This window comes from Mesoplodon mirus, assembly GCF_964341445.2.
Source record: "Mesoplodon mirus genome assembly, chromosome: 8".
NCBI lineage: Eukaryota > Metazoa > Chordata > Mammalia > Artiodactyla > Ziphiidae > Mesoplodon > Mesoplodon mirus.
In genome coordinates, this window is record NC_138984.1 from 103,295,763 (window position 1) to 103,367,851 (window position 72,089).

The following is a 72,089-nucleotide window of genomic DNA, read 5'->3' on the forward strand; positions in this document are numbered from 1 at the left end:
CCATGGGGATTCTGAACACACAAATCTATTTGGGGTGAGTGGACGCAACAAAATTTTCCCAGAGAAGCAAAAGAAGGCAAATTCTGAAAATTTAGTTCATGGTTTCTCAAGAGATGGGGGAGTACATTATTTAGACAGATAAATACATTTCTATCAATTAAACACCAGACACCTCAACATGCTAAGCACGCAAGGAAAAAATGATTAAATAAAATAAGTAGAAACTGAAAAATCATGACTAGAGAACAATGGATAGGTAACACAAAATTTCAACAATCATCTTTCTGAGAAAGTCTGCTTAAAGAAAAAAAGTCTAAATTCTGCTTAATTATTTTTTCCAACATTATACCAACTGTTATGTAACACAAGTCCAATTAGATACCTCCAAATTCAGGTTTAAATATAAAATCTTTTTGCTTATTATAAGATCAACCGATTGATTTATCTTTAGATTTATTTTGTAGGTTTAATATTTATCAATTTACACAAATGATGTGAGGTTACATAAACTAACGTGTGTAATATATAGAGAACAGTGTAAGCAAATAGTATGCAATATTATGTTATTATTATTTATTACAATAATATCTGTTAATGTTATCATTCCAAACATGGCTATTTTACTATTTAGTAAAAATTATTCTTTGATTCATTTGTCATTAAAGAAATGCATTTTGACATGAATTAGGGGAAAATCACACTGTAAATAAGAACAAATTAGGAATCCAAAGATAATGAAAATAAAATATGTCAAACTGTGGGATGAAACTAAAACTGTTATTAAAGAAAATTTCATAACCCAAATAAATATATTATAAACAAAGTTTTAACAATATATCTAAATACCTCTTCAAAGAAGTTAAAAAACTAAGAGCAAACTAAACTAAACAAAAGCAGAGGGAAGGAAATAATACACATAAAAGCAGAAACTAATTAAATAAAGATAAATATAGAATAAAATGATCAACAATATCAAAAACTGATTTGAAAAACTTTATAAAATTGATAAATTTTCAGGAGGTTTGTTGAGAAACAGAGAGAAAGGGAGGGAGGAAGGGAGAGAGAGAGAGAAAGAAAACAAATTGCCGATATTAAGAATAAAAAAAAAAAAAAAAACTGGGCTTCCCTGGTGGCGCAGTGGTTGAGAGTCCGCCTGCCGATGCAGGGGACACGGGTTCGTGCCCCGGTCCGGGAAGATCCCACATGCCACGGAGCGGCTGGGCCCGTGAGCCATGGCCGCTGTGCCTGTGCATCCGGAGCCTGTGCTCCACAACGGGAGAGGCCACAGCAGTGAGAGGCCCGTGTACCACAAAACAAACAAACAAACAAACAAAAAAGAATTAAAAAAACTATCGATCTTACTCAAAATCCTGTATGTATGTATAAATGGATGATAAATGGTCTTTGTGAATAATTCTGTCAGTAAATTGGGCAATGCAGATAAAATAGATAAATTCTTAGAAAAGTAAAACAGGTTGAAACTGACTCCAGAAGAAACAGAAAATTTGAATAGTTCCAAATCTCTTAAAGATATTGAATTTGTAATTAAAGTCTATAGTTAAAAAATAAATAAATACAGATGTTTTCATTGGTAAAATTTTCAAGCATTTAGAATCAAATTAACACCTATAATACATTTTTTCCAGAGAATGGAAAAAAGGAGAATAATAATTATTATTATCTTATTTTATAAAGTTACCTTGGCACAGATACCAAAATCTAATTGAAAAGTAGAAAAAAGGAAAATAATGGGTTAATTAATTTTCTATATAGAGATGCAAAACTTTAAAATCTTTTCAAACCAAAAACAGCGATACATAAAAAGGATAGGCTATCATGACAAGTGAGGTTTATTCCAATGATACAAGAAAGGTTTAACTTTATAAAGTCAATCAGTATAGTTAATTACATTAAGAGAATAAAGAAAAAAGCATACAATTAACTTATTAGATACAGGAAAACAATTTGAAAATTTTCTCACAAATTAATAACCATTTTAACAACCAAGAATATTCTTGAAACCAGTGAATTCTCTTAATCTGAAAAGGGGTATTTTACTGTCTAGGTTAGATTAGAACCACTATGAATAATATGGCTATCAGTGAGGTAATATTGCAATTTATGGATAAGTAAATAAAGAAGAAGCTGGGGGAATTAGAATCTGAAGTTTTGTTGTCAACGATCAGAGTCTGTACCAATTACAACCTGAAGCAAAGGAGCAAGGGAAGAACCTGCTCAGTACAGCCTCAACTGGGGTGGGAAGACTTACGGACTAGGATTTCCAAATGGAGTTGCTTCAGGTGGTGTCTTCCCTTTGGCTAGACGACCTCACAGTGTTTCAGCTTCAGAATAGTCATATTTCTTGTTTTCTACACTGGAACTCAAGGGTCCAAGACTGAATGTTTTTCAGTGACCAGAAGAGGCTGCACTGCTTCTTCTGACCTAATCTGAGAAATCACGTTGTCACTTCCGCCACATGCTATTAGTTATAAGGAAATCGTGATCCTTATGATATGGAAAGATACGGATCTCACGTCTGGGTGGGAGCAGTGTCAAGGTTATATTGTAGGAAGGGAGATATTGCAATCACCTTTGAAAAATACAGTCTGTTAACAATTATCTGTTTTCTCCAATACCTCATTCTGGAAGATTTTTTTAGTTGAATAATATAACTTTTGGATTAATTCTTGAAGATTTTTATTTACTTTCTTCATATTTTCCTTTTTATAGTCATTTTTATTATACTTCCTTAGATATTTTGTTTAACCTATAGTCCATTTCTGTATTTAAATATGTGATCTTGCTATCATGTTTTTGATTTCCTACAAGTCATTAATACACTTGGATTTTTTTTCTTTTTCTTAAGATCCTTTAATTTTTTGTGAGTGTTATATATTTTCTTGTTTTATGGATGCAATATCATAACATCTGTGAGCCTGATACATTTATTTTTCAAACATCATCTCAATTCCATCACTTCCCATTTTCGTTTATCTTTGTTTCTCTTTTTCTCTCACCGATGCCTGTTGATATTTTATTGGTTGTTGACATTAAAAACTGATACTTGTTGCAAATGTAGTGTTCTTGAATTAGGATTTATTGACAAGCAGGTCTCAGTTTTGTGCACTTGGTCTGGTTGCTGTCCTTTTATCTAGAAGGACTGTCAACATAGGAGGTCTTTTCTCCTGAATGTTAGCTTTTCCAGGGAAGAACTGCCTGAAACTCTTATACAAGGAGGATGAAGGGAGAAGACACCAGGAAGAGACAATCTGGAAGCCAGACTGTGAACACTGTGTTCATACTAATCTACACGCAAACTCTAATTAACTCTCCCGGTTCATTTCACATCCCAATTCTGTTGTTTGCTGTAACTGGTGTCCTTGAAGCCACAGCACATCCAGGTGGCTATTTCCAGAAAATATCTATTTGATGTTCTGCCTTGGACTTAGGTGCTTGTCTTTGGGGGTTCTTTCAATGGGACAGTAAAAGAGGATGAAAAGTTCTCATAGATAAACTTTCAAACTACTTTCACCCAAGAATGTATTGTGAATTGTGCTTCAATTTTAACTTCTACCTTATTGAAGCCAATATATTTTTGAATCCTTGGGGTTTTACCAGGCATATCAGTTTACTTCTCATCACTTCTCATCATTACCAATTACTTGGAATCCCTTTAAAACCGGCCCTCAAATGCATTCATCTCCTGTTAGAAACCTGAATGTTATGTCTGCTTTCCTTCACATTTTTATCATATATGTATGGATCTTGCATTTAAATTTATGTGAATGCATTTATGTAGATGAAAATGACTATAGTTATTCATCTATATCTTATATAGTTTCTGTTCAAAGATGTTTGCAAGACTGATAATTATTGATTTATTTCCTCTCGGTTCCAAAATTACCCCTTTTGCTTGCTCTGTACAAATGAATCTGGACCCTTTCTTCTATTTGGTCTTAGTCAGCTGGCACAGTGTTAAGCTTTGTCACCATACATTCCTAGAAAGACACTGTGGGAAGAAAGGATCTTGCTTCCTGGTTCCAGTGTACCTCTCTGAACAGGACCCAGCAGCACATGCAGATTCCCCAGAGCCTGGTCCTGCAGCAGCCATGGCTTCTCCAGTTCCCACCTCCTGCAGTTCATGGAGGTCAACAGCAACAAGCCAATGGCTTTCCCTGGCACCTCTCCTGCAAGTGGTTTCCTAGTAGATTACCTCTGGTGAGTAACTTCCTTGAAAACACTTTTACCTGGCAATCTGGAGGGCAAATCTCCATCAAGTCCCAAAAGGCAGATTTCTGGAAAGTTCTGTAACATGGGAGCACAGTGACTTTTCTGCCATTCAGGGGCCATGGCTATACTCTCCCCAACAAGGGCTGCATCTCAGTCCTGACAGGTGTTTCCAACCTGGCTGTTCTACTCAGTCCAAGGGGTCATGGGTGTTCTTCATTAGAGTTCTTTCTACTTCCAGCTAGACAATGCCTTATTACTCTGATATCTTGTTATAATTAATTATTTATATTAAATTTTCTCTCTTCAAATTACTTTCTGATTCTCTCTCCTTATTTGACCCAGACTGATATTCTTGCTGTATGTATATAGCTATAGGGCATTCTTTTTTTTTTTTTTTTTTTTTTTACTACCTCTGGTAGTCTTTTAAAAATTTGCATTTAATTTGTGTTTCCCTGATCACTAATAAATTTGCACAACTGTTAATATGTTTATTGGGCAATTCACGTTTCTATCTATAAAACCACTTACATGAAAAATTATTTAATTCTCATGGTAACCTTGAAAGGTAGATACAATAGTCCCCATTTATATATGAGGAAACTAAAACTCTGCTGCATGTAGTGGTTCCTCGAATTAACTAAGTTGCCTAAGGACACAAATGTGGTGGATCTAGAATTTAAACTGCTGTTTTCAATTCCAAAATCACTGTATTTCTACTACTATATGTTAAGTAATCATGGACACTGTGTAGAAAGTGAAAGTTTCGTACTATAATTTGAAGAGGCAGTGCTTCACTTATTTATAAACTAACTATGGTTTATTAACAATATAGTAATATTTTCTTCTGGCCAGTGGGAGCAAGGACAAAAAGAAAATATTTTTTTAATTGTAAATAGCCTAGGAAGGACAAAAGGAAAATATTAATCATCTAAAAACTAGCTTTCGAGTTTTTGAATTAAACTCATTCTGAAAGTCATCACTAACCAATGCCTAAATATAGTTTCCTATAATATTAGGTTATTACAGTTTTAGTCATCTTCAAAGGTAATGAAGAATAATATATTTGAAAATCAGTCTGATGAAGAAAGAAAATATTTTAAATTCAAATTCAGATAAGACTTCATTAAATAGGCAAAGTAGAAGTACCAAATCTGGACTTGTTCATTTCTTACTTTGCAAACAAAGTTTTGTTTTGTTTTGTTTTTTAATTAAATGACAGAGAGATCGGTTTAGGGAGAAAATTCAAAAACCAGCACCTCGAAAGAGTTAAATACAATATAACTACATGTCAAATCCATGAGCTAGACTCTCAGGACTGCCAGTTTGAAATCTGCCAAGGTTATTCAAAGGGACAAGAGGAATATACTCCCCTGCTCCATATTCTGCCTTATACCTAAAGAGAATGCACAAGAGCCAGCCCCAAGACCAATTCAGACCTTTGTGAAGATTTCCTTTGCCGTCCACTCTTTCATCTAGTCTATTTTCTCTCCTTTGTAATCTCTGCTCTTGAGTTTCTGTTGTGTTCAATATTAACCTTTCAAAACTGGTGATGGGTATTAGCTGGTGTGGTTAATTCTCAGAAATTGAAAAATCATTAGAGGCATAGAGGAATACATTTTTTTTTAAAAGTGCAGACACTAGAAAAAAAGAACTATTTAAACAGGTTTGCTTCTTGGTAGCTTTCAAATTACCCAACACAGGTTGCTGCTTATTTACATTTTACAGAATTTATAAAACTAAAGATGATTCATTAGTAGATCTCAATACATTGTGAGATGCAGCTCTCTAAAACTGCTTCTGATAATGTTTAAAACACAACACGAAGAAACTTAATTAGGGTGAGATGACCAATGCTTTGTTTTACAGAGTACATCTTACATTTACCAACACTCTTACCACCCCACACATAAAGCTCAGTCTTTTATTTTCCAGATAGTTGAGTTTTATATCCAGTACCCACTGTCCAGGTTTCTGAACAAATTTCTTGACTGTTACTTTGAAATATTTTTATTTACAAAAATAGAATCATAAGTAAATCTTGCTACTCCATTTAAGTACAGGTCTGTAATATACAATCTTATTTACCTAAGCCTCATTTGACTTGTTGATTTTAGAACATATGTTTCTCAAATAACCTTTCTATATGAGATCACAATTTCTTTTTTTTTCCTTATCTGTGGGATTTATGGAATCCCTTGTGATTTGTGATTCCCTGCCTAGAATTTTCAAGACTCTCCTACGTTTTTAGATAAGTGGGTGCTACTGCATGCAAAGAGAAGAAAAGATAGTTGGAACACCCCAAATAAATTGGAATGTGTTCATTAGAGTCACATGAAAGTACACCTTTGCTGCCGTTTGGAAATAGCTGATGTCTCTAGTTTACTGACTGTGCCATTACATTTGCTATTCCTTACCTCAGGGTCAAACTACCATACTGTTTTAATGCCAGCATTGGGGCTTATCTTATGTTACTTATCATTAGTTGCACAACTAATTTTCCAGATTCCAGCACTGCCAAATCCCCACTCTGTGGACTTGAGTGAGACAGATGACCAGCAACAGAAACCTAGACTCCTCCACTTAGATATTATTGACTCAGAAAGATGTTTCTGCCCCCATCTAAACTCTGAATTTACTATCCACAATTTCACCTTCACAATGCCAGCACTATCAAGGCTACAAGTCATCTTTCCTCACCAGGGTTTTGGGACCCTTGGCCCCCCCACTGCTGAGGGAGTAGAAGTACCTGGCACTGCACATATACACTCACACATATTAACATTTCCTTCCTTAGATAGGACTTCGGTGAGCAGTATGTAACAAGCTGTCACTTTGGATCTAATGAGGTAAGAACCTACTTTGAGGAAAAGCTTCTAGTAGGAAAAGTGATTTAGTTTTTTCCCATGGGGGTATTTTTTTTCCCCTAAGGAACATATACAAATATTTAGTTTTACTAGTGTAAAGGTTTTGCAACAACTAAGAATCTCAATTTACCATTATCTACAAATTACTTGAGAAGTTATAGTGTGCTAGACTGTAAGCTAATGATTTCAGTGTTAGAATCCCATTTTCACCACAGTATCCGTGGAGTCTAGGCGAGACCTTGGTGCCTTGTGTTATTAGATAATGTAATTAATGTTATATAAACCATTCCTTGCCGAATGCATGTAAATGTAAATGGAATTTATAAAAGATGGTTTTATTCCTTAACAAGATGAAACAGAAAATTAATATAACTAGCAACAAAAATATGAAGTATGAAATTAGTGACACAGATATTTTAAAAGGAACAAACTTTCAGGGAGAGCAAAGATTGATATGAATCAGACATCTAGGAAAGTCTTCACGGATCTTTGAGGAGAAAATGGATCAGTGACTAATTTTTGGAAATTGCCTTGAATATTATATCATGACAAACACTCCTTTTGCCTGTCAGATGACTCATTACCATTATATCAAACCAAGACTCAAAAGAAGGAAACTAAAAATAACCCTGGGCTTCCCTGGTGGCGCAGTGGTTGGGAGTCTGCCTGCCGGTGCGGGAGACACGGGTCTGTGCCCCGGTCCGGGAGGATCCCACATGCCATGGAGCAGCTGGGTCCGTGGGCCATGGCCACTGGGCCTGTGCGTCCGGAGCCTGTGCTCCACAGTGGGAGAGGCCGCAGCGGTGAGAGGCCAGTGTACTGCAAAAAAATAATAATAAAAAAATAAAAATAAAAAAAAACCCTTATTTCTTTAAATAAGGCTAACTGTGAATATTATTCATAATTTTAATATGAATAATAACTAACATTGCAACTTGAAATCTGCATCAGCTCATGAATAATTTATTTACACTAATTTGACCCTAATGAATTCCTTGACATGAAAATTAGTAATATGGCATTAAGTACAAGTATACATTTAATCTCATTGAATTTACACTCAAAATATTTAGAAAAAATAAATATTCATCATCCCATAGGGTAAATTAAGCCACTGGGTCCAATCCATAAGCTCAACACAAAACACAGGAAGTTAGAATATTCTCATGAAGAAAGAAAAAAATGTGTGACCAATGGTCATGACTTCTATTTCATATATTCACTCATTTAATTTTATGATCATTTTTTCATTCTCTTAACAATATTTATTTTATAGGCATATGCTAAGAAAGCCCTGTATGTGAGCTCTGTTCTGAGAGGCAGGTATATGAAGTGGAGGCAGGTGCAATCCCTGCCTTTCCTCTACCCATCGTTGTATTCACCATTTCCATATCCCTGGGATCAGAGAATGACACTACTGGCATTTTCCAAAAATGTTGTTTACCTAGTATCCCTCACTCTGGCCAACAGAACTCTTCCTTCCCTAGTCAGGACTTTAAAAAGTGATGTGATGTGCAAAGCTCCCCAGCAGGAGACACCTGTGCTGTAGAGTGAAGCAGAGAGAGCGTGTGAAGATGATGCACACCTTTTGAAATCTCTGGAAAGGATTACAGTCAGTCTCAAAGAGATGTTTAACTGGATGGCTGCCCTTTAGGCCACAGCCCTGAGGATTAGCTAATAGGTCTCCTTCACCAGAAGACTGAACTCCTGGGTCTGTGCTTCCTGCTATGTTCTGGGGGTAGCAGCTGTTTAAGAACCCTTTGTCCATTCGTTACAGCTCTGTGGGACCCACTGGCTGATGGAGCTAGCGGATAGAGGTGTCCCCTGGCAGCAGCCACAAAAACTGGGGTGCCAGATGGGGCAGTGATGGGGAATTTTATGTGTCAACTTGCCTGGGTCACAGGGTGCCCAGACCTTTGGTCAAACGTTATTCTGGGTGTGTCTGTGAGGGTGTGTACTCAAGAGATTAACATTTAAATCAGTACACTTACTAAAGCAGATGGCCCCCCCCTGATGTGGGTGGGCCTCATCCAATCAACTGAAGATCTGAACAGAACAAAAAGGCTGAGGAAGAGGGAATACCTTCTGCCTGAGTGGTTGAGCAGGACCTTGGTCCTTTCTGGCTTTTGGACTCAGTCTGAAGCATTGACACTTCTTAGGTCTCAAATCTGCTGGTTTTCCGACTGGAACTTACACCATTGGTTCACCTAGTTCTCAGGCCTTAGACTCAGACTGGAACTACACCAATAGCTTTCCTTGGTCTCTAGTCTACCAGTTGAAGATCTTGGGGCTTTTCAGCCTACACACACACATACACACACATACACACACACGTGAGCGCACACACATTATCTTATTGGTTCTATTTCTCTGAAGAACCCTAATACAGATGAAAAAACTGTGTATTAAGAATGACCAAATCTGGGACTTCCCTGGTGGCACAGTGATTAAGAATCCATCTGCCAATGCAGGGGACACGGGTTTGAGCCCTGGGTCAGGAAGATCCCACATGCCGCGGAGAAACTAAGCCCGTGCACCACAACTACTGAGCCTGCACTCTAGAGCCCATGAGACACAACTACTGAGCCCGTGTGCCACAACCACTGAAGCCTGCACACCTAGAGCCCATGCCCCACAACAAGAGAAGCCACTGCAATAAGAAGCCCACGCACCGCCACGAAGAGTAGCCCCTGCTCGCTGCAGCTAGAGGAAGCCTGTGCACAGCAATGAAGACTCAACACAGCCAAAAATAAATAAATTTTAAAAAAAGAAGAATGACTGAAGCACACTGTAAATATAATTATATACATTTTAGATACTAGATAATATTAGCATATACTGAATTTAAACTTACCTTGGATTAATGAAGTAGTAAAAACCCTTAACCAGGGAAAATTGCTAATGTTATTCCATGAAGATTTATGTTCTAGTTTCTATTGTTCCTCTTTTGTTTGTCCAATAATGTCTTTTATTAAAGAAGACAAAAGGTGGACTCTTTAATCCCAGAATCTACATATAGTCAACCATGCTAGAGAGAGTTGGTCCAAAGAATTATTGGGTTGGGAGGAGAAACATATATCCTTTGTACGTGAACTTAAGATTATTCTCTTCTTCTGCTTTCATGTAGCATACGTCTCCCTGTTCCATCCTAAATTCTATATTCTCTGCACATCTGGATGTAGAGAGAATACTGTATAACTCTCAGCGAGTTGTGTTACTTTATAAATTGAGCCTAAGATGGAGTTATATCTTTAATGAGTAGAAACATGAATGCCTTGAATCTTCCTTTGTAAGACTATTATATTTTTATTCTAGAAATAGTTCTTTGGTGGTGCTATTTAATTACTTCACAGCAACATAATTTGGAATAAATTTATTGGAGACAAATGGAAAATAAGATTACATAGCTAAGATAGGGTAAGTTGATGAAGGCTTTCAAATTACAGTAGCTGCAGACACACAACGAACAGTACTGAATGACATTTCATGCTTTTAATTGGAACAGTGGCATTGTACAGGAAAAAAGTCTGATTGTTAGAAATAAGCAGCCAAACACCAAGATTCCTGTGATGCTAGGATGAAAATTCAGCCAGAGATATTACAGCTAAAATACAACTGATAAAGATCCAAGGAGATTATAATGAAAATACATCTGAAAAATGGGGAACAGCTTTCAAGATAAAGTAAATTCTTTTTTATTTTGAGATAACTAAATACATTCTGTTCTACTGTTTCAATATTCACAGATGGCACACATTTGGAGACGGCATTCATGTGTAAAGAAATGCATAGAACAATACTTCCTAAAATATGTATTATAGGATGTTAAAGGCATATGAGAATAAAATGAAATAATATCCACAGAAACTACAAAATATTCTGTGGTCAAATATATTTTAGAAACTATGGTTAAAAATAAAAACAATTTTCTTAGTTAGATTTCTCAGGGCTCATAGTATATTAAAGCTCATTGTGTATCTCCAAGATAGGAATATTTTATACAGGATTCCTAAAGCTTCTTTGAACATAAACTTCTTTCTTCATGGAACATCTTCTCCTGCTTGTGTTCTAAATAAATTCAGTTTGGAAAATAACAGCTGAGAACCTCATCATTCCAACATACACTGCTTTTCTTACGTTTCTGTATTTGCAATTTGGAACTGAACCAGCAACAGAAGATTTTCTGAATTGTGCACAAAACAAAACAACTTCACACCAATTATGCAGAATTCTCAGCAATTTTATGTTATCAAGTGATTATATATTTATATTGATCAATGTGGAAGGTAAAAGGGAGCACCAGAGTTTAATTGCAACCTATAAATCATAATAAATTAGCTTGCATAATCCTGGTTAAGAAATTTACCAATAATCATTTTAATTAGCTCACATTTATTGTGCTCACACCATGTGCCAGATGGACTAACATAGTGAAAGATTATACAGCAGATATACCAATGTATTCTTCATATATAAGTAAAGTACATTGACCAATTTAGAGCATCTCAATTTATGGCTTCTCAATTTATCTTCTGTGACTGATATAAACAAAAATTATCCCCCTATGGGAATGGTTAAGAAAAGACACTTGAGTCAGTTTTGAATGGTAGACAGATATCATGGTTATATTGAAACACAACAGCATCTCTAAAAGACATATGTTCTTTTCAATTTCAATGCACCATCCTCAACATGGCTAAGAACAGAACTTTGGAATCACACTGATCTGGGTTTTAAGTTTTGCTCTGCCATCCTTCAGCTGTGTGGTCTTGGGGAAGTTACTATCCTTCTCTGAGCCTTTATTTAATAATCTGGTAAATGGAGTAATAACGCCTGTCATTCATGGCTGGGGTAGTGAAACCTCAGAGGTGAAGCCCCTACATCATGACTAGCATAGAGTGGATGATCAATGTAAATGATGCTTATGTAGAAGATGATGATAAATGATTAAAGATTCATCTGCCCTTATGCAGAATAGATTAGGGAGAAGGGGTATTGGGTGTAGAGAGTATGTGAGGAGGTGGTATTTCAATGATAATGAGTAGAAGAAGATAGAACTCGTTTGAGATATATAATGAAACAAATGATGAACTTCTTTTAGTGATAAAAATTGTATAGGCAAAGGAATTATGCACTCATTTCACCCCAAGGTTTTCACATGAGCATGTGTGTATTGTCAGTACTCTTGGCAGTAATGGGAAGCTAGGGAGAGTGGAGAGTCGGATCAGGTGGTGTTGAGTTGGGTGAGAATTAACAATATCTGTGTGCATGCTAAGGAGACAGATGCTGAACGGCTGGCTTGTCATGGCAGTGTCCAGCCACACCCTAAAAGAGTGGTCAGCAGTACTTATTCACAACAGGCAAAGACCTCATTCCTTAGAGCCAGTTTCCCTCTCTTCCTTTGCAATTTTCATATTATGACATAGCAGTACACAGAGCAATAGGCATATTATGTTTACACCCTAAAGCCATTTAGATAAGGTTGCATTAGAAAAGTAAAGTGTGTTCACTAATTCTGTGGGTAAATAGTCATTCAGTTTGAATAGAGCCTCCAAGCATTAGCCTTGCTCAACAAAGTGCACACGTCTGTAATCCAAATGAACATAACCGAGAGAGAATTTTACGAGCTGTTAAATTCTACTCATAAAAAAGAAAACCTTCACAATAACAGCAGCAGTGATTTGTCCAAAAAATTCAGGACTTAATATGCTCTGTGTAACCTCTTGAGTCCATAAAAAAAGTCATAAACATTGGCCTCTGATTCTGAAAATTTTTAGTTGGGGAAGCAGAACTGTGTTCAAAGGGAAATCCCAAGTGTAAAAGAAAGTCAAAAGGGGAGAAAGCTAAGTTTATTTTATTTCAAGGTCCTGTTTGATTGCTTTAATTTTTTTTCTCTGTTCCTGGTGGGGTTTTTTGTATGTTTGGGGTTATGGAGATTATATTGGGAAGACTCCAAATTTTTTTTTTCAGATGAATCCAGACACAAATTGAAGAAGAGCAGCAAAAAGAATCTATATGTCCATATATTCATTTTTATAGTTGGGTCTCTAAAATTGAACTGATTGTGATGTTCAAAAAAATTCAATATAATTAAAATAATAATACTATGTGAAAGTATAAATATTATTCATTTATGCTTTTCTATATTCAGTGCACACAGGAAGAACTTGATAGACGCTCACTGAATTCAAAATATTGGCTCATCTGACTATCATATAATCTTGTAAATGACTAGGACATAGTTAGAACAATTACTAGTTAGGTTCTCATTTTCAAACAAAGAAACCGAGGAAGAGCTGATTAATTACCTCGCTCAAAGTAACAGATGATAAAATACAAACCAAATATATTTTTGTAAAAGAAAAACCTACAGCGATTTCTAACTTCCTAATTGATTGCTTAGGAAACCTACATCAATCAATTGATCTGAAGACAGCAATGCCTTTGCTCAGAGCATTTGTTATTGTTTTTGTTGTTTTCATCAACTGTAACTGTTACTTTCAGGATTTTGTCCTTTACTACTTCTTACATGTCACAGTGGTGATTCCAAGGACACAGATGATGTGTAGTCCCATGTGCCTGTGATAGTCATGGTGGTTTATTCCCCATATCATAGTCTAACCTTGAATGGTAAATCTAACACAACCTGGGTAATCCCATTCCCCTTACTGGTGCTTGGTTTCAGATGGCCAAGTAGTTCAGGATGACATAAGAAGACAGGCCCTCTTTCCGCTCTAGACATTGCTGTGTCTGCATCTTACACCTAGAAATGTGAAAGGCATTTGTACAACCATGAGTAAGGCTAGCCTAAGGGTAATAAGCATCACCATCAATCCTTCTTGTGAACTTCTTATCATGTGATATTGCTTTCCTAGCATACAACCCAGTCTAAATACACTGTTCATAGATAGAAATGTTCAGTGATGCAAAGTGAGGTCCATTTAACCTTTGCTATCGTGTGATCTGTCTATATAATCCCAAACATTAAGGTAAAATAGGAAAACTCAGCAAATCATCAGCATTTAGACATGGATGAGCCTCCTTTTTAATCTAGAAGTATAATGCTATCTAGATGCAGAATGCATCTGATGCAGATGCATTCCAGATGCCTAGCAGGTAGGTTCCATTTCTTCTTGAATGACACTGCACACTCATTGAATTAAATGGAATTGAACCCTACCCCACATTTTGATATCTCAACTTACTCCTTTCTTGCATATTTGGAAAACAATTCATAGACGAGAATGAAAAAGAGTAGAAAAAGTATTATCCAATGGCACCAAAAGATCCATTGACAATTTTGTAAAACTTTATAGAAGTTTTACTAGTTTTACTATTGTTCAGATGTTATACCATTAGAGGCATTCCTCCTTGTTTAGGAGTTTGACACAATTTCTGTTTTGGCAGATGTTTCATTTGGTTTTTGTTCCAATCATGTCAGAGCTCGATTCAACTAAAATCTGTTGCAGTGTGTGACTGGCAGTCACACAGCAATTCCCTAGCAATGGGGCTATATATCTGAGCTGTTACAATCATTCATTGCCATTGCTCTCTTAAAAATCTGTTTTGCTGGTTGTTCCCATGAGCTTGTGCTTCATGAGCTGAAACACAGGCAGCAAAAGCATAAGATAAGCCTAGAAAGGAATAATCTAGAAGTTTATTTAAGTGTGAGATATCTGACAGATAGTAACAATATAGGCAGAAGGTTTTTTTAAACAAGGAGACAAAAACAAGGGCCCTAAAACCAAGAGGAGGGCTTCCCTGGTGGCACAGTGGTTGAGAACCTGCCTGCTAATGCAGGGGACACGGGTTCGAGCCCTGGTCTGGGAGGATCCCACATGCTGTGGAGCAACTAGGCCCGTGAGCCACAACTACTGAGCCTGCACTTCTGGAGCCTGTGCTCCACAACAAGAGAGGCCGCGATAGTGAGACGCCCCCGCAACGCGATGAAGACTGGCCCCCGCTTGCCACAACTAGAGAAAGCCCTCATACAGAACCTAAGACCCAACACAGCAAAAATAAATAAATAAATTTCTAAACTCCTACCCTCAACATCTTCTTAAAAAAAAAAAAAAAAAAAAAAAAAGGAAAAGGTGAATCCAAGGAAGAGAACTTGAGTTTGATAGTGAGAAGGGTATGTGTTCTGGATCTAAATAGGTTTGGATGGAAAGCTTACCTCTCTCATTATCTAGCCCCTGACCTTTGCAAATTTTATTTCACTATTGGAGGTCTCAGTTCCCTCACCTTTAAACTTGAGAAAATAACATGTATTTCAAAGGAAAAATGTGATGAAATGGAGATTTCCTGCCAAGCTTATGTTTTCTCTTAAACAGAAATCATTACTATTGTTATTGTTATTTGGGCAGTCTACAAAAGTAAGAAAAAGGAAACTCTTACATCCATAAATCTCAGAAAAGATAAACAATTGCCATCAAGTCAGGAGTGTTTTGACCTTTGAGCCTAAGGAAATCATTTGCTCTGAGCTTATGAATGTCCCTTGTAATATACAGGTGTAGAAAGTAAATAGTAAGGTATACTACTAAATTTTATTCTCCCGAGTGAAAAAGGATATCCATAGCTTATTTATTTATTTATTTATTACTTAGTGATAGTGAACATATAGTTATTAGGAATATAAATGAGGTCAAAATGAGTGTGCTTCCTGGTCTTGCTAATTCTCTTCAATAATTCACACCCATCAAATGTGTCACTTTCTAGTCCAATGGTAGAGATATAAGGAGATATAAAACACAAAACCTGCTCAGAGTGTATATCAGAGGACACTAAAAACAATAACTAGAATGTGTGTCTAATCCAGCGAGACAACATTAAACAAGGCAATGATCAAAGAGAAATATTAGCCAGGCATTACATTTGGAAATAGGTAAATCTGGAGTCAGATTTAGAGGTGGAGGGAAGGACAGGAGAAACTAACATTTTTTGAGGGACTGCTCTAAGCCAGGTACCATGCCAGGCACCGTATAGATGCCCCTCACTTAATCTACTGAATCTTTCAATAATCCTGGGAGGCGTAATTTTCATCTCCACTGTACACTGCTATAGATAGACAGAGGTTGGTAAGTGGCAGAGTTGGAGTTAGCACTCTGGTTGATCTAGATTCATGAGTTGTATCGTACCCACATAACTAGGAGTGCTCTCCATGGGGGGAACATTTGGGGGTTAGGTGGGGACAATTTCTGCAACAAAGGGTAAAATTAACATATTTTATGAGATGTTTAATTAATACACTGCCTAAGAGTTGATCTGAATTGACCTGGCTGGAACGATCCTCTGAGTTCAGTAGTCAGAAATTAGTTTGGAGTGGTGAAAAGATAATGTATAGAGAGCTACACTAAACAGAGAATTATCTGTCTAAAGTATGTATCTGTGAGCATGTCTTTGTAATAACTGTCCCTAATTTTATCGGGAAAGTATCAAATTCAAAGGAAATCAAAGCACAAAATTTTCATAACTGTAACAAGACTCTATCTTTTTATTGAGCTTGTTCTAATAATCTCCAGAACAAGAGAAAATTCAATCTGATGCCATTCCATTGTCTATCATTACCTGTGTGTTTCAGAAAAGATCATTGACTAGTTCAAGGTTTCTCATCCATTACTGTAACGTGTGGTTTCTATTCCCTTACTAGAATGGCAAGTTATTGGTATGTAAAAACATTTTTGTCAGTGAGTTAAAAGTTTTTTGCAATAGTTGTTATAATAGAATGTGATCATTTTCAGGTACTAGGAACTGAGGAAGAAATAATGGAAGTATAGTAATTTACATAACTCCTGCCTTATACTTTATCACTTTATCTATTTTGAGATGCCCTGAGAAAAGACAGCATGGCTGGGAAATGGGAACTCTGTAAAAAGTACCTTAAAAAGACCTATTTTTTCCAGCTTCCTTAATTTGAAAATAAAATTGAAATTTTAGAAAGTCATCAGGTAACAGCATCTATTTATTTTTCATCTTTATAGCTATTGGAATTTAAGAATAAAACATGAGAGTGAGACTCATCACATATTACAAAAATCATACCAGCTTACAAGAAAGTTGACTCACTTGCAGTCCTCTCAAAAGTTTTTAAAACCTTTGAGTGTTTTCAAAGGTAGATGGAGCAGGGCCTGCAGGCTAAATTCAACCAGCAAATGCACTTTGTTTGGTCTGCACCATTTAATTTTAATTGAATTTAATTTTTGTAAACTTAAGGTTTACATAAAACTCTAGATAGATGTCCACATCTCTTTTCTAAAGATGTTGGGAGAAAATAGTTCATCAAACTCCCTTTAATTTAAAGAGATTTTGTTTTTAAGTTGATTGTTTAAAATGAAACTAATCTAGCTGACGCTGACTTAATGCCAAAGGAGAGAAACACAAGAAGCTAAAACCTTTGGGACTTGTTCAGTTGTTGAGTCTGGGGTTAATATATGTTATCAATGTTTGTAGCCTAGTAAAACAACAGGCACATTTTTCAGACTGGTAAACCAGAGTCCCTGCCCAGCAGATGTGTATGGTCTTAGAGAGAGTGGTAGAGAAAACTGCAGTCAACTTCAATCTGTAGCTCTTACGTCCACATGGCCTTAAACTTCCTAGAATCTGAGCACCTTCTGGGAAGCTGAGAACTATTTAGCAGCTTTGCATATATGATCATTTGGGTTTTTTGTTTTGTTTTTCTTGGCCGTGCCACGTGGCATGTGGGATCTTAGTTCCCTGACCAGGGATCGAACCTGTGCCCCCTGCAGTGGAAGCTCAGAGTCCTAACCACTGGACAATGAGGGAAGTCCCAGATATATGATCATTTGGATCTTGAGTATTTGTGGTAAGCATATGAATGGCCCCAAAGAGGTCAACATCCTAATCCTGGAAATCTGTAAATATGTTAGTCTACATGGCAAAGAGTACTTATTCAAGGTTGAAGATATAGGTAAGGTTGCTAATCTTTACTTACTCAACTGATATTAAATTAGGGAGAGTATCCTGAATTATCCAGGTGGGTCCAATGAAATCACAATGGTCTTTAAAAACTGAAGTGGGAGGCAGAAGAGAGAGAATCAGACAGATGGCAGCATGAGGAAGTCTCAGCAGGAAGCTGCTAATGAAGATGGAGAAGGGGCCAAAAGCCAAGGAATGTGGGTGGCCTCTAGAAACTGAAAAAGCAAACCAATCAGAAAAAGGAAACAGATTTCCCCCTAAAACCTCTGAAGAGGAACATAGCCTTGAGCAACTTAATTTAAGCCTAGTGAGGCCAGTGTCAGACCTCTGACTTAAAAAAAAGAAAAAAAAAAAACCTGTAAGATAATAAACTTGTTCTAAGCCATGAAATTTGTGGTAATTTGCTACAGCATCAATAGAACTCTAATACAGATTTTGTAACTGAAGCAGAGTGATGTTATAATAAATGCCAAAGATGTGGGAATGGCTTTGGAATTTGGCACTGGGAAAAGGCTGGAAAAGTTTTGAGGAACATGATAGGAAAAGCTTCAACTGACCTGAACAAATGTTAGTAAAAACATGAATGTTAAAGGCTCTGCTGATAAGGGCTCAAGAAAAAAAAAAAAATTGAGAAGACTGGTAGGTAAAGCATATATTGCCTAAGAGAATACCTAAATTGTGATGAATAGATTATTTGTAAAAATATGTACCTTTAAGGCATTATTCATGAGAGCTCAGAGGGAAATGAAGAACAATTTTGTTAGAAATTGAAGAAAAGATGATTCCTGTTACACGGTAGAAGAAAGCTACACAGAATTGTAAAAGGTATAATTGCACATTCAGCTGAGATTTCCCAGTAAAATCTTGCTGCCTGGTTTCTTCTTGCTGCTTGTAGTAAAATGTAAGAGGAAAGAGATAGATACAGTTAAGAACTGTTCAGCAAAGTGAAATAAAAAACTGGTGATTTGGGATATTCTCAGTCTAGCAGATCACAAAAGACATTACATTAGGAGATTCATGGTTAGGAAATCTGCTCTAAAGAAAAAGCCAAAGACGTGGCTAGACAACCCTTTGCTGATACCTGAAAAAGATTAAAAAGTCAGAGTATTTATTCATGCGAAAGGCTCGTTGAGAAAATTAAGCATATGACTCATAGATCCTCTCAGCCATTTAAGCAGAAGCCAAAAAAAAATCTAGATGAGATTAAGCAGAGGAACTTTTTATCTAATGGAGTGAATCCAAGAGAAATAACATAGAAGGCTCACATATTTTTGGAGAACTGTGTAATAGCCGAAAGAAAAAGTGCCAGCTTGGAGATTATCCTGCATCTTATAGGTATGCTCAAAGTAATCAGGAGATTACTTAAAGTGGAAGAGGGAGGCAGAAGAGAAAGAACTGAGCTGGATAAATGGGAACATGAGAAAAAAAATGACCTTTAGTCGCTGGCTTTAATAAAAGATAGAGGAAGAAGAAATGAACCAAGGAATGTAGGTGGCCTCTAGAAACTGGAAAAGGCAAAGAAATTGATTCTCTCCCAGAACCTTCAGTAGGGAACACAAATTTGTAACACTTTTATATTAATCCAATGATACCCAAAAGACTCTAACCTCCAGGTACCATTTATATAATTATAGATGAGGGAACATTTCCCAACTGACTATAGTAACAGTATTATTCTGATACATAAAGCAGACAAAGACCATATAAAAAAGAAAACTATAGACAAATATATCTCATGAAGTTAGACAAAAAGTCATTAACAAAATATCAGAAAACCCAATCCAACTATGTATAAAAATAATTATACCACACGACCAAGGGAGATTTATTTCAAGCATGCAAGACTGGTTCAATATTTTAAAAATCAATGAATGTAGTCCACCATAAAAACAGGTGAAGAAGGAAATATCGTATCATCATATCAATGAAGATGGAAGATCCATGTCAATTCTGTTAAAATCCAAACTCATTCCTGTTTAAAAATGAACAAGCAAACAAAAAAGCTCTCACCAATCTAGTTATAAGAGGGCACTCCTTCAAACTGAGAAACAACATATTCTCTCCAAAATAACAAAAAAAAAAAACAAAACTCCATACTCAGCATCATACTTAAGGGTGGAAAACTGAATTCTTTCTCTATGAGATTGGAGAAAAGGAGAGAATGTCCACTTTCACCAGTGTTACTGACCAAAGTACCAGTTCTACTGAGTTCAACAAGGCAAGAAAAAGAAAATAAAAAACATACAGCTTGGAAATGAAAGACTACAATTGACTATATGCATAGAAAATTCCAGGTACTCTACATACACACACACAGCCTCATAAAACTGATAAAGTTCACTGGATACATGCACAACATGTAAGAATCAATCACATTTCTACATACTTACAGTGAACATGTAAAAACCAAAATTAAAAACACAAAACCACTCACAGTGGAAATAAAAAGGAAATAACAAAAGGAAATAAAAAGTTAGATATATGCCTATATAAACATGTACAGAATCTGTGTTGAAAAATATAAACGTGGATAAAAGAAATCAACGAAAACACAGAGGCACATAACTTGTTAATAGATTTAAAGACTCAATACAGTAGAAGTGCCAATATTCCCCAAGTTGACCCATACGATTAAGACAATTCTTACCAAAACTGCAGTATGGATTTTTTTTTTAGTCATAGCAAACATATTCTAAAATTTATATTGAAAGGTGAATAAAGAAGAATAAAGTGGAAAGAATCACTCTACTCATACTCAATATTAAGACCTATTTTATACCAATAAAAATAAAGACAATGTGATATTAATATAAGGATAGACACATATATCAGTAGAACATAATAGAGGACACAGAAGTAGAGTCACACAAATATTCTCAACTGCATTTTGAGAAAAGAACAAAATAAATTCAATTGTGGAAGGATAATTTTTTTCCACAAATGGTGCTGGAGCATAATTAGAAATCCATAGGCAAAAACATGAACTTCGACTCAAACCTCACACCTTATAAATGATTAATTCAGAGCAGATTATCAATTTAAAAATAAAATGCAAAACTATAATTTTATTTAAAATGTGTAAAAGTTAAGAAAATAGGAGAAAATCACTGGGATGTATGGCTAAGCAAAACTTGACACCAAAAGCATAATCCATAAAAGCGTATTGAAAAATTACACCTTATCAAAATTAAAAACTTTTGCTCTGCAAAAGCCCATGTGAAGACACTGAAAAGAAAAACTATAGATTGGGAAAATGTGTTTGCAAACCATGTATCCCAAAAAGCTTTAGTATCTAGAGTATATAAAAACTCTCATAACTCAATAGTAAACAAACAAAACAGAAATCCAATTAGAAAATGGCAAATGGCATAAACAAACATTTCATTTAAGAGGTTATACACAAGGCAAATAAGCTTCTGAAAAGATGGTCAACATCATTAGCCATTAGGTAAATGAAAATTAAAAGTTCAGTGAAATATTAGTACATACCTATCAGAATTGCTGAAGTAAAATAATAGTGACAATATTTCAGTGTCCATTCTAACAGGTAAAGACCTTGGAAGTGTCACAACAAGAAAAGAGATTAAGAAACTGAATCAATAACTTTTCTTAAATTTATCACAGAAAACTGCCACTCCAGAGTAGGAAGGATGCACAGATACAGCGTCACAGCTTACCAGGAGCAGAAGCTTCTGAACTGCTGGGGGCTGAATGTGGACTAGCTTGAGAGTCAAAACTCCTGAAGTCATAGTTTTAGAGAATCCTCCACATTTTCATGAATTTTACCAACAGGAATTATAACAGGTCCTCATGCTGAAGATGGGAGAAAAATTCCCTTGTGATTTCAGTAGCAGGAGGAAAAAGTAACGATTTTGAAATACATCTGGGGGAAACTAACCATTTTGAAAAATTCCCAAAACATTTTGTTCCTCATAACGCAGACATGCTCCCAACAAAAACTACCAGAGGCTTAACTGAACTGGGTTGGGGGGAGACAATTAGGTAATTCCAGTCCACCCTAGCCTTCTTGTCTCAAGTAAGAGGACAAAAAAAAGTTAAGAAATTTTTCTTAAGCTCACAGCCCAGGGGCTGTGGCCTCTTAAAAGGATGAAGATTTAACTCCAGTATAATAACAGCAGTTTAAAACTGAGAGGTCTTCAAGAGACAGACCGTTATGTAAGAAGATGTTAGGGAAACACTGAGATAAAAACAAGTCCTCTAGAGGAAATTGAAGCCTCTGGCATCTGTAGTTACAGCCACCATTAAGCACAGCCCCACTTCTAGCCAGCTTAAAAAAAAACTCACACAAACAGCCTCTTTACCTCAGTTCCTATCACCTCATACAACTTGTCTGGTTTTCAGTAAAAAATTGCAAGGCATTTTAAAATGCAAGAAAAAGCACAGTGTAAAGAGTCAAACAATCATTAGGGCTAATCTCAGATATAGTGGAGATTTTGGAAGTAACAGACCTGGGATTTAAAATAACTATGATTAATATGTTAAGGATTTCTAATTAAAATGAAAAGTGGACAATATACAAGCACAGAAAGATGATATGAACAGAGAAATTTAAAACTCTGAGAAACTAGCAAAAGGAAGTCAAAAATCACTTTAACAGAAATGAAGAGTAACTGATGGATGGGATCATCTGTACACAAACACAGTCAAGAAAGAACAACTGAGTTTGAAAATACATCAGTCAAAAATTCATAAGCTAAAATGCAAATAGAAAAATGAACTAAAAAATTACATAATATCCAAGAGTTTAGGGATAATTATGAAAGATTTAACATATAACATGATGGTAATATCAGAAAAGAAGAGAGAAACAGAAGAAATATAATGACAATGACTAAAAACTTCCAACATCGATTCTGAAAATTAAAAATAGACACCAAATCTAGATCTAAGAAGCTCAGAGAATACCAACTAGGATAAGTACTAAAGAATCTATACCTAGGCATATCAATTTTTTAACTGCAAAAATCACAGACAAAGAAACAAAATACAGAAATAAGCCAGAGAGCACCTTACGTTTAGAGGAGCAGGGATAAAAGATACAACTGACTTTTCCATAGAAACTTCATGCAAGCAAGAAGAGTGGAGTGAAATATTTAAAGTATGGAAAGAAAGAAAGAAAGAAAAAAACCCAGAATTCTACAGCCAGCAGAATTCTATACCAGCAAAATTATCCTTCAGTTGTAAATAAGAAATAAGCCATTTTTAGACAAAGATTGAGGGAATTTGCCTGTCTTGTAAGATAAAAGGCAAATTTTTTTTCAGAGAAAAGGAAAATGACATAGATAAGAAATGTGATCTTATCTTATAGATAAGATCTATGGATCTACCAAAGAGTTAGAGGAAAAACTGAAGGTAAACTAAATTATTTTATATCCTTAACTGATCTAATAGAAAACTGTTTTTCAAAATAATAATAGCAACAATGTATTGGGTTAAAATAGCTTATAGATAAGTATACAGTGAATGCAAGCCAAGTTAGAAGGGATGGAGAGAGGAATTGAGAGTATCCTCTTATAAGGCATGTGCACTACACATGAAGTGATACAGTGCTATTTAAAGGTAGAGTTGTGTTATTTGAAAATGAAGTAAAGTCATCTGTAAATGTATCCTGCTACCCCTAGAGAAGGCACTAAAAAATTCTAAAATAAATACAACTGATATACTGAGAAGAGAAAAAATGAAATAGTAATTTAAAATCAGATAGGACAGAAAAATGGGAAGTTTTTTAAAAGTAACATAGAAAAAAGCAAAAAATAGAAAATATTTACATATATGGTATCCACTAATCCAATTATATCAATAATCACATTAAATGTGAATGGTCTAAAAACACCAATTAAAAGTCAGAGTCTACCACAATGAACCTTTTTTAAAATTTATTTTATTTTTATTTTTTAACATCTTTACTGGAGTATAATCGCTTTACAATGGTGTGTTAGTTTCTGCTTTATAACAAAGTGAATCAGCTATACATATACATATATCAGCATATCTCCCTCCCACTCTCCCTATCCCACCCTTCTAAGTGGTCACAAAGCACAGAGCTGATCTCCCTGTGCTACACAGGTGCTTCCTACCAGCTATCTATTTTACAATTAGTTGTATATACAGGTCCACGCCAATCTCTCACTTCATTCCAGCTTACCATTCCCCCTCCACGTGTCTTCAAGTCCATTCTCTATGTCTGAATCTTTACTCCTGTCCTGTCCCTAGGTTCTTCATAAACATTTCCTTTTTTTTTTTTAATTCCACATATATGTGTTAGCATACGGTATTTGTTTTTCTCTTTCTAACTTACTTCACTCAGTATGACAGTCTCTAGGTCCATCCACCTCACTACAAAATAACTCAATTTTGTTTCTTTTCATGGCGGAGTAATATTCCATTGTATATATGGGCCACATCTTCTTTCTCCATTCTCTGTCGATGGACACTTAGGTTGCTTCCATGTCCTGGCTATTGTAAATAGAGCTGCAATGAACATTGTGGTACATGACACTTTTTGAATTATTGTTTTCTCAGGGTATATACCCAGTAGTGGGATTGATGGGTCGTAAGGTACTTCTATTGTAGTTTTTGAAGGAACCTCCATAGTGTTCTCCATAGTGGCTGTTTCAATTTACATTCCCACCAACAGTGCAATAGAGTTCCCTTTTCTTCACACCCTCTCCAGAATTAATTGTTTGTAGATTTTTTGATGATGGCCACTCTGACTAGTGTGAGATGATATCTCATTGCAGTTTTGATTTGCATTTCTCTAATGATTAATGATATTGAGCGGCCTTTCATGTGTTTGTTGGCAATCTGTATATCTTCTTTGGAGAAATGTCTATTTTGGTCTTCTGCCCATTTTTGGATTGGATTGTTTGTTTTTTTGATACTGAGCTGCATGAGCTACTTGCAAATTTTGGAGATTAATCCTTTGCCAGTTGCTTCATTTGCAAATATTTTCTCCCATTCTGAGGGTTATCTTTTCGTCTTGTTTATGGTTTCCTTTGTTGTGCAAAAGTTTTCAAGTTTCACTAGTCCCATTTGTTTATTTTTGTTTTTATTTCCATTTCTCTAGGAGGTGGGTGAAAAAGGATCTTGCTGTGATTTATGTCACAGAGTGTTCTGCCTAGGTTTTCCTCTAAGAGTTTGATAGTGTCTGGCCTTACATTTAGGTCATTAATCCATTTTGAGGGTTTTTTGGTGTATGGTGTTAGGGAGTATTCTAATTTCATTCTTTTACATGTAGCTGTCCAGTTTTCACAGCACCACCTATTGAAGAGGCTGTCTTTTTTCCATTGTATATTCTTGCTTCCTTTATCAAAAATATGGTGAGCATATGTGCATGGGTTTATCTCTGGGCTTTCTATCCTGTTCCATTGATCTATATTTTTGTTTTTGTGCCAGTACCATACTGTCTTGGTTACTGTAGCTTTGTGGTATAGTCTGAAGTCAGGGAGCCTGATTCCTCCAGCTCCGTATTTCCTTCTCAACAATGCTTTGGCTATTTGGGGTCCTTTGTGTTTCCATACAGATTGTGAAATTTTTGTTCTACTTCCATGAAAAATGTCATTGGTAGTTTGATAGGGATTGCATTCAATCTGTAGATTGCTTTGGGTAGTAGAGTCATTTTCACAATATTGATTCTTCCAATCCAGGAGCATGGTATATCTCTCCTCTGTTTGTATCACCTTTAATTTCTTTCATCAGTGTCTTATAATTTTCTGCATACAGGTCATTTGTCTCCTTAGGCAGCTTTAGTCCTAGGTATTTTATTCTTTTTGGTGCAGTGGTAAATGGGAGTGTTTCCTTAATTTCTCTTTCAGACTTTGCATCATTAGTGTATAGGAATGCAAGAGATTTCTCAGCATTAATTTTGTATCCTGCTACTTTACCAAATTCATTGATTAGCTCTAGTAGTTTTTTGTTAGCATCCTTAGGATTCTCTGTGTATAGTATCATGTCACCTGCAAACAGTGACAGCTTTTCTTCTTCTTTTCGGATTTGTATTCTTTTCATTTCTTTTTCTTCTCTGATTGCTGTGGCTAAAACTTCCAAAACTATTTTGAATAATAGTGGTGTGACTGTTCAACCATGTGTTGTTCCTGATCTTAGTGAAAATGGTTTCAGTTTTTCACCATTGAGAATGATGTGGGCTCTGGCTTTGTCATATATGGGCTTTATTATGTTGAGGATATTCTCCTTTATGCCTACTTTCTAGAGAGTTTTTATCATTAATGGGTGTTGAATTTTGTTGAAATATTTTTCTGCATCTATTGAGATGATCATATGGTTTTTATCCTTCAATTTGTTAATATGGTGTATTACATTGATTGATTTGTGTATATTGAAGAATCCTTGCATTCCTGAGATAAACCCCACTTGTTCATGGTGTATGATCCTTTTAATATGCTGTTGAACTCTGTTTGCTAGTATTTTGTTGAGGATTTTTGCATCAATGTTCATCACTGATATTGGCCTGTAGTTTTCTTTGTGACATCTTTGTCTGGTTTTGGTATCAGGATGCTGACTGTCTCATAGAATGGGTTTGGGAGTGTTCCTCCCTCTGCTATATTTTACAAGAGTTTGAGAAGGATAGGTGTTTGCTCTTCTCTCAGTGTTTGACAGAATTCGCCTGTGAAGCCATCTGGTCCTGGGCTTTTGTTTATTGGAAGATTTTTAATCACAGTTTCAATTTCAGTGCTGGTGATTGGTCTGTTCATATTTTCTATTTCTTCCTGGTTCAGTCTTCGAAGGTTGTGCATTTCTAAGAATTTGTCCATTTCTTCCAGGTTGTCCATTTTATTGGCATATAGTTGCTTGTAGTAATCTCTCATGATCCTTTCTTTTTTCTTCAGTGCCAGTTGTTACTTCTCCTTTTTCATTTCTAATTCTATTGATTTGAGTCTTCTCCCTTTTTTCTTGATGAGTCTGGCTAATGGTTTATCAATTTTGTTCATCTTCTCACAGAACCAGCTTTAGTTTTATTGATCTTTGCTACTGTTTCCTTCATTTCTTTTTCATTTGTTTCCGATCTGACTTTTGTGATTTCCTTCCTTCTGGTAATTTGGGGGGTTTTTTGTTCTGTCTCTAATTGCTTTAGGTGAAAGGTTAGGTTGTTTATTTGAGATGTTTCTTGTTTCTTGAGGTAGGATTGTATTGCTATAAACTTCCATCTTAGAACTGCTTTTGCTGCATCCCATAGGTTTTGGGTTGGCATGTTTTCATTGTCATTTGTTTTTAGGTATTTTTTTATTTCCTCTTTGATTTCTTCAGTGAACTCCTGGTTATTAAGTAGTGTATTGTTTTGCCTCCATGTGTTTGTATTTTTTACAGGTTTTTTTCCTATAATTGATATCCAGCCTCATAGCATTGTTGTAGAAGAAGATACTTGATAGGATTTCAATTTTCTTAAATTTACCAGAGCTAGATTTGTGACCCACGATATGATCTATCCTGGAGAATGTTCCATGAGCCCTGGAGAAGAAAGTGTATTCTTTTTTTTTTTGGATGGAATTTCCTATAAATGTCAATTAAGTCCATCTTGTTTAATGTATTATTTACAGCTTGTGTTTCCTTATTTATGTTCATTTTGGATGATCTGTCCTTGGTGAAAATGGGGTTTAAAGTCCCCTAATATGATTCTGTTACTGTCAATTTCCCCTTTTATGGCTGTTAGCATTTGCCTTATGTATTGAGGTGCTCCTATGTTGGCTGCATAAATATTTTCAATTGTTATATCTTCTACTTAGATTGATCCCTTGATCATTATGTAGTGTCCTTGTTTGTCTGTTGTAATAGTCTTTATTTTAAAGTCTATTTTGTCTGATATGAGAGTTGCTTCCATCCCCTCACTTTCATTCTGTATGTGTCCCTAGGTCTGAAGTGGGTCCCTTGTACACAGCATATATATGGGTTTTGTTTTTGTACCCATTCAGTCAGTCTATGTCTTTTGGTTGGAGAATTTAATCCATTTACATTTAAGGTAATTATCGATATGTGTGTTCTTATTACCATTTTCTTAACAGTTTTGGGTTTGTTACTGTAGGTCTTTTCCTTCTCTTGTGTTTCCTGCCTACAGAAGTTCCTTTAGCATTTGTTGTAAAGCTGGTTTGGTGGTGCAGAATTATCTTAGATTTTGCTTGTCTGTAAAAGTTTTAATTTCTCCGTCGGATCTGAATGAGATCCTTGCTGGGCAGAGTAATCTTGGCTGTAGGTTTTTCCCTTTCATCACTTTAAATAAGTCCTGCCACTCACTTCTGGCTTGCAGAGTTTCTGCTGAAAGATCAGCTGTTAACCTTATGGGGATTTCCTGGTATGTTATTTGTTGTTTCTCCCTTGCTGCTTTTAATATTTTTTCTTTGTTTTAATTTTTGATAGTTTGATTAATATGTGTCTTGGTGTGTTTCTCCTTGGGTTTATCCTGTATGGGACTCTCTGCTCTTCCTGGACTTGATTGACTATTTCCTTTCCCATATTAAGGAAGTTTCAATGATAATCTCTTCAAATATTTTCACAGTCCCTTTATTTTTCTCTTCATTTTCTGGGACCCTTATAATTCAAACGTTGGTGCATTTAATGTTGTCCCAGAGGTCTCTGAAACTGTCCTCAATTCTTTTCATTCTTTTTTCTTTATTCTGCTCTGCAGTAGTTATTTCCACTATTTTATCTTCCAGGTCACTTATCCATTCTTCTGCCAGTTATTCTGCTACTGAATCTTTCTAGAGAATTTTTAATTTCATTTATTGTGTTGTTCATCATTGTTTGTGTGCTCATGAGTTCTTCTAGATCCTTGTTAAACGTTTCTTGTATTTTCTCCATTCTACTTCCAAGATTTTGGATATCTTTACTATCATTACTCTGAATTCTTTTTCAGGTAGACTCCCTATTTCCTCTTCATTTGTTAGGTCTGGTGGGTTTTTATCTTGCTCCTTCATCTGCTGTGTGCTTCTCTGTCTTCTCATTTTGCTTCACTTACTGTGTTTGGGGTCTCTTTTTTGCAGGCTGCATGCAGGTTTGTAGTTCCCGTTGTTTTTGGTGTCTGCCTTCAGTGGCTAATGTTGGTTCAGTAGGTTGTGTAGGCTTCCTGGTGGCGGGGACTAGTGCCTGTGTTCTGGTGGATGAGGCTGGATCTTGTCTTTCTGGTGGGCAGGACCGTGGCCATTGGTGTGTTTTAGGGTTTCTGTGACCTTATTATAATTTTAGGCAGCCCCTCTACTAACACGTGGGGTTGTGTTCCTGTCTTGCTAGTTGTTTGCACAGGGTGTCCAGCCTGAGGCACACCATGTGTTCTCCCTGGGAAGTTGTCCCTGGATCATGGGACCCGGGCAGTGGCAGGCTGCACAGGCTCCCAGGAGGGGAGGTGTGAACAGTGACCTGTGCTTGCATGCAAGATTCCTGGTGGCTGCAGAAGCAGCGTTAGTGTTTCATGCCTGCCTCCCTGATCCGCACTGATAGCCGTGGCTCGCGCCTATCTCTGGAGCTCATTTAGGCAGTGCTCTGAATCCCCTCTCCTCGCGCACCCCAAAACAATGGTCTCTTGCCTCTTAGGCAGTTCCAGACTTTTTCCTGGACTCCCTGACATCTAGCTGTGGTGCATTAGCCCCCTTCAGGCTGTGTTCACGCAGCCAAAAACAGTCCTCTCCCCGGGATCCGACCAAAGCCGGAGCCTCAGGACCCAGCCCCAACCCATCCCGGTGGGTGAGCAGACAAGCCTCTTGGGCTGGTGAATGCTGCTCACCACTGATCCTCTGGGCAGGAATCTCTCCTCTTCGCCCTCCTCACCCCTGTTGCTGCTCTCTCCTCTGTGGCTCCAAATCTTCCCCTCCGCCATCCCCCCGTCTCCACCAGTGAAGGGGCTCCTAGTGTGTGGAAACCTTTCCTCCTTCACAGCTCCCTCTCAGAGATGCAGGTCCCATCCTTATTCTTTTGTCTCTGTGTTTTCTTTTCTTTTTCCCTACCCAGGTATGTGGTGAGCTTCTTGCCTTTTGGTAAGTCTGAGGTCTTCTGCCAGCATTCAGTATGTGTTCTGTAGGAGTTGTTCTACATGTAGATGTATTTCTGATGTATTTGTGGGGACGAAGGTGATCTCTGTGTCTTACTCTTCTGCCATGTTGAAGGTCTCTCCTATCACAATGAACTTTAAAAAAATAAAATAAATAAAATCAAAACAAAGGAAAAAAGCAACACACTACTCAATTATATGCCATATGCAAAAAAACACTCTAAATATAAAGACAGACAGATTAAAGTAGAGGGATAAAGAAATATATAGCAACAGAACACTAAGCAAAAGAAAGCTGGAGTACCTATACTAATTTCAGAAAGCTGAACTCAAGAGCAAAGAAAATTATTAAAGATAAAGTGAGGCATGAAATAATTCTAAAGGAGTCATTTCTCCAGGAAGACATAATAATCCTTAATATGTAAACACCAAACAACAGAGCATACAAATGTGAGCAAAACCTGATGGGACTGCAAGGAGAAATAGATAAATTCACTTTTATAATTGGAAATTTTATCACATCTCTGTAACTGACATATTTAGCAAGCAGAAAATAAGCATAAAGTTGTACTGAACAGCACCATAAATCAACTAGATCTAATGGACATTTATACAATACTTTATCCAACAACAGCAGGATATGCATTCATCTTAAACTCACACAAAATGGTCAGAAAAATAGACCACATTCTGGGGTTTAAACAACATTTTAACACATTTAAAAGAATTAAAATTATATAAAGTATGCTTTCAGACCACAGTGGAACTAAACTACAAATCAATAACAGAAAGACATCTGGAAATCTCAAAATATTTAGAGTTTAAACACTTCTAAATAAATAACACATTGGTCCAAGAAAAAGTCTCAAAGGAAATTTTAAAATATTTTAACTAATGACAATGGAAATACAACTCAGCAAAACGTGAGATGCAGTGAAAAAACTGCTTAGAGAGAAATTTGTAGTACTGAATGTTTCAATTAGAAAATAAAAAAGATCTGAACTCATTCATCTGAACTTCCACTTCAGAAAACTGAACACTGAAGAACAACATAAACATAAAGCAAGCAGAGGGAAAAATTATATATATATATATATATTTTTTTTTTTTTTTTTTTTTTTTTGCTGTACGCAGGCCTCTCACTGTTGTGGCCTCTCCCGTTGTGGAGCACAGGCTCCAGACGCGCAGGCTCAGCGGCCATGGCTCATGGGCCTAACCACTCCGCGGCATGTGGGATCTTCCCAGACCGGGGCACGAACCCGTGTCCCCTGCATCGGCAGGCGGACTCTCAACCACTGCGCCACCAGGGAATCCCAAGACTTGCTATATTTAATACTGAATTCACTTGATCAAACTACATTATCACATAAAGCCCCTTAGAGAGAGACAAAAATGCAGAGTTAGATGAGAGGAGGAATTTTATTGACTTCTGCAACAGGAGACAGCTAAAGCCATAACTAACCAATTTACCATAGACTTACTTAATGCCATCTTCAGAGGCCTTCTTTATTGACTCTTAATCTGATGGCTCTTAAGAGCGAATGTTAGGAGTGTGATGAAATGCAGTTTGTAGGCCCTTTTTCTCAGGTTTGATATAAGAGCAATCTCCCAAAATGTGAGAGGTGGATAACTTATTGACTCTAGCCCATAATTCTTCTATAATAAGGGATCCTGACTGACCCCTTTCAACTCAAGTATATTTCATAAATATAAAATCTAATTCAGAACTCAAATGCAATGCAGGAGGTAGAAGATATTCGGGAATGGATTATGAAACTGTGGTCCAAAAGGTTTAAAGCAGCATAAGAGAACATAGAGATCAGAATGTGAATTGATGTTAATTGACAAATGGGATCAATATCTTCAAGTCATAAGATTTCACATCTACCAGAACTCTTATTTGTACATGGGGAGCATAAATGTTAATTTTTTTTTTTTTTTTTTTTTTTTTGTGGTACGCGGGCCTCTCACTGTTGTGGCCTCTCCCATTGCGGAGCACAGGCTCCGGACGTGCAGGCTCAGCGGCCATGGCTAACGGGCCCAGCCGCTCTGTGGCATGTGGGATCTTCCCGGACCGGGGCACGAACCCGTGTCCCCTGCATCGGCAGGCAGACTCTCAACCACTGCTCCACCAGGGAAGCCCAATAAGTGTTCATCTTTATTATCAGTTTTTGCTCTTAATTTCTTTGTAGCTTGAAATATGAAAGGACTGGCACATTTTTAGGGGAAAATTGTTTCTCAACATCATTTATTACCACAAGCTTCTTTCATAAGGCATTTTTATGTACTTGATTAATTTGTTAATGTGGGTTGAATTAGTTTATGACTTTGTGTTGACATTTCCTAAATTGGCCCCACTAGCCAAGTAATAAAATTTGGCAAGAGATCAAAGCTGTTTGCTTTACTCCTTCTGACTTAATGTGCCACTTAAAAGTGATTTTCACATAAGATGGGGTACTAAACATACTTAGCTTATATTTACTTTGTCAATAATTGGTGCTTAATAGTATTACTCTAAGAAATTTGGGATTCACCAATTTGAATAAAATCATGGGAAATAAACTAAAAAGCCACCCTTTTATTTTGCATAGTCTAGTTTGTGTTTGTTAGTCTTCCTACTCCTCCTCCCAGTCTTCCCTTCTCTCATTGTTCTCTTCTTATTTTTACTCCTATTCATCTTCTATTTTGTTTTGTGCTTTATACTAATTTGAGCAAAATGCAAATCTAGGAAACTCCAAGTTCTTGTACCCTTGCAGAAACATCAAAAAACAACCAGAGGGCCTCCCTGGTGGTGCAGTGGTTGAGAGTCCGCCTGCCGATGCAGGGGATACGGGTTCGTGCCCTGGTCCGAGAGGATCCCATATGCCGCGGAGCGGCTGGGCCCGTGAGCCATGGCCGCTGAGCCTGCGCATCCGGAGCCTGTGCTCCGCAACGGGAGAGGCCACAACAGTGAGAGGCCCACATACCGCAAAAAAAAAAAAAAAAAAAAAAAAAAAAAAAAAACAACCAGAAGCTGTCTGAAACAACTTCGTGGAAACTCTTGAAAACAACAGAGGGTTACGGCAACCAAGCAAAAGCCCAGTGAAGTAAAAAAAAAAAAAAAATCTTTAAAATGACAGAAAACGTTTGTGACATTTTTATTTACTTCTGCCTCATCACTTCCTGGCAGAGTAGCAGTCTTGGTTTTGAGCAGTAGCAACCTAGTTCCTAGCTTCCTCCTTTAACAGGAGGGAAAACAATTGATCTTATTTACAAAATCCTGTGTATGTATGTTCTAATACTGTGTATGTCTGGGTGGCTTCTTGCAGGACTGAATGACTTGTCTCTCTTGCATAACTTGAAACACAAGCTGGAAAAGCACTGGACTCTTGTTATAAAAGCTCCAAGGGAAATGCAAATCTACAGATACCTGGGAAAGAAAGGATAGGCAGAGATATACAACGTACTATATGAGGTCTGAAGGGGAAGCTGGGGTGAGACTCCTTGGGAAATTAGGACATTCAAAAGAAACAATGTGTGGTGGGGGGCGGGGTGTGACTGTAAAGCCACATGCATGCTCAAATAAGACATACACTGAAAAACGTGCTGAGAACACCAAAAAACTTTCACCTCAGACTCTTCCATAAGCTCAGAGCAAGCTTATCTAATCAGGTAAAGGACTTCCCCAGCACAGAGCCAATCTGCAAAGACTGGGAGAGGTGAATGATTTCAATATTTGTTGGTTTGTCTCTCTGTTTCAGCTCCTAGAATTCAAGGAAATCTCTGTCAAATCATTAGTTGGACATGAGCTAAAGGACCAGAAACTTCCGTGAACACATCCAGTAAGAAATAGTCTTTTTAAAGAGAGTTTGGAAAAGTCTTAGCTAAATAGCTTCAACAATAAATAAAAAACAGCAATACTGGAGAAGGGGAGAATCTAATTTCCAGATATATCACATTAAAATAATCAAATGGCCAGTTTTCAAAAAAAAAAAAATCACAAGGAGTACAAATGAATAGGAATGCATGGCTGATTCGAAGGAAAGATATAAATTGACAGAAACTGTCCTTACTAGACAAAGGCTTAAAAAAGAAACTGTTGTAAATATTCTCAAAGAACTAAAGGGAAACACAGGGAAAGAACTAAAGGAAATCAACTAAACTATATATGAATAAAACAAGAAAAAAATGCACAAAATATTTACATATTAATGTTAATAAGTATACAATATGTACATGTAATTTGTGACATTAGTAATATAAAGGGGAAGGGAAGTGCTATAAAGGAGAACAGTCAGTGCATCTGAAGTTAAAGTGATATCAATTTAAGATACTGTTATAACTTTACAACACTGGAGGTAATCCCAATGATGATCACACCCACAAATCAGCAGAATAAACACCAAAGTAAACGAGAAGGGAATCAAAACATGTCAGTACTGAAAATCAACTAAACACAAAAGAAGGCAATGATGTAGGAGGTGAGGAATAATAAAGATATAAAACATACAGAAAACAAACAGCAAAATGGTAGGAATCTTTCCTTATAAGTAATGACTTTATATAAAGATAAATGAATTAAAATATCCAATTAAAAAGCATTCATTGCAAGAATGTTTAAAAAAGAAAATAGAACCCAACTCTATGCTGCTGCCTATCTACAACAAAACTCACCCACTTTAAATCTATGGATATACACAGGTTGAAGCTGAAAGGATGGAAACAGATGTTCCATAAAAACAGTAAACAAAGAGAGTGGGGGTGACTACACAAATATCAGACAAAATAGACTTTAAGTTAAAAACAAATACAAGAGATGAAAAAGAACATTTTATATTGTTAAAAAGTTGATTCGTCAAGAAGATCTAACAATTATGGACCTATGTGCACCAACATCAGAGACCAAAAATATGTGAAGCAAACACTGAGAGAATTTGAGAGAGAAAAATTTTTACAATTAATGCTTGGAAACTTCAACACTTTTAAGAAAGGATAGAATAATGAAAAAGAAAATCAACAGGGAAATACAGGACTTGAGCAACACCATAAGCCAATTAAACCTAACTGACATACAGAAAAAATCCACCCAAGAACACAGAATACACATTTTTCTCAAGTGCACATGGAATATTCTCTAGGATAGAAAGTATTTTAGATAACAAAATCTGATGTAATACATTTAAAAAAATGAAATCATACAAAGTATATTTTCTGATCACAATGGCATGAAGCTGGAAATCAATGAAAGAAGAAAAAATTTTAAATTTACAAACATGTGGAAATTAAACAACATATTCTTAAGCAACCAATGTGTCTAAGGAGACACCACAAGGAAAATTAGAAAATGTACCTTAAGAAAAAAAGAAAAAGAAAGAAACACAACCTACTAAACTTATGGAAGGCAGTGAAACCAAAACTAAGAGGGAGATGTACAGCTGTAAATGTTTACATTAAAAAAGACATTTCTCAAATCAATAACCTAACTTTAAACCTTAAAGAAGGAAATAATAAAGATTAGAGCAGAGATAAGTAAAACAGGTAATACAAAATCATTAGAGAAACCAGGGTGCCAGAGCTGGTTCTTTGAGAAGATCAATAGAATTACCAAACATTTGGCTAGATAAACAGAGAAAAAAGAAAGAAGACTGAAATTACTAAAATCAAAAGTAAAAATAGGGACTTTACTACCAAAATGTAAAGGACTATAATAATAGTTATTGAAGAGAATATTTATACACCAACAAATTGGATTGCCTAGATAAAATGAAAAAATTCCTAGAAAAACACAATATTCAAAACTGAATCTTGAAGAAATAGAAAACTGGAATAGACTTATAACTAGTAATAAGACTTAACCAATATTCAAAAACCTCTCAAATAAGAAAACCTCAGAAGCATATGGCTTCACTGGTAAATTCTACCAAACATTTAAAGAAGAATTAACACCACTCTTCATCATATTCTTACAAAAAATTGAAAAGGAAGGAAAACTTCCTAACTCGTTCTATAATACCAGCATTAGACTAATGCCAAGCCAAAGACATGGCAAAAAAGAAGAAAATTACTAACCAAGTTTCCTTAAAAAAATCCTCAGGTAAATACTAGCAAGCCAAATTTATCATGTTATAAGGAGAATACAACATGACCAAGTTGGATTTATTCCTTAAATGTAAGGATGGGTCAACATGTGAAACCAATAAATGTAAAACACCACATTAATAAGATAAAAGAAAAAAAGTCATGATCATCTCAACTGATGAATTAAATAAAAACCTTTTGACAAAAATTCAACACTCTTTCTTGATTAAAAAAAGCTGAATAAATTAGGGATAAAGTAAACTTTCCTACCATAATAAAGGCTCTATATGGAAAACCCATATACTCAATGCTAAAAAAAATCATACTCAATGTTAAAAAAATTGAAATGTTTTCCCATAAGATCAAAAAGCAAGGATGCCAGCTTTCACCATTTCTATTCAACACGGTACTGGAAATTCTAGAGAGAAAATCTCTGTTCACAGATTATATATATATATATATATACATATATATATATATATATATATATATGTATATATATATGCCCTACATATCCCACACACAAAAGAATGATTTGATATAACAAACTAATTCAGCAAAATTTCAGGATATAAAATCAACACATAAACATTAGTAACACATTAACATTAAAAAATCTGAAAAGAAAATTTAAGGAAAAATTCCACTTGCAATAGCATCAGAAAGAAGAAACTACTTAGGAATTAATTTAATCAAGGAGGTGACAGGCCTCTACGCTGAAAACTATAAAACATTGCTGAAAGAAATTAAAGAAGACAAATACATGGAAAATCATCCCATGTTCGTGGATTCGTAGACTTGATACTGTTAAGATGACAATAGTATCCAAAGAAATCAATAGGTTTAATGCAAAATCCAATGGTATTTTTTCAGATATAGGAAAATCCACTCTAAAATTCATATGGAATCTCAAGGGACCCCAAGTAGCCAAATCAATCTTGAAAAAAGAGAACAAATGTGGAAGACTCACACTTCCTGACTTCAAACCTTACTATCAAGCTATAATATTCAGTTCAAAAAAGACATAACTTTAAGAGCTAAAATGTTAAAAACTCTTAGAAGAAGTTATAGGAGAATATGTTACTTACACTGACTTTGGATGAGATTTATTGAATATGACCCTAGAAGCACAAACAACAAAAGAAAAATTGACAATTTTGATTTCATCAAAATTAAAAATGTTTGCACATCACAGGACACTATCAGGTAAATAAAAAGACAACTCATAGAATGGTAGCAAATATTTTAAAATCATATATCTGATAAAAGATTTTTAAAGAACTCTTACCACTCAACAAAACAGCAGCAAAACAACACAATTTTTAAAAATGAACAAAGAACTTGAATAAACAGTTTTCCCAAAAACAAAAACAAATGGCCAATAAGCACATAAAAAAGTGTTCAACCTCAGGAGTCATTAAGAAAATGTAAGTCAAAACCACAATCAGATATTACTTCACACCTACTAGAATGGTTCTTATTTACCAAGACAAAACAAAACAAAAAGAAAATAACAAATATTGATGAGGATGTGAAAGAATTAGAAGCCTAAAGCACTGCTGTCAAGAATGGAAAATGCATGCAACTGCTGTGGAAAACAGTTTGGGAGTTTCTCAAAAAGTTAAACATGGAATCACCGTATGAACCATTATTTCCACTTCTGAGTATATACATCAAAGAATTGAAAGCAGGACTGAAATAGATAACTGTACATCAATGTTCATGTCAACATTATTCATAATAGCCAAATGTTGGAAACAAACCGAAAGTCCATCAAAAGACTGAAAAACCGAAGTATGGTATATACACATAGTGGAATATTATTTACCCTTAAAAAGGAAAGAAACTCCAATACATCCTACAACCTGATGAACGTTGAAAACATTATGCTAACTGAAATAAGCCTGACACAAAAAGACAAATCTTGTATGATTCCACTTATGTGAAGTACCTACAATAGGCAAATACATAGTAAAAGTAAGTATGATAGAGTCTGAGATTTCACGTAGGAAAATGGTAAGTGTTATCATTTAGTAACATTTTCGAAGAAATCCAAGAAAGGGTGGAATCCAAAAGAAACAAGCCTACTGTAGATAATTTAGTCTCCAAGCCTTACAGAGAACTTATTTCTTAGTAACACCCTACTTTCCACTTGGGCATTACTATATCATGGGCTGCTATCAGAACAGCAACATGTTCAAACTGAGTCAAGTGAAACCCAACTGACAAGCATTACCCTTTTAGAGCAGTGAACTTACACCCTGGGTTGTTAAAGGTCCCAAAGAGTGTACGATTCTAATCAACTAATTATCTAGTTCTCTTCTTGTAAGGAGGAGGATATAAACAGGTAGAGAAAGAACCTAGAAGTGTGTACTTGTGTACCAATTCCTCATTCCTTGATAATTAACTAGAAGTCCCATCTGGAATGATGATGGAGAAGGAAACTGATCTGTCTTAACAATAAAGACATAGAATAACTTATATGTGTAAAATGCAAGGAGACGAAATGATAATGTATAAATAGTCTTAAAGATTTTTTTCCAAGAATAATTTGAGCGAAGTATGGGAATCATACAATTCTTGTCAAACATGATACTATCAACATCAACAGCATACACAATAAATTTAGAGTGTCTATCAGGGTTTTATCCTGGGGACTGTGTTATAAATAAGAAAGGAGAAAATAAAAAGCACTGGTTATATACTCTAGAATTTTTTGGTTACAAGTGAAAGGAGTACAACGTGAATTAGCTTGCTGTTCAAGCAGCTTTATTGTTTCATAAAATTCAAGGAGAGTTTGAACAATCAAACCTTGAAAAGGGAAAAGAATGTACCTTGGCCCTAGGGATAAGTTGGCTCAGGCATTAATTTTCCCCAGACCTGGTTGCACAGCCTTCTTTTTGCATGTTGTGTCTACTTTCTTACTTTATAGACCTATCTCACCAACGAGCAAGGTTTCATTGCTCCCAAAATTCAGATCTTTATCCCCGTGGTCTGCATCATTAGAGAGCCATTGATTGCCTCTGTTCCTTCTAAAAAGACTTAGAGAAGGACTCTGGTGGGCATAAATTGGGCTATTTGTCAAGCTTTGAATCAACAGTTTCAGTGTCTTATAAGAAAATGAACATCAGAGTGGAGTCCAGAATTGTCACTAGAAGAACAGGGAATATAATTCCCAGAAGTGAGGTATCAGAGTCAGATAATTTATTTTCTTCACAGAAAAACCTGCTCTAAACAGTTCTATTTTGTGTGAAAATTACACAGGGAAAAAGGGCTTAAAAGGAGGAAACTTCCCCAAAACCTAAGAAATATAATAAAAAATAAAAATAATTATTTATGTAATACATAATAACTTATGAAGGAAAGGATAATAAAAATTAAAGGATTTCAGACTCTGAGGCACATGGGAAACTTTCTGCTCCCCAAACATACAATGTTCTTCTACACTACTCTTCGAAGTTTATGGGACTGGTTAACACTTATATGTCCATTAGTCATTCATCATAACTGCACTGCAATTATGTCGTTGTCTGCTCTCCACTAGACTATGGGCTGCTCACCTATATCTGCATTGTTTACAGCTATATTCTAAGTACCTCCCTCAGTGCCTGGTAGAGTGCAGTGCCCAGTGCAATGCATGTTATTGCCTAATACTCTAATTAATCAACTGGCACAGTTATTTATAATACATAAATATATATAATTTACACTTATATATACATTAATCAATTTTGCCTTAACATTTAGCATAGTGCAAGGAATATAGTAGATACTTATTGATTTTATGTCTTTTTGACATACAAGAAAGAAGAGAAAAATTAGGTATAGCCTAGCATATTTGTGTAACTTTTTATATTAAGCCATGAAACTCAAGTACACTTATTAGAAACACTGAGCCAAAGCGCTGATATATCACGCTTGCTCTTTGAAGGGATTATGGTGTTGGACGATGCACATTCTCGGTAAGCTTTGCCTGTCCTAACTACGTGAACTTTACACAAGAGTGTGGACTGGGAAGATTTTTGGTTCCCTCTTGTGCCCAGAGCTCTAGGGTCTGATCATCATGGAGGCATTGCAGGACTAACCAGTGTGAAGGTTACATGAGGAGAACTCTGAAATACAAGGCTGCTTATGTGATATTCTGCCTCGACTTTAGTGTCCTTGTAAGAGTTTTCAGTCCACTGTCCCTATTTTAACCTACAGCCTGTGTCTACTTGAGTCATCAGGTCAATTGAGTGAAGTTATGTAGTGGAAAGTTTTCAGATGAGAGTTTCACTCACATTTGAAAAGTCATATTGCTGTGGCTTCCCCTGCTTAGCCTTGGGAGAAGAAAAAATTCATATATCAATATCTAAGTGCTGCAAAAAGCACACCATGCACTTCTCCTTTAACTGGTTCATAAAACTGAATTTCTATCTACAGCACAGAAGTTAAACATGAACTCATTCTGTAAGGGCAGGAGGACTAATTTTCTTTTTAGTGTTCCATATGGCTAAATTTCACATAAAAATCCTCATGTGATTGAGACTTAGGCAATTTCCATGGCACAACCAAATACAAGAAAAACTTCAAGAAAAATGAGAAAATGCATGTTAGGTCACATCAAGAGGTCAACTTGATCAAACTCTTTTTAATAGCAGAATTGCATGTGCTAAAATTTTTGAGGTCTAAGAAGCAAAAAAATCCAGACCTCAGATAGCTCACCAAATAATTAGGTAGATAACACCAATATATAACAGGAGTGTAAGGAATGCTAATAATAATATGGCATAACTAACTCTAACTTTGACAACTTCATCAAGGTAAACTATATGATTCAATTTTGGCTGTATCTTCAGTAAACAGTATATATCTATATCTAAACAAATATAGCTCTGGAAAGCAGCTCTTTTGCCTGTTTCCTGTTAGCCCATTTCTGTTTCCCTCTAACCTGAAAAGAACTTAATTATAGGAGTGAGATCACTAGGCAATTTAACCTAACTTCTGACTTAATGCTCTCCTAAATGCACACCATGCCTTATCTAACCTGTTGATTCTTTTCCTAGATAAAAAGAAGAATGAAGAATTAAGTAGTTAAAGAATGTCAGCTCTCTATCCCCAACAGCCCCCTTGCAGGCAGATCACAAGGGCAAGATAACGTCTGAAAGACAGAGTCAGCCACTCTGCACGAAATGGAGAAGGATGCAGAACCCAACCTCCTGCCTCCATGATTCACTGAGATTCTTCCCCCTTTTTTTCCTTTAAAAACTGTCATAGGGCCTCCCTGGTGGCGCAGTGGTTGAGAGTCCGCCTGCCGATGCAGGGGATACGGGTTCGTGCCCCGGTCTGGGAGGATCCCATATACCGCGGAGCGGCTGGGCCCGTGAGCCATGGCCGCTGGGCCTGCGCATCCGGAGCCTGTGCTCCGCAACGGGAGAGGCCACAACAGTGAGAGGCCCGCATACCGCAAAAAAAAAAAAAAAAAAACTGTCATAGCTGAGCGGAATCTTGGGAGCTAGTCTCGAGGGATGAGTCCACCTTCTCCCCAGACTGCCAGCTTTTCTGCTTAGAGCACCCTTCCTTTCTACTGACACTTGCCTCTTAAAGTATTGGCTTTTGAGCAGCAAGCAGCTGAACCTGAGTTTGGTAACACTCTCTCATTTATTTAACAGCTATTTATAGTCACTGCTTGTTCCATATCAATAATCTTCACTAGGGAAGATTTTTTTGCATCTTTATATGCATGATTAAGCCGTGAAAATGAAGTACACTTATTAGAAACACTGAGCCAAAGAGCTGGTATATCACGTTTACTCTCTGAAGGGATTATGGTGTTGGACGATGCACATTCAGTATGTTCAGGGTATTACTACTGCATCAATAACAGTAAAGTTGAGGCAGAAAATCACATAAGATCATGGCTTACCCTAGGTCATCCAATTGCTATATAACAAATCCAGCCTAGAAACAGAGTTATTTGTAGTTCAGAGTAACAGTGAGACTTGAGAGTTTGGTACCAAATTTGGTTCGGGCAAGAATATGGTGTAACTTATGTTAAAAGGTAAACTGAGGCATATTAAAAATTTTAAGAGGTTTTTTGAGCAAAAATCGATTTGAATCTAGCAGCATCAACTGGTTAGGGTTTCCCTGGTGGTGCAGTGGTTAAGAATCTGCCTGCTAATGCAGGGGACGCGGGTTCGAGCCCTGGTCTGGGAAGATCTCACATGCCGCGGAGCAACTGGGCCCGTGGGCCACAACTACTGAGCCTGCGCGTCTGGAGCCTGTGCTCTGCAACAAGAGAGGCCGCGATAGTGAGAGCCTGTGCACTGTGATGAAGAGTGCCCCGCTTGCCACAACTAGAGAAAGCCCTCACACAGAAATGAAGACCCAACACAGCCAAAGTAAATGGGTAAATTAATAAATTCCTACCCCCAACACCTTCAAAAAAAAAAAGAAAACAGAACTGGTTAGAAGTGTGCCACCAACTTGGGGAGAGACGTTTATAAAGAAAAAGCAAAAGCAAAGCAAGAAAATTATTGATTGGATATAGCTTAGAGTATAGTGGGCTGTTTATTTGTTGTGTATAGGCTTCAGTACTGTGACCATGAGGCATTTACAGGCTTAGATTTTGGTTTGTTTACTACATGGGCTGTCAAGGCATAACAGCCACCTCCATCTAATGATCTCCTTGTTCTGTTAATTTAACACTTTTATTAAATATTACCACTTTGCCTCTCCAGAGTAAGACTGACTTACATTGCTGGAAGGCTACTGATGTTCCTTTGCATTAGCAGGGTGTTACTACTGCATCAATCTGTAGAACCCAAGTTCTCTACACCAGGACCATTTTGTCTCTCAACAAAAGGCTGGTACGAGTGGTAAGAGAGTGTTTTCCTTTATCTTATGTTCAGCGTTCAGGGAGTGACATGAAATATTTCATTCTAATTCTTTGGAAAGTCACAACATTAGTATTAATTTCTTCACTCAGTGTCAGCTATGGAAAGACCAAAAGCAGGGAAATAACTACTGATGGGTAACAGAATGGGCTACTCCAAAATATGTCTCTATGTCATAAGGAGTATTCTAAGCTGATTATTTTTGAGAAACTACAGACAGAAGAGAAACTGTAAACACAGTAGGAGGTACCCTTTTGTAAGGGAAATGTACACTTATAAGGGAAATCTCGATTTATAAGGGTGTCTCCCTCTTAGTACCAGGAAGAAAAGGATGACTCTAAATCACAGGACAATCTTACCAATGGAGCAGGCAATGACTTAAGTCTGAAGAACAAGTTTACCCCTAGTTTATTGTGCTTTTCTCTGGTAACCGTTTGTAACTGTCTTTCCCATCACCCAACATCTTTCTTTTGTTTTTAGCTGAAGCTGGTGCTTAAGGTGGTGACTTGGGAGATTTGGGAGAATTCTCTGTTTTCCTGGGTATCTCCCATCTGTACATGGGTTATAGATGATAATAACCTTCTGTCTGTTTTTTTCTTATTATTCTATCTTTTATTACAAGGGGGTCTCAGTCAAGAACTCAGAAGGGTAAAGGGAAAATTATTTTTCCTCCTACACTATATAATTAAATAAAAGCCAAGAAAATACCTGGTCTCCTGAGAAGTTTGTTATGGATTTTATTTTGGAACTTGTGTGTCCTATAACTCACAGCTTTCATCTTTGCTTTAACCTCCTACATATCAGTTAAACTTCTGATTCAGTTAGAAAAACTGTAAATTGCTTCACAGCCCGGATATCATTGTGTTAGAGTTCTATTCACAATTTTAAAAAAGGATTCATATTCTATCATTATGTCCCTGACCTTTTCTTTTAAATGATATTTTTTTTCTGTTTCACATTGGCTTCCCAAATCCTCTGATAAAAATGTACAGAATTCATAAATAAGTGATAGAAGGCCAATTATTGGAAATTTTAATAATTACTGGATATGTCAAAGTAAACATACAATAAGAATCTGAACTTTTACAAGGACTTTGACTTTCCTATCAAAATATAATTTAAAGAGATTAGGAAACTAGATTTTTGAAAGAGAGAGTTTCTTGAAGGAAAAGGTCAGTACTGCTTAGTTACTACTATTTTGAAGATGAATATGATCTTAGAACCTGGCTCAATGACCCAATTATATTTTTCTTCTCTTTTTATCCCTCTGAGGTGTTTTTATGCTTGTTGGATTGCATATCTATAAAACTGTGCTTGGCAAAATTTTTTTTAAAATACATTTATAATAAATTGAACACAATCAGTTCTAACCTCATTCCTGTTTTGAAATTAATGCAATACAGCATTCATTTACATTCATTGTAAAAAGTGACAGGAAAGGCTTATTAAAAATATATTATCTTTACTGTTTTACATGCATTAAATATGTCAACCCTTTTCCAATTCTTTTACTTTCTCAGCCTGAAACAGAAGGGGATTCAATAGGGGAACTTTGTGCCAGGGTTCCGCTGAGTTATTGCATTTCCTAATCCAAAAAGCAGATTTCATTATTTTATGCAAAGATAAATCTTGTTAAACGTCTATGTTACTTTTTCTACTGAAAAGGGAGAGCATACACTTTTTTAATATCACTTGGCAATCATTAAAAACATAACTTTTTTTTTTTAATATTCCCTGCAAGCTCTTGCTAAGTTTGTTCAGAAGCAAAGTGCAGACTTCACAATGATAAAGTGAGCATGACAACACAAAGCCGAAGTGGCGTGGGGGCTGCATGTACAGGGAGATGAAAAGTCACCTAAGAGACTCTGGGTTAATCATTCTACTTGGGCTGATTTTAAGAAGGTTTCTCTCCATTAATTGTCCAAAATTTCCCACTGGGGAGAACATGTTCCTGGCTACTTTATCCTTTTAGACACATTATTCTCAGTCTATACCAAGCCTGTTTTTTCCCTAACCATACTGTCCATATTTATGTTTAACTGGTTAAGAGCTTTGCACTACTCTCTCACAAGTCCTTTGGATTTTAACCAGAAAACAGTGATAAAGATACTAGTTTTGTTCACACGGCTAGCCTTTTGTAAAAATAAGTCAGCGGAGGCAAAAGGACTTCCCTTTGGTTGGCACTTAAATGTAGCTTCCACCATGAAGTTCCTTCAGGCCAGGAATCTTCATTTGTTTTGTTGACTATCAAATATATGTCATGTCTTTTCACTGTGGTATTTTATCTGAAGAATATCCAATAGGAAGGCACTATTATTTTCATTTTATAGATGCAAAAGCTGATACTCAAAGGGATTCTTTGATTATCTATGAAGAGGTATAGCTTAGTAATAGAATCTATAGCTGCCATCTTAATATGAGATGCATTTTCATTGTATCATAGTGCCTTAAGGTTAGAGGAAACAATTTATAAGACTGTGAGGCACTGTCAACATTTTCAAAGAATTCCTACAATTTCAGACTTTTCAGTTCAATACACTACTTATTGTTAAATTAATAGACAGTATAATTGACTTATTTAACTCTTTTTTCATCAGAGCACAGATTCTTCCTTCTTTTCCCGTCAGCTCCACTTAATTACGTTTTTAACATCTCAACCTCCAATTCCACCATCCAAGTTTATCTGTAGTACAGATTGACTAAATCTATGTTGCTTTCAATCTCTTGTGAAATTCTATGGGATTCATTACTTACACATTTATGTGTAATTAATATCTTTTGAGATGTATTTTCTTCATTTCAGTTCATTCTCATATGGCTTCTTTGTCTTCCTAAACTCTAATGCTTTCCATTTGTCATAAATATATTAGTAACATCCACCATTTATTCAATGCTTATTAGCAATGTGCTTCCGAAAATGTATTAAATGCTTTAAAGTATGGTCTCATGTAATAACCACAAAATTGCCAAAAGGCTGGTAGTATTACTCCGTTTTGAAATTTTAGTACACAGAAGCTCAGTGAGATTAAGTAAAAAGCTTCAAAGCTAGTATACTGTGGTGGAGAAAAATATTTCTTGGATTTAATCTGAAGAAAAATCACAAAACTCAAAATTTTTAAATGTTTTGGCATAATCTTAGAAGCTAGAGGAACCTTCACAAATCCCGAAGAGCCTTCCTACCTACTTCTCCTCTGATACATATCTTGGACCTGATATGTCCCCCTCTTAGTTCACCTGCAGTTTAGCCTAAATTAATTCCAGAGAACACACCCAGAAGAAAGCAGAGAATGGTACACAGACAGGGAACACTGCATTCTTGAAATGAGAACAGTTCATAAGGGGAGGAAACAGACTGGTGGTGGAAATTCAGTTTCTCCCCTCATTTTATAAGGTAGCACAGAGTTACTAATCTGAGGTCACCACAAGAACTGGCGCATTCCAGAAGGCCTTTCTTTTCTAAATAATCTACTTTCACAACCAGGAAGCTCCAGGTGTTACAAAGTTGCCTAGGAGTTCACTTCTCCCTTTATGTATAAATATGTAGCATTAAGGAGGCATTCCTGTAATAATCTCATTTCGTGTTACACCAGCCTGGTATTTCTGATTTAACTACAATTTCTGCAGATTGAGAATTCAAGGAATAGTGCATCATCTTCTATGTCTGTGTTTATAACTTCTTCCCCAATAATCCCTACTTTATATTTAATGTGTTGTGCTGGTGAGGTGTGTGTCCATGCCCCCATAGCAAGATGGTTCATTCAATCAACAAACATTTAGTGGGTAACTACCACAAGTCAGGCGGCGTAGCGGGGTCTGTACTTTACAGAATACATGCTTTGGTGGAAAGACAATAAGGAAACAATTATAATAAAATTTACCATTACCATATACCATCTTTTTTTTTTTAATATGCTAACACATATACCATCTTTGAACAGGGGCCATAGGGTCTATAAGTGAAAGCAAATTTAACTCACTGGGAGCAGCTTTTGGCAAAAGAAATACTATCATGACCGGGTGGTGGGGGCAGGGTGGGGGGGGGAGTCTTCCAAACAGATAGAATACAAAGAGTCAAGAATTTTAAAATTCCAGAGATGCTCTCTAGAAAATTATGATTCATTGGGATAAGGAAGCAATTGTCCAGGAATTATGAGGCATTACTGTCTTAAGAAATATACCAGATGATTTTCATGCTCTAGTGTTTTGGCAACCAGTCTTTGAAAATGTTCTAAAATTATCTGTTGTGTACATCAGTCTTCTCCTATTTCATTTCCTGTTCTTTAATCTTTTCTTTTCCTATTTTTTTATGTCTAATTATGTTATATGATTCTGAGAGAAGGATCTCATCACCCCCCAGACAACTATGGTTATAAAATTTTTCATTAAGGAAGCACCAAATGTGACTCAAGGCTCAGGGGTTTCTTACATAGCAGAAGATGAAGTTAATTAGCAATATATATAGATGAAAATTGAGTTGTCACTGTGGCAATGAAATCAACTACAGCTAAGCTGGGGAGATATGGTTACAAGTGAAAGTTTAAAAAAAAAAAAGGAGCAGACATTTGAATTATCCTTACCCTTGGGCAATAAGAGAAATTATAGTTGGATTCCCAAGCATCGAGTTTTGTTCACTCATTTAATGATTAATGCACAACACCACACATAAAAATGCTAAGTGGTCAATTCTATCAAAAGAACAATATTATATGGGGATATATGTATATACATAGCTGATTCACTTCGTTATAAAGCAGAAACTAACATACCATTGTAAAGCAATTATACTCCAATAAAGATGTTAATAAAAACAACATTAATAATAGCAATTATAAAATTTAATCTTAATGATTATAACTAACATGTATTGGGAGTTTACTATGAGCAAAGCATTGTGCTAAGTATTTACCATCATTACCTTATTCAATTCTCTCCAGAATTTAACAAGTTATTACTGTCATTTTTCCTATTCCACAGAGATTGTGAAGATAAGATTTGAGAAGTTTAAAAAGAAAGTAGCACAGATACTCAAAGAGAGTAAATACTTCCAGTGATTAAGAATATTTTAATTCATTTTCATAATGTTTATTCTGCTTTGACCAGATATATATTTTAATTATTAGAAGATTATACTAAAACAAATGTACTAACAAAGAGAGAGTACAATGATTTTCTTCTGAATGTACTTGTATACTGTTTCCCTGTGTGTATCATGCAGTGAGAGCGACATTAATGTATTTTACAAACTAAAAATAGTTCTTTCAATTGGAAAAGTAGGGGTTCAGCTCCAGTAGAGCTGAAAGTCATGAATTCTAGAGTAGGTGCTATAAATTGAAGTTTAGTTCACTACAGTTCATCAATGTTGGAGACCTGCACAATGAGGAACAAGAATCAATGACTCTGCTGCTTGCACTGAAATTAGTTGATTAATGGCAGACTACATCAACTGATTTTTTTTTTACTCCTTGTGTGATCCTGTTAATTAGGAAAATTCCCTCTGCTCATTAGAAATCTGAAATAAATTCATTTGCTTCCTGAATATGTTGAACTAGCACAGAAATTTCTTTTGAGAAACATGCACATCTTAGAATTGACTCTTCTTCATAAAATTGCAAGTGGTCTCCAGCAAGTCAACTTCTTTCTCTTAAGTTTTCAATCACTAACATAAGAAACACCTTTGATTAAATGAGAAAGAAACCCACTTGAATTTTTTTCGGTAAAATTTATACAACTTACTGCCTTTTTCTATAATTGATTTTTTTGTGTCCATTCAGGCCAACAAGTTCCCCATATTAACACAATGTCAGAAGGATAAGAACAGATTGAGATATCTACATTTTTTATTCTAAATTAAGACAGGGACTTCCCTGGTGGTCCAGTGGTTGAGACTTAATGTGGGTTCAATCCCTGGTCAGGGAGCTAAGATCCCATATGCCTCACGGCAGAAAAAACAAAACATAGAACAGAAGCAATTTTCTGTTCAACAGGTTCAATAAAGACTTCAAAAATGGTCCACATCAAAAAAAATTTTTTAATTACAAAAAATAAAATAAGACACTATCTTCTAAACATTACAGATTTATATGTATAGTTAAAATATATATATAAAATATGTATATAAATACAGCACAATGTCCTAGCATTTTCACATAGAGAGATGTAAATATGTAGCATGCATTTGAAATAGTACATGTATCATTGCATAATAAAATTCAAACTATAAATTTGTAGAATTGTACAATTGAAACTGCCTACAAGCTTCTATTAAGATCATACTTTTAGAATGGAAAAATTGCTATTTCCTATTTTATTTAGAAACTTGGAGCTCAGACAATTCTTATTTGAAATAAATTATTTGTTGTATTAATTTAAGAAAGTTTTATAAGTATGTATAGAAGTCAGAAACCAGACTCAGTGCTTGAGTTGATAAGTAAACAAGATTGGCAGTTCTTGGTCTCATGGAATTAAGAATTAAGCAGGTAAAACAAAAAAAAAACTAAATTAATAATACAATGCAGTGTAATTAGTTAAGTTGAAAGTAAAGTGCAATGTGCTATAGAAACTTGTGTAGAGAATATATAACCCAGCCTTAGGGATTCAGAAAAAATTACTGGCATAAGTAACGGTTGAGGGGTCAGTTAAGAGTTAGCTTGGTAAAGGTAAGAGTGTCCCCAGCAAAAATAATAGCATGTAGAAACTCCTGCAAATGGGGAAGGAACATGGCAAGTGTAAGAAAATGAGAAAAATCTGAACATTTTTTTACACTGGATCTTGGTGTATAAATGGAGGCATAACAAAACTGAGACTACAGAGAGATAAGGGCACAAACTCTGTGGGACACTGTAAACCTTATTTTATCCTAACCTTTGTCCTAGGACTAATGGGGAGCTAATGAAACCATTTATAAAGGGTTATGAAACAAGTTGATTCGTGTCTTAATCTAGGTGTAAGCAGAAAGTAGGAAACATAATGACATAGTCACCAATTCCATATATTTAGCATGATTTCAAATTTCAAACTTGGTTTAAAAACTTGAAACTCTAGGCTTAATAACTTTACCTGTATCCAACATACTACGCTATAAAAATTACTATATGTTTGGATTCACAGAGACCTTGAATAGAATCACAGTGTGGACACCAGGTGGATAACCAAGATTAGTGACATCTTTAATACATAGCTTCTACACATATAAAAACAAATGGGATAATGCTTACTTTATAGATTCTTACTAGAATTAAATAAGATAACATATATAACTAATGGAATAAGAACAAGAAATAGCTGTTCCACAACCTCTGGTCACACCTCCTTTCACTGGGATGTTGTCTGGTAGAAAAGAGAATGCAGTATTTCCACAAAATTGGCTTAAAGTTATAATTAGATTTAGCACCTCTTATTTTTTTCTAAAAGGGAAAAATCCATATTTAATCTAAATTATATATACGACTACCAAAAAATAATGTTCTGAGGGACCTTTATATTTATTGTTAAACAATTTAACCTCATTCCTAGGACAGTGCTTCACACACAAAAATTCTCCAAATCTTCACTGAAAGCATTCCTGGAAATTCAGATATCTTATTTAATAATCACATCTCCCTCCCAATTTTATATTAAATACTAATAATTTATAAATATGCATATGTTATTGGAATAATATAGATATTAAAACATAAAACATGCAAATATGTACAAATGTACATATATATAGACGCTATAGTTGCTTCATGTTTTGGGATGAATAGTTTAACCAAACAATAGTCATGTGACCACCCTATCTTCCAAGACCAATTTAAAAAATATTAATCCCATAAGATTATGAACAGATTGTTCATAGCCAAATGGCAATCTTCATTCCAGTGGCTTCTAGACATGTCTAAAAATTAGATAATAATGGATTAAAGTATCTGGCAACTTTACATTTATTCGTTCTAATAGTTTTAGTTTTATAGATTTTAGGGTTTTCTATATATAGTATTGATATCATGCCATCTAGAAGTAGTGTGACACGTTTACTTCTTCCCTTCCAATTTGGATGGCTTTTATTTATTCATTTTGTCTAATTCCTGTGGCTAGGACTTCCAATGCTGTGTTAAATAGAAGTGATGAGAATGGCCATCCTTGTCTTGTTCTTAATTTTAGAGAAAAATCTTTCAGCTTTTTACCACTGATTATGATGTTAGCCATGGATCTGGCATAAATTAGCCTTTATTATGTAGCCTTTATTATTATGTCCCCACTATACCAACTTTGATGAGAGTTTTAACATATAAGAAGTTAAATTTTGTCAAAAGCTTTTTCTTCATCTATTAAGGTGATCATGTTGTTTTTATCCTTATTTTTGTTAGTGTGGCATATCACATTGATTGGTTTGCAGATATTGTACCATACTTGCATCTCTGGAATAAATCAAACTTGATGATAGGGTATGATACATTTAATATATTGTTAAATTTGAAGATGATACAAAGAAATGGAAAGATATCCCATGTTCATGGACTGGAAAAAATAATATTGTTAAAATATCCATATTATACAAAGGAATCTACAAATTTAGTGTAATTCCTATCAAAATGCCAATGGCACTGCTTACATAACTAGAAAAAAATAATCCTAAAATTTATATGGAACTAGAAAAGATCCCAAATAGCAAAAGCAATCTTGAGAAAAAAGAACAAAACTGGAGGTATTACACTGACTTCAGACTATACTACAAAGCCACAGTAATAAAAACAGTATGTTACTGGCATAAAAACACATCGAAAAATGAAATAGAATAGTGAGCCCAGAAATAAGCCCACACATATGGTCAAGTAATCTACAACAAAGAAGGCAAAAACATAAAATGGGGAAAAGATGGTCTCTTCAAAACTGGTGCTGAGGAATTCAGACAGCTACATGTAAAATAATGAAATTAGAACATTTTCTCACACCATAGGAAAAGAAAAAAAAAAAAAAAAAACCTCAAAATTGTTTAAAGACCTAAACATACTGGAAATCATTAAACTCCTAAAAGAAAATATAGGCAGACTATGCTTTGACCTAAGTGTAAAGATATATATATATACATATATATATATATATATATATATATATATATATAAAATATATATATTTCCCCAATTCTAATCTCATCCCTCCCCAGATAAACCCACATCTTGAATTTGGTATTTATTATTTCATGTACATTATTATATTCATACCATATGTATTCATAAACAATATAGTATGGTTTATGCTTTCAAAATTAATATAAATGGCATCATAATATGCAGATACCTCTGTATTTTTCTTTTTTCTCATCACTGTTTTTAAGATTTATCCATGATGATACATGTAGCTGTAATTTATTCATTTAAAATAGTATATAGTGTCTCACTGTCTGAATTCATCCTTCTGTTGATGGACATTTAGGTGGTTTTTCACTATTTCCTTATTATAAACAATACCACAGTGGATTTTAAAAATTTATCTCCATAGACTTTAGAAACTGGATCCTTGCTACATCACCTTGGAACCTGTTACAAATACAGCAACCCAGACTCCATTCCAGACCTACTGAATTAGAACCTCTCCCTCCCTCCCTCCCTCCTTCTCCCTCTCTCTCTCTCTCTCTCTCTCTCTCTCTATATATATATATATATATATATATATATATATATATATCTTGGATTTGACTCAGGCAAAGGAAACAAAAGCAAAAATACACAAATGATACCTAATTAAATGTAAAAGCTTTTGTATGGCAAAGGAACCATGGATAAAATGAAAACAAAACCTACTGAATGGGAGAAAAAATGTGCAAATTATATCACCAATAAGGTGTTAATATCCAAAATATATAAACAGTTCATATAACTCAATATAAAAAGAAAACAGTTAAAAAATGGGCAGAAGAATTAAAGACATACAGAATGCCAACAAGCACATGAAAAGATTCTCAACATCACTAATCAGGGAAATGCAAATCATAATCACAATGAGATATCACCTCACACTTGTCAAAATGTCTATCATCAAAAAGACCACAAAAAATTAATGTTCACAAGAATATGGAGAAAAGGGAAAACTTACACACTGTTAGTGGGAATGTAAATTTGTGCAGCCACTATGGAAAACTGTATGGCGTTTCCTCAAAAAACTAAAAATAGAACTACCACGTGATCCAGCAATTCCACTGCTGGGTATATATCTGAAGAAAATGAAAATACTAATTAGAAAAAATATATGCACCCCAATTTTCATAGAAACATTATTTACAATAGTCAAGATATAGAAGCAACCTAAATATCCATCAACAGGTGCAGGTGGATGGATAAAGAAGATTTTATATATATAATATATATATATATATATATATGATGGAATACTTCTCAGCCATAAACAATAATTAATAAAATTTTGCCACTGACAACAACGTAGATGGACCTGGAGGGTATTATGCTTAGTGAAATAAGTCAGACAGAGACTGACAAATATTGTATGTTTTCACTTATATGTGGAATCTAAATAATAAAATGAATGAATATAACCAGAAACTGACTCACAGATATAGAAAACAAACTCGTGGTTGCCAGTGGATAGAGGGATGGAGGGAGGGGCAAGATAGTGGTTGAGAATTAAAAGGAACAATCTGCTATGTATAAAATAAATAAGATATATATTGTACAGCACAGAGAATATAGTCAATATTTTACAAAAACTTTAAATGGTATATAAAATATCAAATCACTATGTTGTACACCTGAAACTAGTATAATATTGTAAATCAACTATACTCGAATAAAAAAGAAAAACAAAATATAAAATGGAAAAATAATAATAATAAAGAAAGAAATGTCCTAGTTTCTAACTATACTCAAATAAAAAAAACAAAATATAAAATGGAAAAATAATAATAAAGAAATGTCCTAGTTTCTAAACCCAATATTTTCTTATACATACATATTTCTTTATTGAAGTATAGTTGATACACAATATTATATGTTACAAGAGTATAATAGACTGGTTCACAATTTTTAAAGGTTACACTCCATTTATAGCTATTATAAATATACTTGTTCTACTAGAACAAATAATCCTAAAATGTATATGGAATCACAAAAGACCCAGAATTGCCAAAGCAATCCTTAAGAAAAAGAACAAAGCTGCAGATATAACCCTCCCAGACTTTGGTTTTTGCATCAAGGTGATACTGTCCTCATAGAATAAGTTCGGAAGTATTCCTTCCTCTACAATTTTTGGAATTGTTCGAGAAGAATGGGCATTAACATTCTGTAAATATTTAATAGAATTCATCTGTGAAGCCATCCAGTCCAGGACTTGCATTTGTTGTTGCTGTCATTTTTTTAAAATCACTGATTCAATTTCATTACTAGTCATTATCTATTTCTTCCTGGTTCAGTGTTTTATTGGCTTATTGTTGGAGCTTTTATCCTGTTCAATTGGTTTATATGTCTGGCTTTATGTGAGTAACATACTGTTTGAATACTGTAGCTTTGTAGAAAGTTTTATTTATTTTAACATCTTTATTGGAGTATAATTGCTTAACAATGTTGTGTTAGTTTCTGCTGCATAACAAAGTGAATCAACTATATGTATACATATATTCCCATGTCTCCTCCCTCTTCTGTCTCCCTCCCACCTTCCCTATCCCACCCCACTAGGTGGTCACAAGAAACGGAGCTTATCTCCCTATGCGATGCACCTGCTTCCCACTAGCTGTTTTATATTTGGTACTGTATATATGTCAATGTTACTCTCACTTTGTCCCAGTTTACTGTTCCCCCTCCCCGTGTCCTCAAGTCCATTCTCTACATCTGCATCTTTATTCCTGTCCTGTCCCTACGTTCATTAGAACTTTTTTTTTTTCAGATTCCATATATATGTGTTACCATACAGTTTTTGTTTTTCTCTTTCTGACTTACTTCACTTTGTATGACAGACTCTAGGTCCATCCACCTCACTAAAAATAACTCAATTGCATTTCTTTTTTATGGCTGAGTAATATTCCATGGTATATATGTGCCACTTCTTCTTTATCCAATCATCTGTCCATGGACACTTAGGTTGCTTCCATGTCCTGGCTATTGTAAATAGTGCTGCATGAACACTGCAGTATATGTCTTTTTTGAATTATGGTTTTCTCAGGGTATGCCCAGTAGTGGGATTGCTGGGTCATATGGTAGTTCTATTTTTAGTGTTTTAAGGAACCATACCATTCTGCATAGTGGTTGTCTCAATTTACATTCCCACCAACAGTGCAAGAGGGTTCCCTTTCCTCCACACCCTCTCCAACATTTATTGTATTGTTTTAAAAAATATTTTATGTTTTCTATGGTTATAGACAAGAGTCTAAAGCCCTCAACCTGACATTTTATGACCTTCAAATTAGGCCTATTTTTCTTAAACCTTATGTCATGTGCCTTTTATTCTCTACTTTTGCCTGACTCTTCATTACTAAAAATCCCATCACACTGATGTCTGCATCTTGCCTAGATGTATGTTATTTACTAAACAGAAATTTCCCTGTTTCTCCTTTTTATTGTGTCAAATTTTTCCTATACTTAAAGTTCCTGTAACCAAAACAGCATCTATTAAATCCACCACAGTTATATTTACTTTCATTTGTTTAAACTTTGTCTCCTCAGATAAACTATATATTTCTTGAGAAGAGTCATTGGTTTTCTTATTTCATTCCCAGCCTGCATTCCCAGTACCCAACCAGTGCCTAATACATAGTTGCCAGTCTGTAAATATATGTTGAAAATAAAAATGGAATTTCACATTCACAGCATGAAGTCTTCAAACTATATTGATATTTGTCTTCACCATTATCCTATTACTTTCAAGAGCTGTATCACAGAAGTTAGTGCTTTGTGAAATAAAGCAGAATCTAGCCTTCTGAAATCTTATCTACTTAAATCTTCTTGGCTAGATTATGAAGTTCTTTGGGGAGCATATCAATCTTCATCATATAACAAATTGAAATGTAAACCATATACTGGAGGAAATATGTAGAAAAATAAATCTGAGATAAAGCTAATTTTTAATGTATAAAGAGTTTACACAAATTGACTTCAATAAACAATGTATTAGAAAATAGATTTCAGAGAATAGAAATGGCAAATGCCTAATATACACAAAAAGACACAATGATTAACCTTACTAGAATTCACAGAAATACAAAAAGAAACATACACTGGATACAAGTTCTTTCTATAAATATACATGTATATGTTTATTAATAAGGCAATGCTGACCAAAGGCAATGTAAACATAGCAAATCATAACAAAGGTATTAAAATATTTACATATTTTGCTCCATCGTTTCCACATTTAAGATCACAACCTAAGTCAAAATTCAGAAATGTGATGTACATTTATTTAGATTAATGCTTATTATAGCATGCTTTATAGTAGTGAAAAAGGATATAATCTAAATGTCTAAAGCCAAGGAAATATAATACATAATTAAATGACATTATTACAATGAAAAATTATACAGTTCTGTAAAATGAGAATGTTGAAGGCTATGTTTTGCCCTGGATAAGTGCTTATTCTGACTTCATGTTTAAAAAAAAATAGTAAACAGAATGTGCATATGGTGAAAGAAATTCTCTGGGTTGTATGATTATTGATAATTTCCATTTTCTAATTTAAACCTTCCTACATTTTCCCCTAAAAATAGAATTTATTGCTCTAAATTATATATGCATACACCCAGAAACAATGTTTTCATTAAGACATTCCCCACCTATCTCTGCCTAAGGTAGATGACATAGTTGGCCACAAACTCATGGAACATATATCCATAATGTTCCCACACTGGAATATGAATACATATTCTGGACATCAGTCCCAATGCCCTCAACCATTTCCATCATAAACTAATTTCTCTCAATTTGATTTTGTCCTCACCAATCTTCTGATTAGAATCTGTTTTCCACCATAGATACACTTATAGAAAGAGAATCCAAGGTTGTTTTAGTTCTTTGATACATTGTCTCATATAAATGATTATCATTTGGTGTTTATATTTTATAGCTTATGAACTAATAAACAACTGTGAAATTTCCCTAAAAAAAGATCCATTCAGGCTGATCAAAAAAGTTTTTGAGTTTACAAAGCAGCCCTGGAATTTCCTAAATTCACTAATGCAAATGCCCTTTAACAAGACTCTAAAGCCAGCTGGTTGTTATTTTTGGAGACAATCCTTCCCCTTTCAAATTTTCAGTTGTAATACAGTAGTGCCCCCTCCGGCCCTTATTCTTGGTTTTGCTTTCTGAGGTTTCAGTTACCCTCAGTCAACCATGGTCCAAAAATATAAATGGAAAATTTGAGAAATTAACAATTCATAAGTTTTAAATTACATGCCATTCTGAGTAATGGGATGAAATCTAATGCCATCAGACTCCATCCCTCCTGGGAAGTGAATCATCCCTTTGTCCAGAGTATTCCATTTGTTACTTAGTAGACATCTTGGCCCTCAGATCGATTGCCATGGTATCACAGTACTTGTGTTCAGGAACCCTTATTTTTCTTAATAATGGCCCCAAAGTGCAAGAGTGACAATACAGGCAATTCAGATATACCAAAAAGAAGCTGTAAAGTGCTTCTTTTATGTAAAAAGGTGAAAGTTCTCATCTTAATATGGAATGGAAAAAAATTGTATGCTGAGGTTGCTAAGATCTACCTTAAGAAAAACTTCTGTGAAATTATAAAGAGGAAAAACACTGGTGTTAGTTTTGCTGCTGTACCTAAAATTGGAAAAGTTACAGTCACAGTGAATGGTAAATGCTTAACTAAGAGGGAAAAGTTATTAAATTTGTACACTAAGATACTTAGAAAGGGAGAGACCACATTCACATAACTTTTGTAATTGTTCTACTTTATCATTAGTTACTATTGTTAATCTACTACTGTGCCTAATTTATAAATTAAACTTTATCATAGATGTGTATGTATAGGAAAATATATAGTATATATAGGGTTTAGTACTATTCATGGTTTCAGACATCCACTGGGGGTCTTGGAAATATCCCGATGGATGAGGGAGGGGATGGCATGTAACAAGATCAACAGTTGTATGGGCTCTGGAGAACTGCTTCTTGGGGTTTGAATCTGGCTGCTTTACTTCCCATAGGTAAGTTATTTTACTTCTTTGTAGCTTAGTTTTCCCCCAATAATTTTACCTAAATCCCAGTATTGTGGAAAGAACACAAGAGTAAATATGTATAAGTTTCCCAAAATAAAAACTGATAGACAAAAATAAAATAGATATAGGCTGTTTTCTTATTATCATTATATTTCTCCACCCTCAACTTATTTTTTGTTCTTTTTGGTAATGTTTGTGTACATTTCAGTTTCTTCTGCTAGTGTTTACTTTCTTTCAGTGTATAATTATGGCTTTTTATTTCTTCATTTTAGTTTCTTGATTCCTTAACCCACCACAATGATTTCCAAATAGACACTTGGTGACCATCCATAGGACAATGTACAACGGGTTCAGGTTTCTTGGCTACATACCTAATACATATGACAAACCTTTGATAAATAATTATTTAAAATCTAGACAGTAATGCTTACTTTATTGAATATAGTTTTAATCCTGAGCATTACTAAAGTCTCCTCTATTGAATTACCATGTTTATGACTACCTAGTATTCTTAGCATTATTAATTTATTTGTTTATGTAACTGATGAATAATATATTTTCCCTTTATACTGAAAAAAAGAGATCACATCTTGGGTCACAAATCAAGCCTCAGTAAATATAAGAAAACTGAAATCATATCAAGCATCATTTCTGACCACAATGCTATGAGATTAGAAATCAATTACAGAGAAAAAAGCATAAAAAAGACACAAACACATGAGGCTAAATAATACGTTACTAAATAACCAAGAGATCACTGAAGAAATCAAAGAGGTAATCAAAAAACACCTAGAGACAAATGACAATGAAAACACGACGATCCAAAACTTATGGGATTCAGCAAAAGCAGTTCTAAGAGGGAAGTTTACAGCAATACAATCTTACCACAAGAAACAACAAACATCTCAAATAAACAATCTAACTTTACACCTAAAGGAACTAGAGAAAGAAGAACAAAACCCAAAGTTAGTACAAAGAAAGAAATCATAAAGATCAGGGCAGAAATAAATGAAATAGAAACAAAACAACAGCAAAACTCAATAAAACTAAAAGTTGTTTCTTTGAGAAGATAAACAAAATTAATAAACCATTAGCCAGACTCATCAAGAAGAAGGGGGAGAAGACTCAAATCAATAAAATTAGAAATGAAAAAGGAGAAGTTACAACAAACATGGCAGAAATACAAAGCGTCCTAAGAGACTACTACAAGCAACTCTATGCCAATAAAATGGACAACCTGGAAGAAATGCACAAATTCTTAGAAAGGTATACCCTTCCAAGACTGAACCAGGAAGAAATAGAAAATATGAACAGACCAACCACAAGTAATGAAACTGAAGCTGTGATTTAAAATCTTCAGGCAGGGCTTCCCTGGTGGCGCAGTGATTGAGAGTCCACCTGCCAATGCAGGGGACATGGGTTCGTACCCTGGTCCGGGAAGATCCCACATGCTGCAGAGCAGCTGGGCCCATGAGCCATGGCAGCTGAGCCTGCACATCCGGAGCCTGTGCTCCGCAATGGGAGAGGCCACAACAGTGAGAGGCCCACATACCACAAAAAAGAATTTTTTTAATAATAATAATAATAATAATAAAATCTTCAGGCAAACAAAAGTCCAGGACCAGATGACTTCACAGGCGAATTCTTATCAAATATTTAGAGAAGAGCTAACACCCATCCTTCTCAAAGTCTTCCAAAAAATTGCAGAGGAAGGAACACTACCAAAGTCATTCTATGAGGCCACCATCACCCTGTTATCAAAACCAGACAAAGATACTACAACAAAGAAAATTAGAGACCAATATCACTGATGAATATAGATGCAAGAATCCTCAACAAAATACTAGCAAATGGGGCTTCCCTGGTGGCGCAGTGGTTGAGGGTCCACCTGCTAATGAAGGGGACATGGGTTCGTGCCCCGGTACAGGAAGATCCCACATGCTGCAGAGCGGCTGGGCCCGTGAGCCATGGCCGCTGAGCCTGCGCGTCCGGAGCCTGTGCTCCACAACAGGAGAGGCCACTAAAGTGAGAGGCCCACGTACCGCCAAAAAAGAAAAAATAAATACTAGCAAACACAATCCAACAACATATTAAAAGGATCATACACCATGATCAAGTGGGATTTATCCCAGGAATGCAAGGATTCTTCAATATATGCAAATCAGTCAATGTGATATACCATATTAACAAATTGAAGAAGAAAAACCATATGATCATCTCAATAGATGCAGAAAATGCTTCTGACAAAATTCAACCCCATTTATGATAAAAACTCTCCAAAAAGTGGGCACAAAGGGAACCTACCTCAATATAATAAAGGCATATACGACAAACCCACAGCAAACATCATTCTCAATGATGAAAAACTGAAAGCATTTCCTCTAAGATAAAGAACAAGGATGTCCACTCTTGCCACTATTATTCAACAGAGTTTTGGAAGTCCTAGCCATGGCAATCAAAGAACAAAAAGAAATAAAAGGAATACAAATTGTAAAGGAAGAAGTAAAACTGTCACTCTTTGCAGATGACATGATACTATACATAGAGAATCCTAAATGCGACCAGAAAACTACTAGAGCTAAACAATGAATTTGGTAAAGTAGCAGAACACAAAATTAATGCACAGAAATCTCTTGCATTCCTATACACTAATGATGAAAAATTTGAAAGAGAAATTAAGGAAACACTCCCATTTATGACTGCAACAAAAAGACTAAAATGCCAAGGAATAAACCTACCTAGGGAGACAAAAGACCTCTATGCAGAAAACTATAAGACACTGATGAAAGCAATTAAAGATGACACCAACAGATGGAGAGATATACTATGTTCTTGGATTGGAAGAATATTGTGAAAATGACTATACTACCTAAAGCAATCTACAGATTCAATGCAACCCCTATCAAATTACCAATGCCATTTTTTATGGAACTAGAACAAAAAATCTTAAAATTTGTATGGAGACACAAAAGACCCCAAATAGCCAAAGCAGTCTTGAGGGGAAAAAACGGAGCTGCAGGAATCAGACTCCCTGACTTCAGACTATACTACAAAACTACAGTAATCAGGACAATATGGTACAGGAACAAAAACAGAAATATAGATCAATGGAACAAGATAGAAAGCCCAGAGATAAACCCACACACCTATGGTCAACTAATGTATGACAAAGGAGGCAAGAATATACAACGGAGAAAAGACAGTCTCTTCAATAAGTGGTGCTGGGAAAACTGGACAGCTACAGGTAAAAGAATGAAATTAGAACACTTCCTAACACCATACACAAAAATAAACTCAAAATGGATTAGGGACCTAAATGTAAGACTGGACACTATGAACCTCTTAGAGGAAAACATAGGAAGAACACTCTTTGACATAAATCAAAGCAAGATATTTTTTGATCCACCTCCTAGAGTAATGGAGTAACAAAAATAAACAAATGGGACCTAATGAAACTTTAAAGCTTTTGCACAGCAAAGGAAACCATAAACAAGATGAAAAGACAGCCCTCAGAATGGGAGAAAATATTTGCAAATGAATCAACAGACAAAGGATTAATCTCCAAAATATATAAACAGCTCATGCAGCTCAATATTAAAAAAACAAACAACTCAATACAAAAATGGTCAGAAGACCTAAACAGACATATCTCCAGAGAAGATATCCAGATTGCCAACAAACAGATGAAAGATGCTCAAAATCACTAATCATTAGAGAAATACAAATCAAAGCTATAATGAGGTATCACCTCACACCAGTTAGAATGGGCATCATCAGAAAATCTACAAACAACAAATGCTGGAGAGGGTGTGGAGAAAAGGGAACCCTCTTGCACTGTTGGTGGGAATGTAAATTGATACAGCCAGTATGGAGAACAGTATGGAGATTCCTTAAAAAACTAAAAATAGAATTACCATATGACCCAGCAATCCCACTACTGGGCATATACCCAGAGAAAACCATAATTCAAAAAGACACATGCACCCCAATGTTCATTGCAGCACTATTTACAATAGCCAGGTCATGGAAGCAACCTAAATGCCCATCAACAGACGAATGGATAAAGAAGAAGTGGTACATATATACAATGGATATTACTCAGCCATAAAAAGGAATGAAATTGGGTCATCTGTAGAGACGTGGATGCATCTAGAGACTGCCATACAGAGTGAAGTAAGTCAGAAAGAGGAAAACAAATATCATATATTAACGCATATATGCATATCCTAGAAAAATGGTACAGATGACCAGTTTGCAGGGCAGAAATTGAGACATATGTAGAGAACAAACAAATGGACACCAAGGGGGGAAAGCAGCAGGGGGTGGTGATGGTGCTGTGATGAATTTGGAGATTGAGATTGACATGTATACACTGATGTACATAAAATGGATGACTAATAAGAACCTGCTGTATAAAAAAATAAAATAAAATTCAAAAATTCAAAAAAAATTGCAAAAAGTATGGTTATTTATGCAGCTAATTATTATACAGGTAATTTATGTTAATTATAAAATCCCACGGATCAGAAATTGGCCAGATGAGACCAACTTATAATTAAGGAGCATAACTTAAAAGACAGTATGTGATATAGTGAGAAGAAATGGTGCTTTTCATGATTAGCTTGTAGTCTGCCAAACAACACTGAACTTCACACATGGGCAATATAATCTTAATGTTCATTTACATGTATAAATCTAGACCTATGAAAAGTAGCAAAACAACTTCTGGACCCTAAAAGAAATACTCAATGTTATTAAACAGACTGTTTTGATTTTTAGCAGTTCAGAGTCTTACATAAGTAGCAGTTTCAGAAGGCATATTAAAGTATAAAAGAAAGTTCCATTATTCAGAAATTATCTATGTACTAGTCATGTTTGTGACAGCTGACTAAGTAGAATCTAACTGTGATTAGTGATTTACCTTTTCAAATGCAGCAAAAGGGCAATCTACCACCAGTGAGCAATTCAACTACACAAATAGAAATGAAAGGGAAATATAAATTACCCCGAACAACTTGAACCACTGGAAAATAATATTACCATATAAAACATTCTATTTCTTTCACTCAAGGCAAATTTACTTTAGAGCATGTGCTAAACATGAAATGCTAAGTTTTTTTCAAATCCCAATTACAGTAGACTACATTTTAGCCACTGTATTTCATTATTCCAATTTTTAGCCTCTTTCCCCTTAGATTGAAAATTAATACTTCCATTTCTCTGTTGTTTGCACCATAATCATTTTTTTTCTGAACTATCCTCATACCATATAACATATATTATTTAGCTTGATTCTGCCGACCTAGAAATAGCAATGAAAAAGCTAATGCTGTATTTGTGTTCCATGATGCACTAGTTCTGTAATATACTTACAGCCATCCTAAAAAGTCAAGTGCCCCGTGATTAATTAATTTTGCATGACTCTAAGTTAAACAAAGTATACAAATTTCTTTACCAAATGTGGGTTCAGAACATTATACAGTTGACCCTTGAACACTGTGGGGAGAGAGGCTCAGACCCTCCACAGGGTAGGTATCCATATAACTTCACAGTCAGCCCCCCCACTCCAAGGTTCTAAATCCATGGATTCAACAAACCACATATCATGTTGTATTCGAGTAGCACTTACTGAAAAATAGCCTGTCTCTATGTGGACACATGCAATGCAAACCCATGTGGATCGAGTATCAACTGTATTTGCAATTCACTGGAAATTTATAAGGTGGGGTGTGCTTGTGTACTATGAAGTATTTTTCAATTCTGGGTGACATATTTTGGAAGGATAGCTTACACTGAAGGAAATTTTGGAAAATGCTGAGCTAGAGGGGTTTTGATTTCAAGATAAAACAAACTTTGCTTCAATATTTCCTGGATATGATATGCTGTAGAAGAAAATTCTTGGCTGAAGACTTCGAAGTTTGGGGCTCTTGGCTTCGTTTTTTCTCCACTTCCCTTCATCTGTTCATATCTTTCACATATATCACCCCAAATTTTCTCCTTTCTAGTTTCAAGCTTGAAACTGCAACATCTGTTTTTCTCAATTTTCCCTTTCCGAAACTAAACTTAAATTTATTTTATATTTCTAAATTGTCCTTATCATGGGCTGTTGATGCAATTACTTTGGTAGCAGAAGAATGGAAAAGTGTAGGATTTAGAGTCAGGCAGGTCTTTATTCAAATTCTTACTGGCAAGTCCTAGCTGTGGCTTCCACAATTCAGGGCTCAGCTTTTCCCTCTTGGAGCCTGCTTGTTTCCACTGAGCTCTGACTGTAGAGTGGCATGAATTATTCTGTAAACATCAGCAAGTAAAGAGGTGTGCAGATGAGATATCATCTCACACCAGTCAGAATGGCCATCATCAAGAAATCTAGAAACAATAAATGCTGGAGAGGGTGTGGAGAAAAGGGAACACTCTTGCACTGCTGGTGGGAATGTGAATTGGTACAGTCACTATGGAGAACAGTATGGAGGTTCCTTAAAAAACTACAAAGAGAACTACCACATGACCCAGCAATCCCATTACTAGGCATATACCCTGAGAAAACCATCATTCAAAAAGAGACATGTACCAAAATGTTCATTGCAGCTCTATTCACAATAGCAGAGATGGAAACAACCTAAGTGTCCATCATCGGATGAATGGATAAAGAAGATGTGGCACATATATACAATGGAATATTACTCAGCCATAAAAAGAAACGAAACTGAACTATTTGTAATGAGGTGGATAGACCTAGAGTCTGTCATACAGAGTGAAGTAAGTCAGAAAGAGAAAGACAAATACCATATGCTAACACATATATATGGAATTTAAGAAAAAAAAATGTCATGAAGAACCCAGGGGTAAAACGGGAATAAAGACACAGACCTACTTGAGAATGGACTTGAGGATATGGGGAGGGGGAAGGGTAAGCTGTGACAAAGCGAAAGAGAGGCATGGACATATATACACTACCAAACGTAAGGTAGATAGCTAGTGGGAAGCAGCCGCAGAGCACAGGGAGATCAGCTCGGTGCTTTGTGACCGCCTGGAGGGGTGGGATGGGGAGGGTGGGAGGGAGGGAGATGCATGAGGGAAGGGATGTGGGAACAGATGTATATGTATGACTGATTCACTTTGTTATAAAGCAGAAACTAAAAAAAAAAAAAAAACAGAGGTGTGCAGGACACTGGTAAACTAGGGCCACAAATAAATTAATAAATACATAAATACATAAATAATAGTTTGAAACTATTTGACTTTAAATTTACAAACAAATGAGTAGTTTTTTTTAACTTTTGCATTTTATTTATTTTTTTAAACAGCAGGTTCTTATTATCTATTTTACACATATTAGTGTATATATGTCAATCCCAATCTCCCAATTCTCACCACCACCACCAAACCACCCGCCGCTTCCTCCCCTTGGTATTCATACATTTGTTCTCTACATCTGTGTCTCTATTTTGGCCCTGCAAACCGGTTCATCTGTAGTATTTTTCTAGGTTCCACATATATGTGATAATATACAATATTTGATTTTTTCCTTCTGACATACTTCAGTCTGTATGACAGTCTCTAGATCCATCCATGTCTCTACCAATGACCCAATTTCGTTCCTTTTTCTGGCTGAGTAATATTCCATTGCATGTACATACCACATCTTCTTTATCCACTCATCTGTCGATGAGCATTTAGGTTGCTGCCATGACCTGGCTATTGTAAATAGTGCTGCAATGAACACTGGGGTGCGTGTGTCTTTTTGAATTATGGTTTTCTCTGGGTATATGCCCAACAGTGGGACTGCTGGGTCATATGATAATTCTATTTTTAGTTTTTTAAGGAATCTCCATACTGTTCTCCATACTGGCTGTATCAATTTACATTCCCACCAACAGTGCAAGAGGGTTCCCTTTTCTCCACACCCTCTCCAACATTTGTTTGAAGATTTTCTGACGATGCCCATTCTAACTGGTGTGAAGTGATACCTCATTGTAGTTTTGATTTGCATTTCTCTAATGATCAGTGATGTTGAGCAGCTTTTCATGTGCTTCTTGGCCATCTGAATGTCTTCTTCAGAGAAATGTCTATTTAGGTCTTCTGCCCATTTTTTGATTGGGTTGTTTGCTTTGATATTGAATTGCATGAGCTTCCTATAAATTTTGGAGGTTAATCCTTTGTCACTTGCCTCATTTGCAAATAAGTTCTCCCATTCTGAGGGTTGTCTTTTCATCCTGTTTATGGTTTCCTTTGCTGTGCAAAAGCTTTAAGCTTCATTAGGTCCCATTTGTTTATTTTTGTTTTTATTTCCATTACTCTAGGAGGTGGATAAATAAAGATCTTGCTGTGATTTGTGTCAGAGTGTTCTTCCTATGTTTTCCTCTAAGAGGTTTATAGTGTCTGGTCTTACATTTAGTTCCCTAATCCATTTTGAGTTTATTTATGTGTATGGTGTTAGGGAGTGTTCTAATTTCATTCTTTTACCTGTAGCTGTCCAGTTTTCCCAGCACCACTTATTGAAGAGACTGCCTTTTCTGCATTGTATATCCTTGCCTCCTTTGTCACAGATTAGTTGACCATGGGTGGATGGGTTTATCGCTGGGCTTTCTATTGTGTCTCCTTGATCTATATTTCTGTTTTTGGGCCAGTACCATATTGTCTTGATTACTGTAGTTTTGTAGTATAGTCTGAAGTCAGGGAGTCTGATTCCTCCAGTTTTTTTTTTTAACATCTTTATTGGAGTATAATTGCTTTACAAGGGTCTGTTAGTTTCTGCTTAAAACAAGGTGAATCATCTATACATATACATATATCCCCATATCTTCTCCATCTTGTGTCTCCCTCCCACCCTCCCTATCCCACCCCTCTAGTCGGTAACAGAGCACCAAGATGATCTCCCTGTGCTATGTGGCTGCTTCCCACTACCTATCTATTTTACATTTGGTAGTGTATATATGTCCATGTCACTCTCTCACTTCATCCCAGCTTACCCTCCCACTCCCCGTGTCCTCATGTCCATTCTCTATGTCTGAGTCTTTATTCCTGCCCTGCCCCTAGGTTCTACAGAACCATTATTTTTCCTTTTTTTAGGTTCCATATATATGTGTTAGCAAACAGTATTTGTTTTTCTCTTTCTTACTTACTTCACTCAGTATAACAGTGGTATAACACCTAGAGGTTCATCCACCTCATGACAAATAAGTCAATTTCATTTCTTTTTATGGCTGAGTAATATTCTATTGTATATATGTGCCACATCTTCTTTATCCATTCATCTGTCAATGGACACTTAGGTTGCTTCCATGTCCTGGCTACTGTAAATAGAGCTGCAATGAACATTGTGTTACATCACTCTTTTTGAATTATCGTTTTCTCAGGGTATATGCCCAGTAGTGGTATTGCTGGGTCATGTCGCAGTTCTATTTTTAGTTTTTTAAGGAACCTCCATACTGTTCTCCACAGTGGCTGTATCAGTTTACATTCCCACCAACAGTGCATGAAGGTTCCCTTTTCTCCACACCCTCTCCAGCATTTACTGTTTGTAGATTTTTTGATGATGGCCATTCTGACTGGTGTGAGATGATCACACATTGTAGTTTTGATTTGCATTTCTCTAATGAATAGTGATGTTGAGCATCCTTTCATCTGTTTATTGGCAATCTGTGTATCTTCTTTGGAGGAATGCCTATTTAGGTCTTCTGAAAGAGAAATTAAGGAAACACTCCCATTTACCATTGCAACAAAAAGAACAAATTAACTAGGAATAAACCTACCTGAGGAGACAAAAGACCTGTATACAGAAAACTGTAAGAAATTGACTAAAGAAATTAATGATACAAACAGATGGAGAGATATACCATATTCTTCAATTGGAAGAATCAACATTGTGAAAATAAGTATATACCCAAAGCAATCTACAGATTGAATACAATCAGTATCAAACTACCAATGGCATTTTTCACAGAACTAGAACAAAAACTTTCACAATTTGTATGGAAACACCAAAGACCCTGAATAGCAAAGCAATCTTGAGAAAGAGAAATGGAGCTGGAGGAATCAGGATTCCTCACTTCAGACGATACTACAAAGCTACAGTAATCAAGGCAGTATGGTACTGGCACAAAAACAGAAATACAGATCAACGGAACAAGATAGAAAGCCCAGAGATAAACCCACGCACACATCGTCACCTTATCTTTGATAAAGGAGGCAAGAATATACAATGGAGAAAAGACAGTGTCTTCAATAAGTGGTGTTGGGAAAACTGGACAGCTACATGTAAAAGAATGAAATTAGAACACTCCCTAACACCATATACAAAAATAAACTCAAAATGGATTAAAGACCTAAATATAAGGCCAGACACTATAAAACTCTTAGAGGAAAACATAGGCAGAACACTCTATGACATAAATCACAGCAAGATCCTTTTTGACCCACCTCCTAGAGAAATGGAAATAAAAACAAAAGTAAACAAATGGGACCTAATGAAACTTAAAAGCTTTTGCACAGCAAAGGAAACCATAAACGAGATGAAAAGACAATGCTCAGAATGGGAGAAAATATTCACTAATGAAGCAAGTGACAAAGGATTAACCTCCAAAATTTACAAGCAGCTCATGCAGCTCAATGTCAAAAAAACAAACAACCCAACCAAAAATGAGCAGTTTTAAATAGTAATTATGGGCAAATTAAAATTTTATTCAAATTCCTTGTTTATTTTAGGAATTAAGCTGTTATTCTGTTGTGAATTACATGCAGGTAAGTGCTCCATCATTTTTAAATTACCAAAAGCCCTGAAAATCTAAATCAAGTTTTCCTGGGACCCTTTTCTCTAAACTGCACCATTATTTCTACTCTATTCGTGCCTGTATTACTTCCCCTCTGCCTGACACCTTAGTTAGGGAGAGGGCATCTCTGTTTCCAAACCTGATGTATCTTAATCTCCCTCCCAGGAATTCTCCCAAATATGTATTACAGTGTTGAATTATCCAAATTCCCACAGCCCAGGAGGGTGAGAGTGTGAGGCAATGAAAAGGAAAGACACTACTAGGATTAAAATGAATGTACACACACATTAGTTAATATTTGTACTATATTCTGTCCGTAGTTTTGTTTGACTGGGCATATGATCCATTGAGTCCCTGCCCATATTTACGCTTTAGAGCCTATCTTCATGTATATGTGCCGTGCAGTTTTAGTAGCTCTGGTATATGCAGAACTAATTGTGTTATTACTAGTAGATCATTGCCTTCAACAGAAACTATGTCACGAGGGAACAGGGATGATAAAAAGAAGAATTAAGTCAAACACACGTCTAGGTTTTAAATTTCTGACAATACAGGTAGATCTTAACTGAAGAAGATTTATATTTTAAAAATATCAAGAATTTTTTCAAGTTTCTAGAAGGTATGGACAAGTAACTTGAAGTATTTATCACTAACGTAATGTTTAATAATGCCACAAAAGACACTCTTGACAAAGGTTTTTAAGTCAGTATGTTTGTATGATTAATAGAATCTCAGAACTGGAGGGACACTTTTAAATAGTTTAGTCCAATCCCATCAGGTTTACACAGATTTTTCTAACACCATGTAGTAAGTTAAGATGCCATAATTGGAACAGGCACATGAAAAGATGCTCAACATTGCTAATAGAGAAATGCAAATTAAAACTACAATGAAGTATCCTCTCACACCAGTCACAATGGCCACCACTAAGAAGTCTACAAACAATAAATGCTGGAGATGGTGTGGAGAAAAGGGGACCCTCCTACCCTGTTGGTGGGAATGTATAATGGTGCACTCACTATGGAGAACAGTATGGAGGTTCCTTAAAAAACTAAAAATATAGTTGTCATATGATCCAGCAATCCTCCTCCTGGGCATATATCTGGAGAAAACTCTAATTCGAAAAGATACATGCACCCCTATGTTCATAGCAGCACTACTTACGATAGCCAGGACATGGAAGCAACCTAAGTGTCCATGTACGGATGAATGGATAAAGAAGATGTGGTACACATATACAATGAAATATTACTCAGTCATAAAAAAGAATGCAGTAGTGCCATTTGCAGCAACATGGATCGACCGAGAGATGATCACACTAAATGAACTAAGTCACACAGAGAAACAAATATCATATGAATACGCTTATATGTGGAATCTAAAAATATGACATAAATGAACTTATTTACAAAACAGAGATAGATTTACAGTCATAGAAAACAAACTTATGGTTACAAAAGGGGAAAGTCGGGGGCTCCACTGGTGGTGCAGTGGTTGAGAGTCCACCTGCCAATGCAGGGGACACGGGTTCGTGCCCCGGTCCAGGAAGATCCCGCATGCCACGGAGCTGCTGGGCCCATGAGCCATGGCCGCTGAGCCTGCATGTCCAGAGACTGTGCTCCGCGAAGGGAGAGGTCACAGCAGTGAGAGGCCCACATACCGCAAAAAAAAAAAAAAAAAAAAAAAAAAAAAAGCATCATGGATAACTTACAGAAAAAATGTTATTATTGCTCCCATTTCACAGTTAACATAAAACTTTTACACTAAATGACAATTATGGTGTGCAGTACCACTGAAAAATGAACGTTTGTCAATCTGACTGCAAAGTCCATGCATGTAACCAACAGGGTGCCCTGCACGCCTAGGCCATCGGTGAGTGGACAACCTCAGACTTAGGCTCTTTCATCTACAACTTTTTCCTATCTCAAGACTGATATTAAGCTGCTAGTATGTTCACTGGAAAGTCTTTTTTTTTTTTTTGAGGTAAAAAATCAGCTACATTGTCACATAAATTATTCATAGAAAATAAAGCATTAAAACACTCTGGCTATCAATTCTTTTCATATTCTAATTTAAATTCCAATAATGAATAACTCATAAATTTAGATGAAACAGTAAATGAAAGAATGATGAGTTATAGACAATTATGTTTCTAGATGATCTACTTTTTGGAATCATGATTTGAAAATAAATGTAGCCCCCCCACACACACACTTTCTTAAAATTACATTTATTTCCTTACAGTTGTGATATAATTGACATGCACAGCGCTTTATAAGTTTAAGGAGTACAGCAGGGGTCCCTAACCTTTGGGCCATGGAACCAGGCCACAGAGCAGGAGGTGAGCGGCAGGCGAGCGAGCAAAGCTTCATCTGTATTTACAGCCGCTCCACATTGATCGTCATACCACCTGAGCTCCTCCTCCTGTCAGCATTACAGTGAGTTGTATAATTATTTCATTATATGTTACAATGTAATATACTAGAAATAAAGTGCACAATAAATGTAACACACTTGAATCATCCTGAAACCATCCCCCCCACCACGGTCTGTGGAAAAATTGTCTTCCACGAAACTGGTCCCTGGTGCCACAAACGTTGGGGACCATTGGTGTACAGCACAATGATTTAACTTATATTCATCATGAAATGATTACCACAACAAGTTTAGTGAAAGTCTATTATCTCATATGGATACAACATAAAAGAAAAAAAATTTCCTTATGATGAGAATTCTTAGGATTCACTCTCTTAACAATTTTCATATAACACATACAAAGTGTTAATTATATTCATCATGTTGTACATTACAGCCGTAGTACTTATCTTATAGCTGGAAGTGTGTACCTTTTGACCACCTTCATTCAACTTCCCCTCCCTCCAATCCCTGCCTCTGGTAATCACAAATCTTATCTCTTTTTCTATGACTTTGTTTCTTTGTTTTTGAAATATAACTGACCTACACCAGCATGTTAGTTCCTGGTGCAGAACAAAGTGATTTGATATTTCTATACATTTCAAAATGATCACGGTGGCCAGTCTAGTTACCATCTGTCTCTATACAAAGATATTACATTGTTACTGACTGTATTCCCCCTGCTGTACATTTCATATCATGACTCATTTATTTTGTAACTGGATGTTTGGACCTCTTAAATCTCCCTCACCTATTTCTCTCATCCACCCGAAC